The sequence below is a fragment of the Microtus pennsylvanicus genome, chromosome 13 (assembly GCF_037038515.1).
Source record: "Microtus pennsylvanicus isolate mMicPen1 chromosome 13, mMicPen1.hap1, whole genome shotgun sequence".
NCBI lineage: Eukaryota > Metazoa > Chordata > Mammalia > Rodentia > Cricetidae > Microtus > Microtus pennsylvanicus.
In genome coordinates this window covers 41,407,705-41,479,793 of record NC_134591.1, presented here as the reverse complement: position 1 = coordinate 41,479,793, position 72,089 = coordinate 41,407,705, and the positions used below count along the sequence as shown (strand labels likewise).

The 72,089-nt window shown below is 44.3% G+C and overlaps 1 protein-coding gene and 1 long non-coding RNA gene across 2 annotated transcripts; both read right to left on the bottom strand.

The window, feature by feature from the left end:
• Positions 1–36,757: 36,757 nt before the first annotated feature.
• LOC142834233 (electron transfer flavoprotein subunit alpha, mitochondrial-like) lies at positions 36,758–54,186 on the bottom strand. The gene is given in 5 exon segments (XM_075946529.1): positions 36,758–37,448; positions 37,451–37,984; positions 49,350–49,687; positions 51,759–51,866; positions 54,062–54,186. Coding segments are annotated over 5 exon segments (1,575 nt in total). The 3' UTR covers positions 36,758–36,978.
• Positions 54,187–55,519: 1,333 nt separating this feature from the next.
• Positions 55,520–63,556, bottom strand: LOC142834138 (uncharacterized). Its single transcript, XR_012907505.1, has 4 exons — positions 63,412–63,556; positions 63,220–63,318; positions 61,287–61,550; positions 55,520–55,823 (listed from the first exon to the last, which is right to left on the bottom strand). It is a non-coding gene; the product is annotated as an uncharacterized LOC142834138 (long non-coding RNA).
• Positions 63,557–72,089: the final 8,533 nt, after the last annotated feature.

Here is a 72,089-nt window from a genome sequence, read left to right as displayed (position 1 = left end):
TGCCCTGAAGGATCTTCCCTGATATCCACTGTTAGTCTGTATTATTGACCGGGACAGTTATCTTGTATCCTTTAGGTTCTGAATAATAAATATTTCTAATTTCCACTCTTCCCTATTGGAGAAGAGACATGCATGGCTGCTGTATATAGGTACCCCTCCGGTGGCTATAATTGAGGAGACAGCATCTCCTCTGCAGGTCACTAGAAAATGGAGCCCAAGCCCTTCTGACTGAATTTTTACCATCTTTTCTTCTGGCACCACGAGTATCACCTTCTCACTCCTTCTGAACCTTACTGAGCGTTGAGAATGCTCCTGGTGAGGGCATTCAGATCAGCCACCCTTTTGCGAGGAGCCAAAACTGTGGTGACCTCACCTAGGTACAAGAATGCTGTCTTGGATGGGAAGGGACAAAGATAGCAGAGGTAGGGACCAGATTTAGGTGACCTTCCCATGTGCTCTGTTAAGCCCCTTAGAGTTCTCTCCCCATCTGGCTTCTTTGTCTCCTCTTCCTTTCTCTTCTTGATTTTGCCTCCATGAAACACTTCTGCTTGGTGTGGGGCTAAGACTTTATAAGGAAGTTCTTTCAGCTCTTGAACGCTTTTCCCCCCTTTCTTTGCTCTGGAAGGTCAGAACCTGAGGTTCTGCTGCTATCTGAGGGTGCCTCCAAAACAGAGGTGGGAGGTAAATCCAGAAAGGCCAGCCCATTTCTACTTCTCCCTTTCCATAGCTAGCCCCCAGAACCACATAAAACACAAAGCAGATTTAACAAATGTGTTCTCCATCCGGGATGAAGGGAGAAGGTTGCCAGTGGTACCTAGGAGAAACCGTTCTCCTTAAATGGGTGTTTGACATGGGACATGGGACACTCTACCAATTAATGAAGGACAGGGCTTGGTTATAAAGACAGTCATTGAAATGTAGTGGAATTTTCCATAGAGACAGAAATGTTCTTTCTGCTTGGTTCAAAACAGCAACCATCAGGGTTTCGTGCAGTACAGCAGGTAAAATGTGGCTAATGCTACTGAGTGTTTCACTTTGTTTAGTTTGAAATAAACAAGCTTTAAATTGCCACTAGTGGGTTAGATGGTGAAATTTAAACTTTTTCTTCATAAGTGACCTTATATAATTTTATATATACCTTATATACATATAATCTCACTGATCCTGTGCTCACCCATCTATCTGTAAAGTAGTCACAGTTCTGCCACCTTGCATCTTTATTGGACTGACAAAGTGAGAGAGACTGGCATCAAGTTGATAAATACCAGTTCCAGATCCTGCACTCTGTAAGGACCCTAGAGTCAAATCTGAAAATTAGAACGATGTAACAATCTAAAAGAAATGCATATTAAAAGTCCATGCCTTGATTTTTCTCTGGAATCATTTCCTTCTGATTGCCAGGTTCACTCACCCTTCGCTGTTTGCCAAGAGTGTCCTGAGAGCGAAGAAAGGCTGAAAGGATCATACCTACAGTGGCCCTACCTGCCCCTCACTGCAGTCCAGGCCTGAAGAGGAAGGGAAGAGTAGACTGGACAACCAGCATTGGCAACCAGCATCGGTCTCTTTATCCCAGACTGCAGACACATCCTGCCACCATGCCTTCCCAGCCATGGTGGACTGAACCCTCAAACTGCTAGCCAAAAGGCTTCAACACCCAAATTGCTTTGGCTAGTATATCATCACAGCAGTAAGAGGGCTCCCTAATGCATCCCGGAAGGATCTCAAGTTAAACGAATTCGAAAGCAAGTAGCCCTCTCTCACAAACTGTTCCCCTTCAATATCCTCTACCTCACAGAAGAGCAATGGTATCTGCCCACGGAACCAGAAGACAGTGGGTCTAGAACCACCGAGTCCAGCCATTGTGAGCCCCCCAGATTCCTACTGAGCCCTCCCCAAAAGCCTTGGGGTTGGAGTATCTTATCATCTCCTACTCACTGACCTTGTCAATAAGTCAGACTGTGTCTTCCATGGGCTTGGTGTTGTTAATTCAAGAACCTTTTAGAAGAGTTGCTTTTTATTAGACTGTGTTACCTGGAGGGGGAACGGAACAGATTTTATCTATAATAGATTCTCACTGTTCAGTAGATATGACAAAATGACACTCATTTGCAATTATTCTGTTTTCCCGGGAGCACGGTCACATAAGCTATGACTAACCACATTCGTTCTTTGTCACTGGACTGCACGCCATTGCTTTGTCTTTGCCGTCTTCATATGATACTCACATCCCGGTACACAGAAAGTGCCGGGAGACCATGGATGGATGAAGAAATGATGTGGTGGATGAATGAATGAAGAACAAAGAAACAAAGGAAGCAGCGCAGTTCTTTCGACCAGGCAGCCCAGAGTAAGCCACTTCCTGCAGAAGTCTAAGCGAATCCTCCTTCCCATGTCATAACCCAGGCAGGACTCAAAAAGAAACCTGAGGAGCAGCCTCACCAACAATCAGCAAGCAGCTGCACTTCCGTAATTCCCATCCTCTCTCCTCTCTTTATCGTTCCCATTTCCCATCTTACCCATTATTTCGATAACGACTTCAAACGCCAAGTTTTGCTATTCAGGGCACTATGGAAATGTGTTTTCCTCATCTGTTCTAATGAAATAGTTTCCACTGTCTGTTTCCCTTGCAGATAGCGATCACAGTCCGGGCGCAATAAAAAAGAAAGCCCAAACTTTGACCAATATAGAATCTAAAGCCTGTCCTTGGAAAGCAACACCCTAGGGGATTCTACCATAACCGCTCTGGACTTGGCCCGGCTACTGCTGTTGAATACAAGGTATTTGGAATGATACGTTTCTGTGAGCGGACTTCCCGATTCTTCCCTCAAGTCTTCCCAGAAGGCCAAAAGAAAGAGGCTTTGAAGAATGGCACTCCCTCAAGACCCAGAGGGAGGCTTCCCAGGGTCTAACAATAGGCTTAAAATGTCCCCATCCTCTTTCACTACCTCCTCTGGTTATTGCCCCTCACCTCTGATTACACTGCTGCCTGGGCACTGGACTGTCTCAGGTTGTCTGATGGCATCATCAGGACAATGCCTGGTCCACTGGCACAAGATAAATGACCTTGGACAACTATTTTACCTATTGCCTTCAGTACCCACTTATGAAACAATTGTACTGACCTGTGCTTCAGAGTTACATAATAATCCAGATACCCATGGGAACAGGTTCCAGGCCATGGGAGGAGTGTGGATCACGCACCCTTGTCAGTATCTGACTTCTCTCAGCTCTGATATCTCTAGGCCCATGTTTGCCTAGAGTTCATAGCTGAGAGATTGCCAAATGAAACCCCCATTTCATATGCTTGTGTGCATGCCCACACCAACACACTATCCCCCTATACACAAAGAAACACATACAACATACATAAGGCACATATATTTGTGGCTTATGTACACAAACCACATTTATAAGCCACACATATTATATGGATAGCATACTATACACACATAAAATACACCAGAAACCCATACCATTCTGCCCAACATGCAAAATACTGCATACAGACCATATACAGAGATATTATACTGCACACACAATTCAACTAAACACATACATGCACACCCCAGGGGGTGGGATTTGGGCCTTGGCCAGTTAAAATTCCAAGGGTGACCTGTCCCCACTGGCCTTTGTTATGATCTGGCCTTCCTAAAGAGGAAACAGCTCCTGTGCTCCTTCCAAAGGGGTTGGGAGGAAATGCTTTGGGAAACATAAAGGAAGGGGATGTGCTGTCCCTTTAGAGCTTTTGATCTTTACTGAGACCCTATTTTCAATCCTGGCTGACAGTAATCAGCAGTAACATACTTGGATCATTCACTCAAGATCGAGCACCATTTAGCACACACTTACAGAAGAATTCTGGCCATATAACATAGCATACAGATGAGCAGTCTGGGGCAATGGAGCAGTTCCCCTTGCCAATCTCTGCTACCACTTCAGCTTTGCTTACTGCGGTAGAAGAGAAACTGTGCTTCAAGCTGGCACCGACCAGGCACTGACAGACCAAGTCATCTCTTGTCTGTCTTGCTGTACTTTACTAACAAATGTCTCTAAATATAACAGCCAAGCCTCCATTGATCTCTCTTCCATTCTACTCACCTATAAGTACGGTTGACATCTGTGGGGTTCAGGCTTGACACCTCCCAGTGGCCTATTGCCATTCTAGGGACCACATGATGCTTGGTGTTTTCAACTCCGAATCAATTCAATTACAGCTTTTGTTACTCAAAATGCAGAGATGTCCATAGAGACCAAACCAGCTATTCTCCGCCAACCCATGTTTGGTCATTTTGTTTACAGACTTTTGACCTAATAATCCCCCTCCAGAGCCATGGACTATCAGGCTAGGACATAGCCATACCAACCCTAGAGGTGTGAGGAGGTCATGGGTTCCATGAAGTCAGGCAGTTAGAATTTCAGTGACTTCATTGAAAAGGAGGGCTGTCTCCTTTGCCATGACTGAGTTGTGTAGCTAATAATTAAAATATAGATCTTAATGCTTTAGGTATTATAAAGGAAGCATGTATATTAATAGCAGGTCCAAATCAGGGTGAGTCTATGACAGTATTGCCCCATGGAATCAGCATCCCTTGCCCTTTGTTCTACCTTGATGCTAGATGAGATAAATGAGATAACGGTTGAGCAGCTTTTCCTCTTTAGCTTGTGTGCTTAGCAGTTAAGGTGTGTTCATGCCCACTGCCTCATTAGTCATTCACAGTGACCTGAAAGATTATCATTTTGTTTCCTAAATAGAGAAGTTATGGATCATATAAGTATATCATTATATATGTCATAGTCCACAGCGGGAAAGGCAGAGTGGGGAGACTGCTCCATCCTCTGGACACCACACTGGCCTGCCTCCAGCCACTGCCCCCCATGTCTCTGCAACTTGATAATGGTAGAAACTTTCTGTTAAACATGACAGAAAAGAATAGGGAGGCCCCTTGTAGGTGTAGACTTGACTTCAGAACGTCCCACATGTTGACCCTGGCTGGTCTCCAACTTCAGTTCATCTTCAAGTTTCAGATGTTTCTCAAGGTAGCCATCTCTTACACCCTTGACTTAGGGTCCCACTATTACATGCTGCTACAGCATCTTGTTCTTTTTACTTAGTAATTTGAAATGAAAATTGAAATTTATGCCCTGGCAATGCTGAAGCATGCATGGGTAGCTTGTATATGGCAGTTTTGTTGAACTTGTCCATATTGGATTTCATGGTATAAGTTAGTGAGGACAACTGACCAAGTCTCTTCCTCAAGAGGGCACCAGATCTTATTACAGATGGTTGTGAGCCACCATGTTGTTGCTGGGAATTAAATTCAGGACCTTAGGAAGAGCAGACCATGCTCTTAACCACTGAGCCATCTCTCTAGCCCCATACTCAAAATAAGTTTCCACAATGTTCTTTCCATAGCTGAGTTCTGAGCCTCTTGAAGGCAGGGGTGACAGTTAGTACAGCTCCTAGCACTGTAATGAAAGAATTCATCACTCTGCTTCTTAGGAAAGTCTCTATAGGTATCCAGACACCAGACAGAAAGAAACCTCCCAGAGTTACCAAGAAGGACAGACAAAAACATGTTCACAAAAGAGATCAATAATCTGTCAGATTCTCTTCCAGGATGAGGCATCAGGTACAGACCAAAGGCAGGAGGAGAAGGCCTAGAGTTTTGGTCCATCGTAATGAGTCAGTCACATGCTCTGGGGCATCTGGGCAATGGGACCAGGAGGGCAAAGTTCCCAGCTCTCTTCAGAGCTTTAATTAGAAAAGATGGCTCTAAAATTGAGAAATGCTCAATCATCTTCTTTCACATAAGGAAGATGTAGAAGGTATTGAGAGATACTAAGGGGCATGAATGGATTCTGTGGCAGGACATGGCAGGGGGTATATATGAATAGATTCCGTGACAAAACTTGTCAAGGGGTATATAAGGAAGGACAGTCTCTATTACATACAGTAAAGCCACAAGATAATCAGGAAAGCCAACTAAACGCTAACAGGCAAAAATGAAAAAAGGAAAACATAAATTCAAATGTGACAGTTGAACAGAATGAACAGAATTGGAACAGACTCTGAAGGTTCAACTTTGAGAAGTTCACTAGTGGATAGATCAGGACTTTCGCAGTGCCCTTGTGGCATGTTTCCTAATTATTAGCTAGTTTTACAGCTTTGATCTCCTTTGAGTCTCATAAAAAGGCATTTTAGATGGATTAGGAAACAAACTCAGAAGTCACCTGCCTAGTCATGCCTCCTGTAGCAGCTGGCCTGTACCTGAAGCTCATGTCTCTTGATCAGCAGTTCCGAACACCCCACAGCATATCAGGCCATTACACAGTAGTGTTTGACTATGGAATGACCTCACCTCAATTTCTCCTGGTCCAAGATGTCTTTGATCATGCTTATATAGTCATTCAACAAACATCTACAGTTTTGCCTTTTCTAGCTTTCCCATTAGCACCAGGAGTCTGATAATGCTGTCGGCAGCTGCAACACACAAGCACACAGTGCATCACAGCTGGCTCCATCGCCACAAGGCAGATGTGCCTGTCAGCTACACCATTTTCCTGATTGCTAAAGAATTCCATAATCATTGAAAAAATACCCCAATAGGAAGTACTGAGAATGAGAAGTTCCCCTTTACTTTACGACACAATTTTCTTTTCTACAGTAATAGAATCAAATGTGGTGCTTGTTGATTGACAGGCATAGAACAAGAGCCCCTTATTATATAGCATCTCATTTCATGTTGATAACTTGATCAAATGCTGCTCCCATCTCCGCTCTCTAGCTGAGAAAACTGTACCTTCCAGAAAGAGCTCGTCCAAGTTCATAGAACCAGTAAGTAGCAGAGGAAGGGTTCTGGACAGAGCCTGACATACGTAGCCACACTCTTTTCTGCTCCACGGTCTCTTTCCGGTGCATGTTGCAGTCTGGATTCTTCAAGATGATTTGTTGTCTCCTGCTCTCCAAGCCTACTGTGGGTCTACGAAGGGAGTGAAAGGGCCAATCCAAAATTCAGTTTAGCGTCAAGGTTGCAGGGCAAATTTCAACAGATTCTTTCCTACGTGTTTGCTGAGTCAGAAGCCCTCAGGAAGCACTTGGGCAAGGTCAGGAAACTTGAATCTTGAGTGAGACCCTTGTTCTCGTGTGCACTGCGTACCCACCTAGGCTCCTGGGCAAGTGCTTCTCCTCTGTGTCTGCTTCCTCATCTTTACACTCCGAGCATCGGGTAATCTCTGGGTGACCCACACCATCTCTCTCGTGACACCCTGAAATGTGGATGGACTTATTTCATATGATCATTTGGTTAAAAATCATAAAAATAATAAAGCTAAAGTATTCAAAGTCCTGCTCAGACAAGTGGCATTGGGGATAAAAGGCCAGTGTGTCCTTTCTTGTGGCAATGGTCATAAACATTGTGGCTGAAAACAACAGAATCTCCTCTGGAGGCAAGACATTAGAACCAAGGCGTCAGCAGGGCTCTGCTGCCTCCAGACATTTAGGAGAACTGGTCCTGGCCTCTTTTAGTCCCTGCTAGATAATGGACTGTTTATGAGAGACCCAATGAGATTCAGGTCTCTGGTGGCCACGTTGTTTCCTCCTCCTCCTCTTCTGTGCTAACCATACCTTTGTTGCTTTCTTTTTATTGTGCATGGTGTGTATGTGTGTGTATGGCTTGTGTGTGTGTGTGTGTGTGTGTGTGTATGACTTGTGTGTGTGCATGGTGTGTATGTGTGTGTGTATGGCTTGTGTGTGTGTGTGTTCTCATGTGTACATGTGTAGACTTACCCTACATGAATACACAGAGTCCAGAGGAAGATGTCAATTGTCTTCCTCTATAGCTCTCTGTCTTGAACAGCTCTGTGAACCTAAAGTCAATCATTCCAATGAGGCCAGTGATCCCCTAGGATCCCCCCCATCTTAACCTCCCAATAATGGGGTTGCAGGCACACACGGCCATGCCCACCTTTAATGTCGGTGCCGGGGATTTAAACTCAGGTTCTCATGTTTACATGGCAAACATTCTTTTCCGTGGAACCGTCATCTCCATCCTTCTGCTGCTCTTTATAAAGATATTTGAAATTATATTTAGGGCTTACACAGGTAACTCATGACATCCCCATCACAATCCACCTCATGCGATCACATTTCCAGTGGCCACTGAGCAAATACAGTAGCATTTAGAGCAGCGTTTCTCAACCTGTGGGTTGCAAACTCTTTGATGGTTGAACATCCCTTTCACAGCAGTCACCTACATACATTATGATTTATAACAATAGCAAACTTATAGTTATGAAGTAGCAACCACAATAACTTTGTGACTGGAGTCACCACAACATGAGGAATTGTATTTAAGGGGTCGCAGCATTCGGAAGGTTGAGGACCACTGCTTTAGAAAGTCTGAGGGTGAGGTATTAGTGTCTTTGAAGATTTATTCAGCCTATTAAGGAATAGTACTGTACTTGCTTTGAGATGATGTTAAGAGTACTCTTTCCAGGACATCCCCGTGTACATCGAGAGTCATACCCCTGCACTCCAGATCTAAACCACCAGCCCACCAGAGGTGGGCCAACAGATGACCCATTTGATGACACTAAAGTCAAACTCCCTAGGGCCAGAAGTCTTCTCTGATCCACCCAATTTCCCGAAATATTCCTCATTAGTAATGTGAAGAAAATGAAAGATATTTTGTTGCTGTCCCATTGTGAATGTATTCTTTATATTAACATGAACTGTCCCATCTTATTGCTCTCATTTTAAAAATCTGCTGTTGATATCTGTCCTTAAATACCAAAGAACAGGGGGTAGTATATAGCACAAAGATAATGATTTGGGGGCTTAATATGCCATTCCCAGGCATTTTGTAGAGATAGCATGCTTGATTAACATTCTTGAAGGCTTCAGTCCTATAACCAACACTAAAAGAGACACACACAAAAGATTACTGCGTGCCTTTGAATATGCCCTGCCTTGCTCAGACACTGAGTTCAAAACCATCGTGGTCTCTGTAGCAGGTTCTAGTACATAAGTAAGAGTGTACTTGTGCACTATGCAAAACATATATTGGAAAGAGACAGAATTTGGAAAGCTGTGCTAAGAAAATATATGGAAGAATGAAACTACATCCCTATCTGCCACTCACCACAAAACTCAAAGCAAAATGAATAATAAAAAAAAACCCTTCATGTAAGACCCTAAATGTAAACTATTATAAACAAAGAAACGAAATAGGCAACACTTCAAGATGTGGGAATAGCAAAGATTTTCTGAACAGGATTTCAAAAGCAGGGGAAAGAGTCCTAAGAATTGGTAAGGTTACAAGAAATTAATAAGTTCCTAAACAACAAAGGAAACAATTGCCAAAGTGAAGACACAGAATGTGAAAGTCTCCAACAGCTAGGCCTCAGACAGGGGGTATACAAGTAGGTGCCCAAATTAAAAAGCAGAGAAATCACATCTTCCAACCAGTGCATGAGGTTAATGACCTGAATAGAAAGTTCTCAGAAGAAGAAATAAAATGGCCAAAAACCAAACAAAAAACTTAAAGTGTTCTGCTCAACGTCCTTAGCCAGGAAGGAGAGTCGAATTAAAATTACTTTCAGATTCTATTTTATCCAAGTCTGAAGAATATCACAAAAAATAATAACAGAGCCTTGCAAGAATGCAGAAAGAACGGAACCCTATTCTCTGCTGTAGGGAAAGGAAGCTGGTACAAACACTGTAGAGATCAGGGCAGAGCAGTGGTTCTCAACCTTCCTAATGCTGTGACCCTTTAATACAGTTCCTCATGTTGTGGTGGCCCCCAACTATAAAATTATTTCATTGCTACATCATGACTACAATTTTGCTATGCTATTGTTATGAATTGTAATGGAAATATCTGATATGCGATTTCAAAAGGGTTGTGACCCGCAGGTTGAGAACCGCTGGTATAAATTCTCCTCAAGAAACTGAAACTGTTACCACAACATAACCTAGCTGGACTACCCTAGAGGATGCACTCACAGAGCTGTAACTCAACATGCCAGAGATACTCACACATCCATGTTGATGGCATGACACAGAACCAGCCTAGATGTTCATCCATTCAAAAATAGAGCAAGAAGATAGGGTGTGAATGAAATTTTGTTCAATTATAAAGAAAAGTGGACATCTGTAGGAAAATGGATGGAAGTTGGAAGTATTGTGTTAAAAGAAATAAGCCGGACTTAGAAGCACAAATATGCCTTTTCCCACCTGTGAAAACTACACTACAAACACACATGTAAAGAGGACAAAATACCTTTTTCCAGTCCTGAAAACTATGGAGTAAGTCTTTCAGATAATGTACACATTTATACACATATGTAACATACATATTCATATATGTATGGAATTTGAATACACACACCTATGTATGCACATATCTAGGACACAAATTTGTTTAAAAAATTTTAATTTATTGATTCAGTTATATTTTAATATAGTAAACCAAACAAAATGATAGTTATGCTGATCAAGCAATTTCTATAGGTTCCTTTCTGAAGCAATGGGTTTCACCATCCTCATACACATGTGCCGTTAGAATGCTGTCTTTTGTCCCTCTCCATCACTGCCCTTCCCTGTTCTCTCCTGGCCTGGCTCCCTTCTTCCCCCTACTTAGTCTCTGTTTTCCTAGAGCTTTATTACCTGTCTATTTGCCACTTCCTTAACATTTCTTCTTCTCCGCATGGTTTCTTTTGTCGTTTCATGACCTACCAGCACGCATATAAATAATGTATACACACACACACACACACACATACACACAGCATAAATAAACAAATGTTGCTTTAAAGGTTTTCAGATCAAGCTTGATCTCCATGACCTTGAATTTCACAATATATACTTAGATATGATACCAAAAACAGGTGTAATGCAACTATAAAATGGATTAGACACCATCAGAATTTAAAACCTATCCATAGCTAAGAACATTGAACAAGAAAGGGAAAAGGCAACCTTGAGAAAATTATTTGCAAAAGACAAGTTTCATAAATGCTTAGTATCCATAATATCACAGTTCATGTTAAAAAGGGGAAACAAATACCATAGATGTGTCATCAAAGACAGACATGCGCATGCCCGTGAAACACATGGGAACATGATCAGCATCCATTAGTCACTAGGGAAATACAAACCCCAGACCACACTGGGCTCACCACCTCACACCCATTGGGAAGAATATAATAATTTTATTTAGAAAATGAAGAGAAGAACAAGTATTGGTCAGGATGTGGGGAAACTGGAATTCTTGTGCACTGCTATTAGGAGTGTAAGATGGTTTGCTGCTGCAGAAAGTAGTTTGGCAGTTCCTCAAAATGTTGAACAGAAAATCACCATAGCAACCCCAGTATTCTATACTTGAGACTCTACTCAGAAGGGTTAGATGTAGGTATGGACACATGTGCAGATTCCTACCTCCACAAGAGCCCCAAAGGGGAAGCACTCAGCATTTCCACCAACAGAGAAAAGGATAAGCGAAGTACACACGTACACAGTGTGCATACACAAGTGGGCCATTCATCAGCCATAAATAGAAACCAAGTGCTGATACCTGTCACAACTGAGTGAGCTCCAAAGCGTCATGTGATAAAGCCAGGCCAAAAAAAGCTTCATATTGTATGGCTCTGTGTAGATGAAATATCTAGATAGGCAAACTCACAGGCAACAGGTGAAGATCCATTGTCACCAAGGCTAGGGCAAAGAGGAGAAGGTGCTTAATAGGTCAAACATTTTACTTGCAGTGATGGGAACTGTTTGCGGGCTGCAGTTAGGTAACACTGCAGATATAGCAAATGCCTCTGTAGATCCATGGCAGAATGGTAAGCTTTGTTATGTGGAATTCACCCAAATGCATTATTTCCAAGTAGCTATCTACCACTTCAATGACATTCTAAGCAGGGCCTTCAAAGAACCATCCTGTGTTGACATATTTCATTAGCTGGCTGGAGTGATGGCACAGTGGTCAAGGGGACTTGCTACTCTTCCAAAGGACATGTGTTCGGGTCCCAGCACCCATGCTGAATGGTTCATAACTGCCTGCAACTCCAGCTCCAAGGGAGCCAATGCCTTCTTAGGGCCTCCACAGGTATCTACACTCATGTGCATACATACATAAATATGCATAAATAAAAATAAAATAAATATTTTAAAATTTATCTGTTGGTAATCCTGTGCATCTTTAAATAAACTAGCAAATACATCAATCAATTAGTAACTAATAAATTTATCTTGGAAAATGTATTATTGTGAGAGACACAGAGACGAAGACACAGAAACATTTAACCAGCATAGTAAATTCATTGCCAGTGACATCACAGCTTTATATAAAACTATGACGGAGTGAAATAAAAAATTAAAACTATCCATAAAATTGCCCAGATAGATTGTAATACTATGACATCATGGCAAATTTTTTCCAAAATATGTGACTTGTTACTCTGTTTTGCATTTACTTGTCTCGGCCTCTACTGAGGAGTATTTCCTCTTCAAATTAAAACTAGCTAAACTCTATTTTAAGAAACCAAGAAACAACATTTATTTCAATACTGAGGCCAAGTCAGCTGAAAAAATAAAGTTGAAAATGTTTGCAATGAATGTTTCTATTGCAAAATCACAATGTGACTATAATTTTGAATTTGCTTATATTTATAAGATATTATCTTTCTTAGGATATCTTTTCAGGTTTCAAAATATATATGAAGACATTAGATTTCTGGAAAAAATTGACAATTGGCAAAATTTGGCTTAGTTGAGAGGATCTTAGTGAGACTTTGACCTGTTAAACGCAAACCACTAAGTATCAAAATCAGGAAATTGTCACTTGAGGAATTGGTGGCAGAGGTGAGGGATGCCTGAGAAGTCCCAGGGTAGACCATGAGGCACTCCCGAGGGTAACAGCAGAAGGAAGTAGACCCTCGTCCAGGAACTCTGGTCCCTGGGCTGGAAACAGGATGGATCATCCTGCAGGCTAGATTACTCCCCAAGGCACAAGGAAAAGACCTGGTTTCTCCCTCTTCCCTGGTCTACAGTCTCTCCCCTACCTGGATACTAGCTGATTGCTGTAGAAACAGAGGAACCAGACTCAAGCCTGAAGCCTCCTACAGCACAAAGGTAAGCAGGGAAGAGGGGGAACTGCACAGGAAGGCAGGAAGATGGTGACCTTAGCAGAGGGCATAGCTGGTTCTCATGGGATGGGGAGAGTATCGTATAAATGACACAAGCAATGACCTCTGTTTACTTACTGTCCTCAGGGATCTGACCATCTACTTGGACAACAGGTCATTGTAATAATTGTGACTATTTCCACAGGTAATAAACGACAGCAGCTTACGAAGGGTTTCATATTTTCTTGAGATGAAGAAATTAAATCTTGGAAAGAGGCCACACACCTGAAACTGTATGATCCTCAGTGCTCCTCTCTCCATCAAAGCCCAATTCACACCATCATGGAGTCCTACCTCGTTTTCTAACAGTTTCTCAAGCTCATCCATTTTCCCCACTGCATAACCTAATCTGAGGCTGTTTAATCTCCCACTTGGGCCACCACATTGGCTACAAATCATATATTTGTGGCCATCCATAATTCTCCAATTCATTTTTTTTTCACATAGGAAGGGTGGTTGGCTTTCCGAATACAGATATTCTGGGACTGGCTTATTAAAACTGCCTACAGCTTCCCCAACGCTCTCGAGTTAATGACCAGATGGAATGAAAGAGTTCCAGCAGACCAAACAAATAGCTCCCAGAATGGGGGAAAATCTCTCCCAGCTGGACTTCAGACGGCGGTTAATATACAGAATTTACACAAAACGGCAAAAATTAAACACTCAGGAAGAGAACTGCCAGTCAACAAAAGCGAACAGACAATGCTCAAAAGAAGAAACACGGGCCATCGGTAACTACTGTAAAAAGTGGTCAGTGTCCCTGTCAAGGGGGAGATGCGAATTAAAACTACTTTCCGTACAGAAAAGTCTGTTATCAAGATGGCTGATGACAAAGTCAGAAGATGTGGAGAGAGATGAACTCTTACTCATTGCCAAGGGGAGGGCAATTATGGAGATCAATTTCGAGGTTCCTCAAAAAATGAAAAGTAGAATATCATCTGACTAAGCTACTTAACTCCAGACAATATACTCAAATAACTCCACACCCTACCATAGACAGATTTTAATTCTGTCCTATTTTTTTCTTTTTTATAGAAGATAAGTGAACTCAACTTCCTATGTGTTGAAGTAGAAAGAACCATAAAAAAAAACCTTTTTTTTTTTTAAGTGAAAAAGTCCCACTGCCTCAGAATGGCCACTCTAACTGTATAGACTTTCATGGAAGTGTATGGAGCTTGGGACTGGGCAAGTGGCTTCTTCAAATTAGTTGTATGATGTTTTCATGTGTGACTTAATTAGAGTAAAATGAAGTGGTGAAAAAAATCAAGACTCATAAAGTTAAATCACCAATGTCAGATACGTTTGCCAACTATTAAGGAAAAGCTCACACTTGGGTCTTCTTCACCTTCAAGGCTTTGCTTTTCTCCTTACTCAGGTAGAGCAGATTTTCAAAGTAAATTTTCATAACACCATACACAGCATTTATTGTTATTTCCACTTTTTAAAATGAGAGAACCATGTTTGGAGAGAGTCAGTGATGAGACAGTTAGAGTTAAAGGCAGAGATTCCAGTTCTGGAGATGGATGTAACCAAGATACAGATCCAATCTTATGGTATTTTGTAGATGGACACGACAAAAAGTAATCCCACACTAGCTCAGAGTGGGGTATAATAAAGGGTTCTTTGTTTAGGGGTAGATTCACAGTCCTTTGCATAAGCAGGGAGCAGTAAACAAATCTAGCAGCAGAGAGAGAGAGAGAGAGAGAGAGAGAGAGAGAGAGAGAGAGAGAGAGAGAGAGAGAGAGACAGAGGGAGGGAGGGAGGGAGGGAGGGAGGGAGGGAGGGAGGGAGAGAGAGAGAGAGAGAGAGAGAGAGAGAGAGAGAGAGAGAGAGAATGCATTTTTATTACCCAAGACCACACCCAACCTGGTCCAGCATCTCAAAGGCCATTGGCTGAAGAAATTACCCCAGCACCTCCTCCTTTTGTCTAAATAAGAGAGTTCCAAACCCAATACAAAACTATATACAATAAGAACAGATATCAAGTATAAAAATTAGAATTACAACCAACATAAACAATATTAAGCAAGAAACATATGCTAAATGTTTTAATAATTATTTTATCCTAAATAGTCTAAGTCTTGTATTAGAAATGGCTTGGCTAGGTCATGAGAGGAAAGTAACTACAAGTATCTAGTCTTTAACCTCATCGAAGACCTGAGAATGAAAATAATATTACTTGAGTGAACAGAAAGTGCAATCAAATAACTTCCAAAATGTGCAATAAATATAGAGACAAGTAGCTACCTAGGTAATCACCCAAAGTTTAATTTGCAACATTGGAGCAGCCAACTTTGGCTAAGGTTTAGAATAACTGACAACATTTTTAGAGGCAGGAAAAATTTTAGTACTGTCTTACCCTGTCTTGACAAGGTTTGGCAACTTTTTGTTTTATTTGTAACCTGTTTGTTCTATCTGAATGTGGTGCATTTTGTCAGTGGTTGAGGTATGGGCAGTTCTTTGCCCAAAGGCCAGTTTTGCCAAGAATAAAACAAGCTCCAAGTAGAGTGTCTTCGGTGCCCAACATTCTCTCGGGAATAGATTGGTGCTTCCAGGAGCAATCCTGTCTCACATCAAAAGAACCCTAAGTTATTTAAATGCCGCATTTTATAGTTCCTTGAAGAGGTTGAAGATTACCTATCTATGCAGAATATAATCTCCATGTATCTAAATAACTTGATTAGTCTAACTATAAGTATGACAAACATGGATGACTATTGACCTATAATATTTAATACCTGTATAGCTTAAAGACCAAAACTCCATATTAGAATATTAAACAATCTTTAAATAACTCTGCAGCAAATGAGAATAATGACCTCAAAATGTAAACGATGTATAAGTATCTTGATCAGAGGTAGAAATGTATAGTGCGATATGATAAATATATCCCAAAATTGTATCAATATACAAAATATGTTAGGTAGAGGTAGAAACATGCATGCATACAATATGACAAAATAACTTTGCATATGTGTACAAATATTGTAAATAGTAATAGGAGCATGTTTAATATAACAAATATAATTTGAATTTGTATCAATATACAAGAATCTATACCAATGTAAATTGTCTATAAATAATAGCTCACAAAGTATTCACTCTATTACTATTATTATTAGTGTGAGTAAGCTCACAGTAACCTACCTATTATCTAATTTTCCTTCTTTTAAAAAAAAAGAAGAAGAAGATCCCTAAGCCTAGATAATTTTCACCCCAACCGCTACCCCTATACTAGTTATAATCAACCCCTAATTGATGTCCCTAACCCTGAGGACAAACTTTGTTGGGAGAGGGGACATTATCTTCTAGAATTATTTCCAGCTGTCATGGGGGTAATGGATTTTTTATGGGATCCTGTAAAACTAAAATGATGGTGCTGATCTAACCTTTAAAGGCCCAAGTATCTTTTTGCATTCTAAGTTGGCATTTTCAAAAGTAGATAATAATAGTAGATAAGTAATCATCTAGCTTGTGGGTCTGTTACTCCTATTTGCACAGCCTTAATTAATCTTTGTAAAACCTCACTAAAGGGTTCTCTGGTTTTGTTTAACCCTAGTATATGATTCAATTCTTTTCCCTGTTTTTTTAATTCTTTCCTAAGCATTTAAGGCTGCTGTGTGGCATAGGACAAGGTATGGTCATCATAAAAAGCTTGATGTTGTGGATCAGCGAAATGCCCTCACCAAGAATTTGATCTTGGGAAGCATCAAATCCTTTTGCTCTTCCCTGTTGTTCTAAACTTTTGCCTTTTCTAACTAGTAGCATTTCCATAGCAGTTGTGGTTCATCTTCATGGACCACTGAGACTCATTGAAGAAAATCATGTGGTGTTGCCTTATTAACTGAAGCCCCTATCTTGACCATCTCCCTAACAAGCGGTGAATGAAAGCCATGAGATACTACTGCTTGCTTAACTTCCTTTAGATGGTTCATATCTATAGTTTTTGTTTACATTTTTTAAAATCCTTTGGGGTATTTAGTACTGGATAGTTTGTCAGAGGTGATTTAGGGGTAAATAGCTAAAACCCTTGGTAAGTCATCTCTGACTGCATGTACTGATGATGCTAAATCCTGTCCTTGTACCTCCTCTCCCTATTCATCAGTTTCAAAAATTTCCTCAAATGTTTTAAATCTTTTTACCACTGTCTTTTGTAAAACCCAAATCTCTCGACCTGTGATTGTTTCTAAAGATTTTATAAACACACATAATGTTTGGTCCTCATTCTGCACATATGATTCCAAGCTATAATTTTTCCATTAATGATAATTTATCATCATTTGATATTATTTGGATGGCATACAGATTGCCTTTCTGGAGAGATAGTCTATCTGCTAATTTATCATAACTTTTTAATAGATTTTGATTATTAAATTTAGCAGTATAAATTCTTTCAGATAATTTCTCAGCACCCTTTGACATGGATTAAATTTTGTCTGTCAAATTAATGTTATCCTTTTCAATTATATTAATTTTTCAGCTAACTTTTGATTTTTGATGGTATTAATCCTGTCAGCTAGATGTTCATTATTAGTCTGTAGAGACTGTATCATTTCTAACAGTGCCTCATTCTTGGCTCTGTTATCAAACCATTTTCTTAAGGATATAAAATGAGAAACAAAGCTAAGTCCCAATATCAAATAAATGGATGTAGCAGAAAAACCATATAAGCCTTGCAGAATACCATCCATAGTATAGGCCAAAAGGTTATTAAATTTCTGGATGGTGGTATTGTTTGTCATTACATAACTTTTAAATTTACTGATTTATTTATGTAAATGAAATTATCTCATGAATGGGTCTTCGGTAAATTGTTATAGGTCTAATAATCTGTATTGGCTAGCAGGTGTCACAGTTGCGAGTGGGAAGACAAGTTTTAGTACCTGAATTACCTGGGACTTGATTAATTAATTAAGAGCAGTGCATTTGTATATGGAGGATTGAGATGGCCAGAATCAAGGAACCCAAAGCTTGCAGATTGTGGTGGGAGAGAGCATGTGTGGGTAGGCAAGTTGCTGGGACTCGGTGCCCGCTAGAGAGGCTGCCGTGCTGGGAGGTGGATGGGTGGGCTGCCTGGTCTGGGTGCCAGCTGGAGAGTCTGTAGCAGCATGCTGCGGGTGAAAAGTGTGCCCAGGCTGGTGTGCCTGGGAGTGCAGTGGGGGAATAAAGCATGCGTGGATCTTTTGGGCTGGTCCTGGTAGGCCTGAACACATGCCACATGTTGGGCACCAGATGTAGATGGGCACAATAAAGTAATCCCACACTAGCTCAGAATGGGGCATAACAAAGTGTTCTTTATTTAGGGGTAGACTCACAGTCCTCTGCATGAGCAGGGAGCAAGAACCAAATCCAGCAGCTGAGAGAAAGAGAAAGTGAGTATTTTTAGTACCCAAAGCCAGACCCAGCCTGGTCCAGCATCTCAAAGGCCATTGGCTGAAGGAGTTCCCCCAGCAGTATTTCAAGGGCATGACTTGGGTGATTCCATCCCCTATACAACATAGGGACAGTAACGAACACTTTGTGAGGATTCAGAGATGGCGGGCATTTGCAGCAGCCAGCACAGTGAGTAGAGTGAGCTGCTAGTTTATCATCACTATCCGAGCTGCCCTGTGTATGTCTAGACCACCACTCACCACTTGTAAGTATTACAAATGATAGCTATTAATTCCACAGTTAAGTATCAGAAATGGTTTTTACACTTTTATCTGCTTGTTCCTAAAGTCGTAAGATGCCCTTGTCCTATCTGCGGGCAAGATTTCCTTGGTAACAAACCCCTCTGGGTCCACTGAGATGCAACCTGCTCTCTTCTGCCCTGAACTCTCGCAGTCCTTGGAATGCTGCCTCGCTCCCATTGCCACCTCCGCAGGGCTCAGGGCAGAATAATATCCCGACCTTCCTCTGAGGGATGGAAAGCAGCTTAAATAATTAGATACTGTAAGGTGCTTTGAAAAAAGAGAACACAAAACTCTATAAGCACCGAGAGAGAATTAATTCACGAAATCACTGGTGGGCTCAACAATTACATGTGTCGTATTTACTCAGCTGTGAGAAAGGTATGGAACATTGAAGTTTGGAGTGTGGTCCAAATCTCTCAAGGCCAAGGATTTCCTGCAACGCTGGATCAGCTGTGTTCTCTAAGGCGAAGACCGTAAAGTCCCAGTCTCTTAGACACAGTGTGAGGAACACTTGCATCTTATTAAATCTTTCTAAGCCTCTCTGCTCTCAGACCTCACCTGCGCTGTGTGCTCTCTCTGGAACACGAATGGTGGAGTAAACAGCACACAAGACTTCCATTAGCTGAGCTGTGCTGGACTTCTGATTTCTGTCACTTCCCGACTGGTTATTTAACTTCCCTTCCCCTTAAGAGCATGATGATGCTAATAATTTAGGTTGTGGCAATGAACTAATGAGCTAATAGTGTTCATGCGCTCTCCACAGGAAGCTTATTAGGTGGATATCTTATTCCGTGCCAGATTGCATTATGCAATAGGAATATGAAAGATTCTCTGGTCAGAAGTGACAAGCAAACGCATGAGTGTTACAAAATGACTTGACCTTTCCACTCCAAGCATGCTCCACAGCTGCCGCCGCCGCAGCAGCAGCCAGAGGCTTGCTAAAGACACAGAACCACATACCTACTAAATCCAAACCTGTATTTCCACCAGACCCTGGGGTATTCTGAATATTAATATTGAATGACGGAGGCTTGAAGCAATGCTAGGGAAAGGATGGGTGCTTGCAGAACAGCTATAAGGCAAACATTATCTAGATGGGTGGGGTTGGTGGACAGCAAAAGGCAGCTGAGGTGAGATATTAGGCGTTCAATCACAGGGAAGAAATTTACCCGAATGCAAAAAGCTGAGCTCACAGGGCACTTTCCAAACCCCCAGAGTAACTCGGCATTTCAGCAGTGGCTAGTCAGCTGCCCTTGCTGCTCGAAGCCAGTTCCTTAGCATGTCCCCATTCATGCTGGTCCCTACAGAAACATCAATGGTTTGCACTCAGACTTTAACTTGAGCTGCTTCTGTCTGTTCTATGAGTTTCTGATGTACTTCCTGGCAGAGAACTCCAAACAAATGTGGTCAGAGTTGATCTCTAACCTGCGGTCCCTTTCACAAAGAGGTGGAAAGAGGAAATGAAACCCTTCGAGATTAGCTTTTCCTGCAAAGTGTATAAAATATTATCAGGACTGTCAAGCTTGTCTAAGACTTTTGTAGCATTTTACCAATTGGATTTTACTCATTTTACTCTCTTGGTTCGTTATTGACGTACATTTTGTTCTTTTCTATACATTTTTCCAGAGCTGCTTGTGTTTGTTGAATGCTGTCCAATTGTCCAACCTCCTCGGGTGTGGCACATGAAGCTTCTGAGCCTACACACCTACCTTTCCACCCCCATTTACTGCCCATTCCTAGCTGCTGGTGGAAACAGCATTCCTTCCCGGAGACTATTCCTGTTCCATTTGTGATTTTCTGTCCTCTGCCTGGAGTTCCCTTATCCTCTGGAAAGCCCTCACCCCTCAGAGGAAGCACTTGCGGCCGCTCCCATCTATCTCAGACCTACAAATGCTCAGCACCTCTCACTCACTGCCATCCGTCCAATCACCAAGAGCACTGTTCACAGACCTGACTCCTGCTCTCAACTTGGACTTCTAGGGAACGCAATCTGTGACATAATTTGCAAGTCGCCTTCATGCAGATAATCTCATTTTAGCTGTAAACTGTCTGGGATTACCTGTATCAACCATGTCCAACCCTCCTCTGCAATAGCAATTCATTATTAAATCATTTGACCAATTCACCTAGTGGCTACGTATTGAATAGGCTCCACACTTTCAGGCTACTCTCTGCCTTTTGGGTAGGGTCTGGGATTTGATCTTTGTCTTTCCCATTTACAAACTCTTCAACTTCCTTGACCTTTCCAGTCATTATATCCAGCCTTTGCTGCAAGTCAGAGAACCTATGGGGAGCTCTCTTAACCACGGGCAACCTCTGCTTGTGCACTTCTATAAAGAGATCACTTCTCACAGGATACTCTTTAGAATACACTTTACCGTGTGTGTGTGTGTGTGTGTGTGTGTGTGTGTGTGTGTGTGTGTGGTGGCCAGAGGTTGACATCAAATGTCTTCCTCTTCCTCTATCACTCTCGACCTCACCTTTTGAGACAGGGTCTCCAACTGAACCTGGAGATCACAGATTCGGCATGATGGCCTTGGCCAGCAAGCCATAGGAATCCTGCTGTGTACACAACACACACACACACACACACACACACACACACACACACACTCACACCCAGCACTGGGATGAGAACCTTGTAAGTGGGTGTTGGGGATCAGAACTCAGGTCTTCTCCTACATTCACAGCAAGCACTACTAACTAGGCCATCTCAGACTTTATAATACTGAGCAGCGTTCTTTCTCTGTGTCTACTTCCCAGTTCTCTGCTTCCACATTCTGTTCTTTGTCAGACTGTTGCCTCCACTTCCACGCGACATTTATAGAATTATCACATGCAGTAATGGATGAAACTCAGGGATCATCCCCTACACCTCCTCCATTTAATAAGTATTTTTAGTGATTTGTCAATGACAAATGCTCCCAGATGCTAGGCCTGTGCTCTTTCTATAAAAGCATGTGGCCCTGATTAATATGTCCACTCTACTGACTAGTCCCTTCTGCACATCTCCCTGGGTGTCTTCCACTCTGCCTGTTGTCTTCATGGGTGATTCCTGCTTTGCCAAGATTTTAGACAAAGAAAGAGTAAAAGCCTTAATATCCCTCATTAACTCCTCAGTTGTTCCTGTCCCATCGCTGAATTCCTAAATTATTTTGGTAGTTTCTATTTTTTAATGCCTGTTATCATGGAAGATGAACAGACCACTCAACTAGTTCACAGTCCACATATTTCCTGTGTCAGGCATTATAAGGCACTGAGGGTGGGGCAGGGTGTGATAAAATTGATAAAGGTATGGTCTCTGTTCTGGGGAAGCTCCCAGAAATTCATTTGAGAAGAGATATAAATAGTCCAGAGGTCAGACATATGGACTCAGTGTCAGGAGGTCCTGGGAGAGAACCGCACCTCTCCCACGAATTGTCAGTTCTGGACAGCTACTAACCTTCAGCCTTTATCGGTAAAATAAGGTGAAATGATACAGTATCGGTGCCAGTGTATTCTAGTGGTGATTTATGGCTCAGCGAGTTATAGCTACTACCACAATTATTAATCACGTTGTTAATTTAGCAAATGGTCATTGTGCTTGCCCCCCACGAGGTACTCTATATCATATGGATGACATGGCTACAACCCCTCCCCCCCCCGGTTCCAAATACAGAAGGATGGTGTAACCAGCTGTGAGAGAGGTGATAAAAACAGTCCCCAGATGCCAACACCATTAGTGTCTGCATCAGCTAGAAGGTGCTTCTTGGACAAGTCTTTCCATGAGGCAGCTCAGGTCTGTAGACTAAGCAAGTTAAATAAACCCTACGAGACCATGTCTACCCCAGTATCCCTTCCCATCCCGGCTCCTCAAAGATGTTGATTTCCAGTAAGCATGTTGCATCTGAAACTCCATTTCCACATCTGCTGCCAGAGAACCCAGCCTATGGTAGCCAAGCCTGAATTTTCCCTCTGTTCTCTGGGTTCATGTAGTATTCGCTTCTCTGGTTGCTGTATCTATGAAAGCAACTAGTTGCCGGTCTTTGTCTCTTAGAAACGGCTGTGAGGGTCAAAGGAGCTACTGTTCAGCCCTTAGACGAATGTAAGCATTTGGGAAGTGGCAACTGTTAGCATGCCTGCACCCTGTGCCTCATGGGGAAGACAGAGAAGGATCAGGTGTGACTCTCACCTTCTGGTAAACCCTAGGACAGAGGTGAATCAGTGAGAAAGAGACAAACTAGTGTTGTTACCTAAAAAAAATGTATGATACACCTGCAAAATCTGTCTGATGCCAGGGACAGGGAGGAAAGGACACTGCTTCATAAGGTAGGTGTACATGTGAGAGCGCTGATAGCACAGATACAAGTCAGGCCATGAGATAGCTGATCTTGGTTGTCAACTTGACCCAAAGCAGCTGGGCTTGCCTGTGAAGAATTTTCTCAATTGGATCATTTTAGGCGGGAAGACCCACCCTAACTCTGGGCTGCACCTTCTGGTAGCAGCGCACAGGAAATGACCTGGAAAAAAAGAGGCTTTTGCTTTTGACCTGCTTGCCCTTGCTCTCACTAGCCAGGTCATCCATCCTGTTGCTAAAATATTCCTTTTCTGGTATTAGAAACCACTTCTTGAAGATTCCAGTACAGACTGGAGACCAGCTGAGACATGCAGCCTCGTGGACCGAACAACAGCTGGGTTCCTGGCCTTTCCTCTGATCAACAGTCATGGCTGGACTAGCTGGACCACAGCCTGTAAGCCAACCTAATAAATCACCTATGCACGTATGTGCATGCCCAGCCTACCTCCTTTTCCACCCTGGCCTGTGGTACTGTGACAGTAATTCACAGTGCCAGCCTGGAAGGGCTTCAAGGGTGCTTCACCCGACTCTGATGTTTACTGAAAGCAGTGGTCTTACAGCCCAATGACTGGCTCCACCTCATGGCCAGGTGAAGCTCAACCAAGCTTGCCTCACACCGAGCAAATCAGGACTGTGCTAAGCCAATCGGATTTCCGGTTTTCACACAGGAAATTCGAGAATCGTTTTGCCTGAACTAATTATGAGGGTTTCTCTGCATCTTGAAAATTACAGGAATTTTTCCCCTTCACACATTTTTACCAACTGGGACAGCTAAAAAACAGAATATATTACAGCATTAGACCTGAGAGGCTTTCCTCATAAATTTCATTTATAACACAAGTAAAAAGACAAAGTTTGATATTTGCTCTTTTAATCCCCTGAAAGACAGCAGAACGACTGTTACTCTTGACTACCACCCAGTTGACTTATGTATTTTAATAAAAACAGGCAACGCGTGCATTTTCTCCTAACAGTCACAGAATATCGTGGGAACTGTAAATTAGGCTAAACATGAAGTTCCTTAGGATTGAAACTGTTGCATAAAAACAAATGACATATTCAACTTTGGAGGGTTATTTTGGTTTAAAAAAATTGAATGGGGAACAAAAAAAAAGAGGAAGGGAGAAAATGTGTTTTTTCAGTCACGTGATGACTTCTATGAAATAGGGAAATTATTTTCAATTACTTAGAAAAATAAAATGTGTGCATATAGATTTTTTTCCCCAGTGACTTGGTTAAATTTAGAAGCAGAGTTTATTCAAGGAAAAAATGCAAAAATTGACCTAACTTAGTTTGCTTTTAATTTTTAAAATATTAAACCATAAGCTAAGCTAACTTGAAACATCTTTTGAGGTACCAAGTAAGCTAAGATTTGCAAAAGCAAGTGTGGTGTCTATTGAATAAAAATTCAAATATGAAAATGATAAAAATGTATTCATTCTGTCATTTGGCAACCTTTATAAGTTAGGGAAATTATTTTTCCCAATTTGCATGTGAAAAAAAAAAGAATGAGGGTCACAGACTACAGAATATGACAGGCAAGCAATAGTCAATAAACGATGGCTAAATGAAAGCAAAGTACCCTTGGGCGGCAGCCATATTTAAAAGTAAAACATTCAAGCCTTCACCCAGAGACCCAATTTCAAATGTCAGACGGTCACCCTGATCTGAGTGACCTTGGGCATGGTTTCATTCTACAGCTCCAACTCCTTGGCTATAAGATGCTTGAGTTGCATCTAGTAGTACCATACCAGCATCACCATCCATTCTAGGAAACGCAGCGTCCCTGTCATACAAGGCAGACTAAAGGTCTGTACAACCACTTCCTAGCTTTGCTTTCTCCATTACACGCAAACGCTACCTGTAATTCCCATTTTGGGAAGGATCTACTAATATGATATGCGATCAGTGCCCTACCAAACACTGTTTCAGATGCATGACCTCAAGATAGAACAACCACATGTGGAGTGAGCTTTGAATCCACCCAAACTCTTGTCTACATCCTAATTTACAAAACTCTGTCGCCATGATCATCTGTCGTGTAGGACTGAAGGAGTGGAAGAGTGTGCTGAAGTCAACCAGTGAGGTGGCGGCGACTGTGAGACCTGGATCCCATTTCATCTGCACAACCATGGGACGTTTCTGTTTCCAGTCTAGACTACAGTAGAGACTGGGAGAATTTGCTGGAACTCCCTGAGCCATTTGCTCACTTACAAATGTTCACCACGCGAGTTCTTTTTGTGGTCAAATAAACTAAGAGACAAAGACTTGAGAGGTCTCGTCCCTCCCTCCCAGTTCACATTCTCATGTGAAGTAAGGCATTAAACGGTCAAATACAGCCTGCTGTTTCTGTTCTCAGAGAGGTAGGTTCAGCAAAGTAAGAAAATATGGAGCTAATGAGCAAGCGTCTCTTGGAAGAGAGGTTCGGGAAGAAAGGGGGCCATCTACCATGTGGGAGGTCTTGGGAGGAGTGGAGAGGACACCTGGGTGCTTGCCAAGGCTTCACGCAGTCATGTCGCTGGGACAGAACATGAAGCTGGGAGAAATTTCCAGAATGGCACAATTAGTGGTGAGTGGGTACAGAGGGAGGTCTATGGGGCTCCTAAGGCTCGAGATCCCTTGCTCCCTTTCCTCCTCAGTTATTCATTGGTTCATCCGCTCATTCATTCATTTCACGAGTTTTAGTTAGCATTTACAGTGGGTTCTGTGTTGTGGAACACAGCAACGGGTCCTTTCTAAGAACCCTGCCCCAAACCTCTACACCTCCCATCTTCGAGAGAGAATCAGAGTCGCTTTTCTCTGTTAGCTTAATGAGAGCAGTAGACAACCATAACTGCCCTGACTATAAGACCACCTCTACATACTAAGAGTCTCTGTGGCCTGATAAAACTGTCCCCTAGTTACAGATCACCTGCCCCGGCTCCAGGCAGTTCTCACAGTTTAGAACTCCCCCACAGCTGCCAGCTCCTTCCCAGGCCCTTACAGAGTAGTAATTGCCTTCCCATTGGTTTCTGGGTTTTGTTTGTTTGTTTTCTTGGTTTCTGCTTTCTTGTTCATGACTATGTGAGCACCCCAACCCCCATCTACTACATCAGCTGGGTGCCACAGTATCTATCTCTGTCTACGGCACCTGATGGGGGCCATGGTATCCCAGCTCCACCATCTACTACACCAGCTGGGTGCTACAGTAGCCCAGCTCCTTCTTGGAACTACCTAACTCAGGCACATGTTTCTTCCTGGAAAGCCTGCCTTTGAAAGGTAAAGAAACGTCATCTAGTTTGAGACAAAAGGCCTTCAATTTTCTCATATGAATTTCTTCTGAAGAAGCAGAAGAAGAACCATTAGCAGGGCACCAAGCTTGGAAATTAGAGATGCTGGTTTGGCTCTTTGCCTTTACCTTGCTAATGCTCTATTTACTGACAGTAAAAAGGAGAGAGAATCTACCCCTCAGGGTAGACAGCGTAGGGAAGACACCTGATATCTACCACGTGACCAAATAACCATTCAGCTCTTCTCTTGACTTCAGCCTTGTGAAGTAAGCTTCCCCACAGGTTTCAGGGTCTTGGACCATCAAAGGTAACCAAGGACAAAAGTCCCTTTTAAAGGAAAAGCTTAATGATTGGCTTCTATGACTGTCTACTCAACCTAGTCAGTCATTAATGTCCCTATAAGCTGATGTTACACTTCTTTGTGTGTTGGATTGCAAACGGTGTTTACCTGTGGAAAAACACACATTTAACTCCAATTTTATTAACGAATTCAGATTTGGTAGGAGGATTGTTCATTGGAAAGGTCTGTTTCTCACAAATAGCCAAGTGTCCAAGGCTGGTAACTTAAGCTCTTTGACTCTCAATTTCCCCAATGTCATAATTTTGTATGTCATGGAAATATCATGAAGAATAAATGGGACACGGGTCCACACATGGGATGCCCTTTTTCCCTCAATGGTATTTCCCTACTAATTAGAAATACCCACCATCCATTGGAGATTGATCTGGAGAAACAAAAGGAGAAGAAAGAGAAGAAAACAAACATAAAAACTAAAATAAAGAAACATTCATTATGGAGTTTATTACTTCAACTACTGGAAACTGTGTAGAAATCTGAACTGCAAAGCTACTCATTAAACTGTCTGCTCTTTCCTGTTTAAACAAGGCCCCTCTTGGGTCGCAGCAGCCTGTGCCTCCGTGGGTCTGCATCCAGGAAGGAAGACGTTACTACGGTAACCGAGGAGGCCTTCTCCGGAGGGTCTCTAGGAGGGGGCCACGATCTGGTGCAAGTGAAAAACTCCAGCTCCCTTGATAATGAACAGAAAGGTAGCAGCCTTGATGGCCAGGCTTTAGCAGAATGAGTGCATTCAGGCGTGAAATCCCTTTCAATTGCTCGTTTGTTCTTGGTAGAGAATTCACTTTGTGCTGCTCTTGAAAAATGGCTGATGGAGACTCAATGGTGTGTAAATAATAAATATTCCAGAAGCAAAGATACTGTGTGTGTGTGTGTGTGTGTGTGTGTGTGTGAGAGAGAGAGAGAGAGAGAGAGAGAGAGAGAGAGAGAGAGAGAGAGAGAGAGAGAGATGGGGGAGGGAGGAGGAGGGGGAAGAGAAAGAGTTGGAAAGAGAGGAGTTGTTGGCATCCTTCCTGTACTTTGGCTCAAAAGTTTTATGGCCTGAAGTTACAGAATAACCCAGTTACCTCTTTTTACCACCTAGGAAGTGGGCTGTGAGGGGGAAACTGGAGGGAAGATGGGTCAAAGCCATAGATGTGCGTGTTTGGTAACAAAGTGTAACCTATGCTCCTAGTGAACAAGGTTTGCAATGTGGGACTGTGATGCTTGCAAAAGAGCAAAGACAAGTGTTGTAGGAATGGCTGAACAGGAAGAATTGGAGAGAGAGAGAGAGAGAGAGAGAGAGAGAGAGAGAGAGAGAGAGAGAGAGAGAGAGAGAGTCCCAAAGGATGAGATGAAGTCTAAGCCAAGAATCAGGAGTGAGATATATTGTTGTTTCTTTAAAAAAAATGTGCTGTGCTAAATACCTTCCTGTTTTCGCCACTGCATCTTCACACCCAGCATCTTAGATGGGTGCGGGTACCAGTCACTTGGGGGTGGATGGAGAAACGTGCTTAGAGAGGTTACTTTTCCACTCAGCTACTAGATGGTCAGGTCAGTATTCAAACCCACGCCAGTATGACTCCGGAGCCAAGGATCTGAGCTAGTGGAACAAGCCTAAGCTAAGACAGAGCTTTCATAATTAATAATAAGTTATTAATATAATAATAATAACCTCCATGTTGTTATTTGTAGACTGTTGGCCTGACAAGAAACTACTACTACAGCTCATGGAGCAAGAAGGTTGGTAAAAGTTCCTTCCATGTTGTAGGCTGTGTGTATTCAGGAGCAGAGAGACTCTTTGTTCTATAAGTCAGTCCATGGCTATGTTCAATTGATAACTATATGTCAGGTATTTTTTCTTTTTTTTTCTTTTTTTTTTTTTTGGTTTTTCAAGACAGGGCTTCTCTGTAGCTTTGGAGCCTGTCCTGGAACTAGCTCTTGTAGACCAGGCTGGCCTCAAACTCACAGAGATCCTCCTGCCTCTGCCTCCCTAGTGCTGGGATTAAAGGCATGTGCCACCACCGCCGGGCTGATAGTGATGCTTAAGAGGAGGAGAAGGAGAGTCTCTGGGGGATACATTAGTAGGTATTAATGGATGAAGTGGGTACAGGGGGATGATGTTGTCATGGAAGTTAGAGAAGGGGGGCCCCAGAAGAAGTGGAAACTAGAACAAGCCAAAAAAAAAAAAAGACTAGGTCATACGTGGTGGGGGAGGGGATAAGCTGGGAAGTCGTGATGACAGAACTAGGAAGATGAAATCAAACAGGAAGCTAACACCAGAGTGTAGTTTCACCACGCGCTCCAGTGAGACACCGCCTGAGGCACCAAGGACAAACTTAAACTGACAGGGAACAGGGTCGTGGGAGACACTTTCCTGGGAGATGGGATGTTCATACTGAGTCCTACATGATTCAGAAAGACGCTATAGATGAAAGATGCCATGAAAGTGTGCATAGGAGAAACAGAACATGAAGAGATCTGGAGAGACAGGAGAACCTGACACTACTCCTCAGCAGATTGGCCGGCACCCATGTGTTGAAGAGACTGGAGCGGAAAGCAAGGAAGGGAGTGAGGAGTGGATGTGGGAGGTGGCAGAATCCATGATAAATCGTAATATTACTGCAGGCAATATTCTGGTACCAACTCCAAACAGGGATGTCAGAGTTGGAGATGTGGTCTAATGGAGGAGCCAGAAACTTCAAGCCAAACTCCATTCTACAGAGAAGAAAACTGGATTCTTTGACACGGAAGGAAACTGACAAGGTCAGGCATACAGTAGGCAGTGGGTAAGCATTTATTCTGTTATTCCTGACTTCTGAAATAACTTTGTGCCCCCAAATCCAAGGGCTTTCTTGTCCCGCCAGACTATTACTAAGGTGGCTATCAAGACCAGCAGACAACAGCTGCGGATGGTGGCATCGTGCCTATGATCCCAGGACTGGCAGAGACAGGAGGATCTCTGAGCGCAAGGCTAGGTTGGTATATAATGAGGTCCAGACCAGAGAAGACTGCACAGGGAGAACTTGCCTCAGAATTCATGTCGACAGACAGTCACGCGTCAGTTGCACTTGCTCTCTCCGGTAAAAATGACAAGAGGTGGCCTTCAAATGTGTCAGTCAGAGCTGACCAGTGTAGCTGGAGAAAGATTACATCGTGCTCAGGCAAGAGAAACAGGCACCCTCCTGGGCTTCCTTTAGCATCAGAACCCACTAAGACCTTCAGTCTAGAAATTTTATCTGACCCTCAGGCCATGCCCTTGGTTCTTCCTTCCTCCAGAAGGAAGCTCCCGGCGGGGCTTGGTTACCTGCGCTCCTGGGGCCTCACATCTCACAGCCCCGCTTTGCCAAAGCATCCACGCCATCTGTAAGCAGGGGCACGTACATTTCTACTTGAGCTCTTCCTCCATCCCTGCACAGTAAGGGACCATTTCCCAAAACCCTGGGAATCAGATAGCGCCTCCAGAGGGTATCTGCTAATGGCAGCGGTTGCCACTGAGAGAACGCTGCAGCAGGCTCTGTGTGGGGACGGTGCTCCATTACCTTTTGTCACTGGCACATGCACAGACTAGAAATGGGAAAACGAGAGCCAGGAAAGCCAACCAGTTTCTCCAAGGTTACACCACTCATGAGTAGCACAATCCTGGACCCAGATTTCCCAGCCCTGAACTTCATCTGGTGCACTACCTACTCTCTCTCGCTTAGGACTGGCTTGTATAAACACCAAAGTCACGTCACGTGTAACCCAAATGTCCCAGGGGCTTCTGTCGCTGTTTCGATGTATGGCCTCAAATCTCTCTGTGCCTCTGCTTAATTCTGTGTCAAATGGAAAAAGTAATTCCTCCCTTGTCTCTGTGTACGGTAATGAGTGCGACAGGGCGGGCCAGCGTAATTATAACACCGTCTATCCCCAAAGATCGGCTCAAATGCTGACTGCTCGGCAACTTTCCTGTTAGCAAAGCCTTTCACTCTCCCATCCATGCATGCTCGGAGAACAGAAGTGAGTCCAAACTCTGGAATGGCGAACCACTGAGTTTTGATTCAAGCAGGTACCTGCAGGGGGTGGTGTGGGAAATCAGGCTAGGCCAGGACAGTGAGTTGGGCCAGCTTGTGGTTGCTGAGTAAAGGTGCTTTTGAAGGGTGAATGCAGCCCAGTATTCTGTATGATGACCCTCCAAGCTAAGCAACTGCAGTCTTGTGGGATTCAGATGTGCCCCCACTACAAAAAACAAAACAAACAAACCAAAAAAAAAAAAAAAACCTGTCTCATCGCAGCTGGGATTACTGACTGTTTATACACCCTCATAAAGGTACAGGGAGAGTCACAAGACCCTGCCTGAGTCTCTCACCTGTTGTGTGCACCTTTCCCTTAATTGCATTCTAAGGCCTCAGGGAGGGACTAAGTATTTAGGCCTGGGGACACTAGGGTAGAGTGCTCCATCTATTGGGGCTATGGGGAGGCCCTCATCCTGTCTGGGTAAAGGTTTTGCAGATGGTGCCTGTTTGGGAAAGAGCACAGACACCCCATAAATAACCCCTTACTTATGGTCTGTAAGGAGTACAATAAACTTTTTCTCTGGGGGAAGTTGTCCCCCAGAGAAAAACTTGAGCAGAATTGTGCCTCAGTTTGTCACGGAGGTCTTAGTAGGAGAGGTAGACCCTGTTTTACTTCTCCCTCGCTGGGGGGGAAGGGAATTTTAGCTACACCCAGATACCAGAGAGAGAAAGAGGAGGATAAGTACAGCAGGAAGATCTGAAGAAAGCTGTTACAGTAGCCTGATGCCAGACATCAACAGCAAACAGAACTCATAGTCAGGAGAGGCCAGATCTGCCGCCTGAGTCCGTGTCAGTGAGGGAAAGAACCCCGTGTCAGTGAGGCAAAGAACCTGCTCAAGAGAGCCCTGGGGCTTGTAACTGGGTATCCAATGAGGGGCAGGGAATGTCGTCGGGGTGATGCAGTGAAGGAAACTGCTTTCTGAAGAGTGGGGTGCTATTCCCGGAAGGTGAAAGAGCAGGCTAAAGTCAAAAGTTAAGATTTGTTGACATGTTCAAGCATCAAGAAAGACGTGCCAGTCTGGGGACTGTCCTTTTAAAAGCCATCGGCAGAGGAGTGAGATCAGAAGCAGGAAGTATAAGATGAGGGAACTTGTTATGGCCAAGGAGGACAAGGGCTGGGTTGGCTCCTTTGAGTTCTATTTGGAGAAAAGTTTCAAGAAAACACAGAAACGAAATGATATATTTAAGCCATGGGCTTAAAATTAATATTGCCTTATGCTGGTTTGATGTTAAGAAGTTCCTTACCCCCTCTAGATATTTTCAAATATTTCAAGTATTCAATTATGATACTAACAGTACCTTGCACGTTGTGAGGATTAGGGATAGGCTGTATCTTTGTTTAGCATTGACAGCCACCATAATGACCAGCCATGATACTTTTGTCACTGAGGGAGGCCCAGGGTAACAGGCCTCACATAGCCAGTCCCAAGCCATCAGCTGGAAACACTGGGTTATCGCTTGGGGTTACCAGCCGCATCTATTTCAGCAAAGATAAAAGAAAAAAACAACGGCTCAAACGTCTGTCACGAGCGTCTACAACATGGCTTCAAAAGCGTAGAAGTGTCTGTCAGGTAAGGGACAAGACTAAGCTGTTTGAAACCAGTATCAACACTAAGCCCCCTTCACAGGCATCTGGAAAAACTCACCAAGGGGAAAAGTGCCCAGGAGAGGTGGCTGGGACCAAGTTACATGGGACAGGCTGGAGCCAAGAGATAAGAGGTCACTGGTCAGCACTCTACTCTGGGTCCCCCAGGGCTCCACCTCCTGTACCAGAGGCAGCCCAGGACCCTTGCAGAGAGGAAAGGCGTGAAGTGTGAGCAGCTGCTGTGTTCACAAGAGCGCACAGCTGGGCCTCTTAGACCTTTGATGTAATGTTGAGACAATCACTTAGTCTTAACCAGCCCCTCCATCTGCAAAATGTGCTAAACAGTACTTTCTTCCACGTGACTTCTTTCTGTTAAATAGTATCTTATTTAAATATCGTAATATATGCAAGGTACCTGGACCACATTCATACTTGTGAATATATGATGGCATCATCTTTTCTTACCTACCAAAGCCTACTCATTCATGACGATTCTTGTGGCCTTCGCACTTCTCGACACAGCGATGCCTGTGTCTAGCCTATCAAACAGTCTCGCAGCAGACACACGGATTTGAGGTCACTGGGACTAGGCTCTTCGGCCGGTGGAGTCTCAACCTTCTTAACGCTGCGACCCTTTAATACAGTTGCCCATATTGTGGTGACCTCAAGCCATGAAAGTATTACATTGCTACTTCATAACTGTAATTTTGCTACTGATGAGAATCATATGTAAAATCTGATACGTGACGCCTGGGGGGTTGCAACCCACAGGTTGAGAACCACTGATCAAAGCAGCTCTTAGCCCAGGAAGGCAGCCTCCGCTTTATGCTTGAGACCTTCTCACTGTATCTGTGAGCTGTAAATCGATGGCTGTTGGTTACACAAGAGACACCCCTTATTGCTGATAGTAGTCAAGACCCAAAAGGGACACAGCAACGATAGTTCTCATTGATCAAGCATTAATTTATCAGATTCTGTTTCCTTGCTCTGTACAAAGAAGACGACATTACTTACTCTTTCAGAAGGGAAAACTATGGTTCGGAGGGGCTAGGGTCTCTGGGCTAGGGTCTGAGAGCTCAGGGTCTCTGGGCTCCTTCATACCCAGGAAAAGTGAAACTCAAGCACGAACCTGCTCTGTGCTTTTCACACGAGAGCTCCTCCTAACGAGGATGACGGATGAGCCCTAACTGCTGGTGGAGAGGTGACCTAAAGTGGGAGGCAGGACATGAAATGAACCCCAACACCTCTCTATCTGAACCTCCTGGCCTACAAAAAAGGCTGAGAACTCACAAGCTGCTACTACCTGGAGTTTCGGGGCGGATCGCTTGACAGTTTATGATTGAAACCACTTTGCAAAATTATCAAGTCCCATATAAATGTAAGTTCTTATTAATTGTTATACCCATTAAATAATTAAATCTCGGCCATAATAATGAAACATAAATTGCTGTTAACAGCTATTAATCAAAATGTATGCTGGTGGTAATTATGCCAATTAAGATCCTCAGTAATAACGATAATTAGGAGTGATACTGAGCAGTGGCCCATCAGGTGTGGACTGGCACGAAACTCGAAGTGTCAACAGCGCGGATGAACGCACAGCCAAGCTAATAAAGACAGCCAGACTTGAACACTCCAGCTAGTCTCGCTTTGGGATGAGCATCCTGCTGTGCTGGAGTGGGGAGGACTGAAGAACGCCCACACTGTTACTGTTGGCAAGTATTTGGGTTGCACCTGCCCTGTGGCTATGTGGTTGTGTGGCTGTGTGGCCACGCTTCTGCACTCTGTCCCTTCCAGATGAACCTTCACCCTATTGAATCAACCGAGGCCCCATGGCCTTGCCATTCTCTCGTATGCCAGCTACCCACCGTACTGCTCACGTCTTCTGACACCCCAACATCCTCCATGTCCCTGTCCATGAAGATTGCGTTCAGTGAGGTTTTTTTTTTTCTCTTGTTTCTTTTCACCTCCTGTGGGACTTGTTACCCCAGCTCAACCACTTACAAGTGGTGCTTATGTGCCTTTATACTTCAGTCACCTATCTGAAATGAGGGTGTCAGTTGCACAGACCTGACAGGATCGCTTTGGCTATTAGTAGAGTATGTAAGACTTCAGCCTAAGGCTGAACACAGAGGACCCAGCTAAAGCCACCATCACTGTTGCCGCAAGGACACCCAACCTGTATCAGCCACTCTGCCGCCTTCACACCCCTCTGTCCCTGCCATCTGCGCTTGTCACATAGTTGTTGCTCCTTTCACCGCTACTAAAATGGAAGTGGATAAAAGGTCTCCTCAATTTATAAGCAATAATGAAAGGAATGGTGCAGAGAAATCATTGCCCATGAAATCTGAAGGTTGGGCTTCCTCTTGGTTTTTCTGGTTACTTATTGATTGGTTATGGAGCATGAGATCTGGAGATTGGCTTACTCTATGTTTTTCTGCTTACGTGTTGATTGGTTTTGTGTGCGTCCCTTCTCTTTCCCAGGACTCAGTCTCCTCTTCTAGGAAATGGAGCTAGTGACCTCTGGCCTGCCTCTTTGACAGACTGCTCTGTGGGGTTGAAATGAGGACACAGATGGCCACTGCTTTGTAAACTGAAAGGCACTAATCAAATACAAGATACTTTGACTGTTATTAGAACCATCTGGAAGTTGTTTGGACTTACAAATTGATAGACTCAGTCAACACTTACTTGACTTACACAGACAGCGATTGTTAGGGGTATTTTTTTTTTAAGTCGTTAACCCTACACATGTTGCGAGTCTTTTTTTTTTTTCATATTCTCCCAATTTTAGAGTGTTCAAGTTTCAAGTCTCTAAGCCTCCTTGACAGTAAGGATGCAAAACAGCTCAAGCTGAACCGGCCCTCAAGACTTTCGGTTTTTTTCTAGACGTAAGGAACGTCTAGAAGCAAGGCTAATTGCTGAGTTATTAGATACAACTCAGACCATGGGGCATCTTGGGGTTTTAGAAAACCTCCAAGGTTACTTTAGGATAATAGGCAGTTCCAAGTGTGAGGGCTACTAAATTTTCGAAAAGAAAACAACGATCCAGATGAAAAGAAGCCCTAAATATCCCTTCTAGTTCTGCGGGCTTCTCATGGGTTGTCTCCACTACCTGGGCCTTGTTTTGCATGTAGGAAATGTGGGCACCACTCTCTCGCTTTGCTGAAGAACAAATCATCCCAAATCCCAGAGACTTAAACATCACAGTTCTACAGGCTGGCTGGGTAGTTCTGTATTCTGCCTGGGCCAAGGCAGGGCCAAAGGCAATTTAAAATCTTGAGCCTGTTGTTAGACCTAAATTAACCTATTGAGCCCCACCTGCCCAAGGACCAGGTAACTTCCTAGGATTCTGGGAATTGTAGTTTTTGAGCAATAACACCTGCCTGAGGACCAGGTAAATTCCTGGGATTTGGGGAGGTTGTAGTTTATGAAAAATAACAACAAAGCCTCATGGGAAAGTATGGGTTTTTCCAATATTAGCTCTGCCAACATTTGTCTTGAGGCCACTTACCTGGAAAGTCTCTAGATGATGGTGCTAGCCAAATTCCATCTTGGACAGTATCTAAAATTTTAATAAAGAGCTTGCTTAAATTTGACCAAATTGGTGGAACTGGTTTTTTTTTCATGAATTTCAAGATTAATAACTATGGCTATGATAATACCAGAACCAATGTTTTACCAGGGCCAGATTAATATCTTATCAGGACTACACTGATTAATATGTTAAAACGCTGAACTTTTGAAGTCTAAACATAACAGTAGTACAGCAAGACAGAAAGAAAATTGAAACACTTTTCATTTTTTACATACACTTCCTCAGACCTTGACAACTGACTTAAGTGTCCTTTGGAGCTGACAAGCCCCCTCCTTGCAGCAGTATTTGTTGAGAGGTCCTTGAGAGCTGGGCTCAGGGGACAGAACTGGGACTCCCAGGTGTGCCTTTCTGGGCAGGGTCTTTCATACGGAACCAGTGTGGGTCTCAGCATGCAGCCATGGCTTTGCAAGACAACGAAAGCAGCAACTCCATACACCACCTCTGAAGGCAGAGCCTGGAAATAGATTCTAAGTAAGTAAAAGACATCCAGATGGGCAGGGAAGACAGCACATTGACTTGATTCATGGATTATATCTCACAGGAAGAAAATTATGGATTCTCGAGTGGAGAAGGCATAAGTGAGCTTGGCAGAGTTTAAGAAATGGGCAAAATGAAACAAAGGCCAATTGCTTGTCCACACATGACAGAAGAAAAATCAGAAATCGATTTAAAAACAGGCTCCCACAACATCAAAATGTAGACTATTTTGAAAAAAGTGGGTTTTTTTGCAATTTTAAAGGATGACAAAACTTTATTATATATTTTATTACAGAATTAGAAAATGTCAAAAATAATTGTTTAGGACCACAAAAAATTAAAAAGGAATATAATAATTGATTCATCAAAAGGCATTCTAGCTGCTGTTAGCATATTTTCTTTCCTCATAAATTTCTATTATTTCAGCTGAATACTTTTGACAGTTTCCTTGACATGATTTTGATTTATTTTTTCTTCAGTATTTCTGTCATTTCAGGAACCACCTTAAACAAATCTGCAACTATCCCATAATCTGCCACTTGGAAAATTGGAGCTTCTGGGTCCTTGTTAATAGCCACAATTGTCTTGCTGTCCTTCATCCCAGCCAAATGTTGGATGGCTCCAGATATTCCAACAGCAATATAAAGTTCTGGAGCTACTATTTTTCCTGTCTGACCAACTTGCATGTCATTGGGAACAAAGCCAGCATCAACAGCAGCACGGGAAGCAGCAACTGCAGCATCCAGTTGATCTGCCAGATCGTATAGTAGCTTAAAGTTCTCTCCACTCTTCAAGGCCCGACCACCAGAAACCACCACTTTGGCACCTGTTAGTTCTGGTCGATCACTTTTCGTCAATTTCTGATCAAGCCACTCTAATATTCCCACTGGCGAAGAACTTGGTGCCTTTTCTGAACTGGCACTACCTCCACTGTTGCTGCGGCTTCAAAAGATGTTCCTCGAACAGAAAACACCTTCACTTTCTCATCACACTTCACTGTACATAATGCATTTCCTGCATAGATAGTTCTCACAAATGTATCAGGTGACTTGATCTCAATGATATCAGAAACTGGGGCAACATCAAGTTTGGCTGCTACTCTGGGCAAAAGGTTCTTTCCAAAAGCAGATGCTCCAGCACAGATGTGTGTGTAATTGAACTGCTTCTGAGTTTCCAAAATCAATGGTGTCAGTTCCTCTGGAAGGAGGCCTTTGTAGGCATCATGCTGGGCCACTAGAACCTTTGCTACACCAGCTACTTTACAGAGATCTTGGACCACCTTGTCACATTTGGTTCCAGCTACTAAACAGGACACTTCACCCCCAAGACGTCCAGCTGCAGTGATGGTATTTAGGGTAATGGGTGCTAGAGAATCATTTGCATGCTCAGCTATTACCAAGGTACTCTGAAATCGGAGCAATGAGGCCTTGTTAATGCACCACGTGGTTTTTTCTTTTGTTTTAGAAGGGTCTCACTATGTAGCTCCGACGGCCTGGAATTCAATATGTAGAGAAGGTTGACCTCCACCTCATGAGATCTGTGTTTCTGCTTCCGCTCGGAACATGGTCTCAGTTCTAGTCAGCCCAGCTATACCCTCGGCCTCAGACCCGAAGCGCCGAAAAAAGTTTTAAATGTGCGGAACTCTTTAACAGCAGCCTTAGCGGAACCTGGCTGAGGACTGCGGCAGAGGCAGCCGTGAGCCTTTGCTGGATGGTTCCACGTTGTTAAAGGATCACTCTTCACACATTCAACTAGGAAGCTGACTAAAATGACGACAGAAACTTCTAAATAAACAACAAGGGATTATATAATTTGTGCAGACACGTCAAGGATCTAGGTGATAGAGATAAGATAAAATATTTTCTTAAGAAAAAGAAGACACTGAGGAGATGGCTTAGCGGGTAAGATCCCTTGTTATGCCAGCAGGAGAACCTAAGTTCAAATCCCTAGCACCCATGTCAGCAGCCAGCCAAGGTCACGTGTGCAACCTCTAGTTGGGGGAGAGGGCTAGGGCTTGCTGGTCGCCAGCTGAGCTCGGCTTCAGTGAGAGACTGTCCCCAGGAACTAAGGTGAAGAGCGCTAGAGAAAGACACCTGCTATCCTCACAGGCACCAATGTACAGAAACACTCACAAATGTAAAAGAAAGGGAAGCTGGAGGGTAACTTCCACAATCCAATTCCAAGATTTGTATAACTCTACATAGATCCTGACACTAAGATACATATTCTTCTCAGCAAAGGTGCAAAATTAAACAATCATGAGAGGCTTTCGGTGAATGGCCATTTATCTGCGGGGTGGGGGGTATAAAAACCACTCCAGTCCAGTCCGTGTACTGAACAGGGATCACCTCAAGATAGACCATCAACCTATACGTAAAATCAAACTTTCTAGAAGAAAATGAATGGAAAGGCCTTTGCCTTGAGCCAAACAGGACTTCTGAGATCAGCCAGCACAGGCAGAGAGAGTGCGTGGAGCACGGTGAAAGGCTCGCCGCAGGAGCCACTCGCTAGTGAAGTCACTGCAGGCAGTCACTTGGGCCTTGGAGAAAAAAGTCAAGACTAATGAAAATTCCTCTGCAAAGTCTTTACAGCTCTCTGAAGTCAGCGAGACTCATGTGGGCTTTCTGTTATTCCACGGAGCCGGGAAGGGCCTATCTGAATCAACAGTTACTGTTTATTTCCCTTGCTTTCAGGCCCAAATCCAGAATTTGTTGTTGTTTTAACATTTACCACCAACACTCTAGCCACCAGCTTACAGAGTTATTTCCCTGCCTTTGGAGAATTGAGGAATTATTGTGCAGGCTTTGAAAACTGCCTCGCGCCCCTATTCCTGCCCCGGCATTTTTTGCATGAACCGTTTTCCAAACACAGACAAGATACTGAGTCGTTTTAGATTTCAGTATAAAGAGGGTTGGAGACCTGATTGCCACAGCCCTCTCCACTCTGATACCTTCTGAATCTCTGATTCTATAAGAAAAAAGACTTTGCAGAAGAACCTGGGTGACAATTGATATTATACCCAACCAATACCAAGTCATATCCAAGAATAAGGGTGATACCATAATTTGAATGGTGAGTGTTCCCCCCAAACCTGTTAAAATCTGATCCTCAAAATGGTGCTCCTGGGAAGTGGGAGAATCTTAAGGAAGTGGTGATTTGGGGGAGGTCTTTAGGCTTTTATGGGTCTGCCCTCAAAGGAACTGTAAGAACAGGCCTCTTTATCTTCCTTGCTTTGCTTACTGGCTCAAGGTATAATAAGCAGGTTTGTCCTGCCATATATTTCCACAGATGTTCAAGGCAATGATGCCATCTGATTCTTGGACTGGCATCTCTAAGTCTGTAAGTCAAGACAACTCTTTCCTCCTTAAGCTAACTGTCACAGGTATTTCATTACCATGATGGTAAGCTGGCTGATGCACTTGACCTCTCTTCCTGGTTACCGTTAAATGCAACCCACACGAGACTCAAGGAAGTGGATTCTGCATGTTAAATCGCCAATCACATTTACACTGGCTCATGCCTTCATCTGTTCATTATATTAATATTTATTTGTACTCATCATGCAGCAGGCACCCTAGGGGGTACCAAAGCCTAGTGTTTACCCCAAAATGTGAAAGACAAAATGCTTCCAACCCAGATGACTTTCACCTGCTTACTTACTTCCTGGTGTAGTTTACTCGCCTTTCTGGCAAACTGCTATTCTTCAAAGATGTCAACATGATTTCCTCTGGGAGAGGTTTTCTGACTCTGAATTGGTTAAGCTTCCTTGTCATGTATTTCCTCAGATCCTCCTATCATTGATGTCTTTCGTTGCACTAAAGAGGGACAATGTTGAATCTACAACTGTAAAGTAACGATGAATGAACATAAAATAAATTGTGGATGTAGAATGTCTCCTGGAAGAAAGGTCAATGGCATTTGGAGGTTACCTTCTGAAAAGGAGTTTCCCAGCTAGGCTCAAAGTTGATGTGCTCTTCAATGTTGAAGGCCAAGTATTACTATGCTACCAAGTCAATTTTATGACACAGCTCAAGAATGCAACGGGCTAGTTACCAGGAAGTAGCCAAATTCTTCACCAGAGCATCAGTATTCTCTCCCAAACAAGTTTTCAGCCATCTGCCTGTATTCACACATCTTGCTAAAAGTGTTCATTTATTTGAAACACAATTACCATGCTGCCTTCTTTGCTGACTAGACCCACGCTTTTGTTTTATACTTCCATACTGAGCCCTTCACTCCACTCTGTCTCTAGGATAGTACCCTCATCTGATTCAGACACATCTCAAATGCCATCCCTGTTCTGTGAGTGTTTCCCTGGTAACCTGCCCTTCTTCTCTCCTTCCTTTCCAGGTCCACTCCGCAAGTTTTTCCATGTTGTTTGTACCTAAAAGTTGGTCTACTTAGCATCATGGTTTATACTCTCTATGTCTTCCTGTAGCTCATTAACTCCTCCAGGCCAGAAGCAACAGGATGGAGACAAAGCCCGTGATAAACCTCTGCTGAGTTGAATGTCCCTCAGCTATCTACTCATGAGATCCACTTGTCTCCCTGCTCCCTGTGGCGGCCACTGGGAAAGCATAGGATGCATTCCTCTTAAAAACCATGAGCTGGGTGGTGGTGTCAACTCACACCTTTAATCCCAGCACTCAGGAAGCAGAGGTAGGTGGAACTCCGTGAATTAGAGGCCAGCTCCTGTGTTCCAGGACAGCCAAGGTTACACAGAGAAACCCTGTCAGGAAAAAAAGAAAAGAAGGAAGGAAGGAAGGAAAGAAGGAAGGAAGGGAGGGACAGAGGGAGGGAGGGAGGAAGTAAACAATTGTGCAATAAACAGGCTACACTTGACTCCAACAACTCAGTCTACTTATTTGCCAACTACTTTCTGAGCCCTGTCATATTTTAGATAAAATTATAAGGCTTAAAGACCAGGGATGCAGAAAAAACTATCCATGATAGTACAAATGAATAATAAGGAAGCTTCTATAACACAAAACAGATGCAGTGGCAGCCAATACTATGGAAAACTAGATGTGATTAGAGGTCGCATTGCATACCGGAGAATTAGATGGTACCTTCGGAAATCTTCTTTCTGGGATCTGCATTACAAGTCATCGAAGGAGCAAACATTCGAGGGAAGTAAGAAAGTGAGCACGCACATACCTGGCTGGATATGAGCATTTCTCAGCAGAAGGAACATAGAAGAAAACCTCCAGCCATGGGAGCAACATTGGTGATTCAACTTAAAGAAAACGTTTGTCTGCCCAGTGCGATGAGGTGAATGTTTTCTCCACAAACTCATGCAACATTATCAAGAAGCGTAGCCTTTGGAGGGCAGTTAAATCATGAGGGTAGAGTCCTCACTGATCAAATTAATGACCTTTTCCAAGGCACGTCAGAGAACTCTCTTGCCACATATAAGAATACAAGGCTGTCTACAACTTGGAAGAGGGTCCCCATAAGAACCAGGCCATGCGGCCACCCCTGTATGTCATCCAGCTTCAAAAACTCTGAGGAATGAATGTATGCTGTTCAGAGGCCAGCCAGTCTATGGAACTTTGATGCAGTAGCCTTGAGTGACTGGGAGACTCAGGGCAGTATATTTTAGGGTCAACCCTGAGACAAGTGTTGGAGTGTACGCAAAGGTGAGGTGGGAGCAGATGACTCAGGAGAACAGGTTGAGAATATACAACCTTAAAGGTCAGTCACTGGAAGGGCTGGTCTTCTCAGTTTGTGAGATGAAAATCTATTAGGAAGTTTTAAGCCATCAGGTGGAATCAAGTGGCGAACATTTCAGTGTTGAGATAAGTGTAGAGGTACAAGTGTGGAGGTACAAGAGGAAAAACATAAGGATTAGTACCGAAAGCACAAGGGTGACGTAGGCTGGAGTGGCAACGTTTGCGGGATGAGGGATGGGGGAGCTGGGATATATTTAGAAAGAAGATGGTAGATTGCATGTGGAGTACAATAAAAAGAGAAGCTTCAGGAAAGACAGCTCGTGGGGGAGGGACTGAGTGATTTGATGAAAGAAATTGTTTATTAAAATGGGAAAGACTGAGAGAAACAGATTTTGTCAGGAATGCCGGGAATTATGCTGTGGAAAACTGAGGTTGGGGTTGTCTTAGTACCTGAGAGACATGGCATTGGCAATTAGAAAAGAACCAGAGCTCACCAAAGAGATGCAGGGACAGAAGCTGGGGCTTGTCAGCATACCCACAGCATTTCGGCCTGCAAGACTAGGTGACCTTATCAAAGGGGGTGAGCCCAGGAAGATGGGGCCCTAGGACTGAACCCAGGCACAATCAATTTTAAGAAATCAGAGAGTTCGTGGAGCTAACAAAAGGGAAAAGCGGTCAGTGACCTGGGAGGAAAGCCAAAGGGGTGTGAGTGGCAGAAAGAAAGGATCCGTGCTGTCAACACAGGGACCGAGGAAATGGAGACAGACAACGGACCTTGTGTTTAACAATGTAGAAATCCATTGCCTGCGGTGGTAGAGGGGAGGTTTTGTGAATAACGGACGGATAGCCTGACTGGAGCAAGGTTAAAGAAAGAACAAAGGGATGGAACTGATGAGCAAGTATAGGTAGGGCTGTTGGTTCACCAATTGCAGGCCTGGTTTGTCCCTGGAATCTAGAGGTATAAGGCACCAGTCTGGCAGATAACATAGATAAAAGTTTTAAGTGCAGACAACTCTGAGCATCATTACCTTACTACACCCAGTTATCCACACAGCTGTACAAATGTCCTGTCTAGAATTTTTAACGTCAGTGATGGTATTGTATGATAAAACTTTTCCTGGGGAGATGCAAAATGCATGCCTGCTTAGCCCAGACAGGGAGCCTGCAACAGACCAAGGTCTGCATGCCACAAAAGTCTAACTTGCTGAACCGATGAGTTTTACTGGAGCGACTTACAGGGATATAGGTGAGGTGTTCCTTACAGGAGAAGAGATGACTCAAAGGGAGCCACCATCACCAAAGCCTAGCACCTCTGGCAGCTCACAAAAGCCGGGAATCTGGAGCACACTTCACATGTCGTAGGCAGCTCCGTAGACTGAAGAGTGTCCTTTCTGTGTGACTCAGCTGGTCTAAACATCTTCCAGGTAGTCTTTCTGGGGTTTTGTTTTGTTTTGTTTTTTTATTTTGCCATTTGGTCTAGTCTCAGAATTGTTTTCATAACTTGGTCTGGTCTCAAAATCATTTTCATAGCTTAGTTTGTCTCAGGGTCTTCATTAGAGTTCAAGGCCACTTGTCTCAGAGGCTTTTGCTCTGGGTTGCTTTGTTTGTTTGTTGTTTTGTTTTGTTGTTTTTCTTGTTTACTCTGGCAGAGAGGGGACTAGTGAATCTGGTCAGTTTTAGGAAGTTCCTAAACCTATTTTGAGCTTTTTGGTTTTTTTTTAACCTTTCTATTTAAGGAAGTTTCTGTAGGATGAAATGTCTTAATCTCAGAGGAAAGCTGTTCTGTACAAGAAGTGGTGGAATCTCTTCCAGTCCAGAGTCCAAACCTGGAGAGCTCTCACTGGGGTGATCATTCTCAACCAGGCTGTGCAGAGGAATCCGTTCCCCATCAATCTTAACACAACAAAATTGTGTCTCCTCCAAGAGCATCTCCTGTAGGGTCAGGAGCTAGCACGTTGTCCTAATTAAGGGGGCAGCAACAAAACAGGGCAGTCTTGTGAAGCTAAACAGTCTTTGCTTTGGTAGTCTCTCCAGACTTTTTCTCCCTGTCCACCTCTCTGTCACTAAGCCAGCTCACAGGACCATCATCTCTGCTTGGAACCCTTGTGATCGCTTTCCAGGGTTCCTCTGCATCTGAGCCTATCTCCTCCCACCCATTTCTTAAATGTTATCAACTTATCCTCAGTTAACTCTGTCCTTCCTGTAAATACTTCTGATATGGCTTCTTGGCTTTGAGTTAAAATTCAAAATCATGTTACATTGGTACACAAAAGCTGTTCTGTGGATGTGGGGATGGATGGATAAATGGATGGATGGATGGATGGATGGATGGATGGATGGATGGATGGATGGACAATGAACCGACACCACTAGGTTAAATAAAAACACAGAGAATGAACCACGAAGCTGGGTAATTTGGTCTCCAGTAGGTGAGTTTTTAAATAGCCAGGTTCTCCTCATTCTTCAGTACATGTGACATGGCTCCCTTATGATGTGAGTCACCTCCATATTTACAGATCCCACCCAGCCTGGGTCAGGACCAGTTATGCACCATGTACATACCTCACCAGATGTCTTATCACAGGACACTGCAACTGTCACTCAACATATCATATTTCTAGCCAACCTGCCAGGACCATCATTTCTCCGTCGTAACGCCATTTCAAGTCTATTTTGTTAATAAGTCATGCGGATTTGTTCTGCAAAGCAGATTGGAATGCCTAGAACCAATGCTAAAATGTCACAGTTATGAAATTCTCTCTTGATATGTGACAGCCCAAGGACACCACATATAACATCTGTCTTGCCATGCCCCATCCCCACTGCTGGACATGTGCTTCCTATTGGCCTTGGTGCCTGCAACTTGGGATTCATGCTGAAAGCACATTTGAACCCTTCATCTTTATAGCGCTTTTCCAAGAAAATTATCCAATCTGGCAGTCCTTTTGGCCCCAAGGCTACTTGACAGATCACGACAGATCAGGGCCAGATGCAAGGAGAGAATGAGCTTCACCATCAAATTGTCTGATACCTAAAATATGTTGGCTTTGAGAGAGCACAGTTCTTTGTGTCGCTTATAATCAGAGGCCTATGCTGTCCTGTGCATTGCTTATAATCAGAAGACCGAGCTCTGCAGTGCGCCAAAGCAGTGAGGTCTTGATGTTCCTGGCTTGAGCTCTGTCAGTGTCCCACGGTAGAGTTCCCTGCCAGGTGGGTCGTCACAGCTGTGAAATCAGAGACATTGTGCAAGAGGAGAAAGAGATTGTCCAACTCAGCAAAAGGAAGCGCCTTTGAGAATGAGTCAAGGCCAGTGGGCATCCAAGAAAGGGCCAGGGATCGTGAACGCCAGCACGCGTGGCAGGAAGTAGGATCTTGGGGATTACAAACCATGCAGAGTACACGGGCAGACAGGGAAAGATGACTGTGGTGAAGAATTCCAGGGCTTGCTCCCAATCGGCCACGCATTTCTTACAGAGCTCTCTCCAGAGTCAAAGCTTTTATCGGCCTATGAGCCGAGCATAGCTCTCCTTTCTAGGTCATTTTATCCCTGTGTGTAAAATGTGTATGCATAGATGCAAGTGAGTTTCTGTGCCTGAATCCAGATGTGTGAGCCATGGTATACATAAGGAGGTCACAGGACAACCTCAGTGTTGGGCCTCACCTCTCCACTTCCTTTAAGACAGGATTTCACTTGTTTCCCCCCCCCCTGTGGGATATCCCAGGATAGCCAGCCCATAAACTGAAGAATTCTCCTGTTATTACCTCCCAGCTCACCTCAGGAGCACTGTGATTTTTGAGGTGTGGATGCCCAACATCTGACTTCATGTATATTGGGGGAATTTGAACTCAGGTCCTCACTGACATGTAGCAAGTGTTTTCCCTAGTGTGCAATTTCCCCTCCTCTAGTACAACTACCCCAGATCTACAGTTATTCTCATTCTAGAAATGAGGAAATTGAATTGCAATGATACCCACAAAGGGTCAAGGCAGCTGTTATACCCAGAACTATTTTATCCAAAGTCCCTGTCGTGGGTTTCCCTGAACCACCTTACAAGCTGGGCAACCCTGAACTGTCACTCTGTCTTCATCTAGAAAGTCCACGTGCATTAGTAAACGAGAATGGGCACACCGAATGACCTCACCAAGAACCATGCGGATTTGCCTTGCTCGTCTTTATTTGCTTGCTTCCTTCTTTCCCATTACTTTCCATAGTGAGACCCATGCCGTAAACAACACTGCTGTGGCTCGAATAGTGGTAGTTCAGAGCAAATTAAATTCAGATCTGCCACACGTACCAGAAAAACCCAATTACACTAACTTGGTTGCATGAAAATCATGCAACAGCTCTTTGTTATCTTCTGCTGTAGGCCAGGCCTGAGTGCGGCATGTAAAAGATGGATAAAAGCTCATGTCCCACCCCAAGGAGCTCAGCGTCAACAGGAGACTGCTTAGCGCTACATTAAAGAAAAGGCCCAGCAGACGGCAGTCTTGGGGGACACCTACATCAGGGAAGCACACACCTCCTTCTGAGCTGATTCTAAAAATGCCCAGGTCTCCAAGACAAAGTCAAGCGCGTCACGCACACCCTAAGAGAGGGCTGTGGGCTGGCAGAGTCACGGAACAACAAAATGGCCTGCGTGATGATGAAAGCCACAGAGAAGAGCCCGTGGATGATGAAGTGGGCAGGGATGAATGACCTCCCTGACTCTGTTCACTATGGTGTTGTGTAACACTTTGAAACGTTCCATCCTGCACGGAAGCTCCTTTAAGTCAAAGGTCAAACCACCCAAAATAGCTTCAGGAAGTCCCTGAAACAGACCAGATTCACTAGGCCCATCTTCCCAAGAGAAAACAAGCCAAGATGCAAAGAAGACGCTGAGACCAGACAAGCTGCCTGAGGAAGTCAAAACCAGTGGAGTCACCTGGAAGATGCTTAGATCAAATGAGTCGCTTGGAAAGGACACTCTCCAGCCTGCAGGCTGTGCAATGAGCTCCAGATTCCCAGCTTTTGTGAGCTGTCAGAGGTGCTAGGGTGGGCTTTAGTGATGCGGCTGTCTTTGAGCCATTTCTGTTCCTGTAAGGAACCCCTCACTCATATCCCTGTAAGTATCCCAATAAAACTCATTGGTTCACCAAGTTTGACTCTGGTGGTATCCAAAATTTGGTCTGTTGTGAGCTATCGGGGGCAAGTAGATGTGTGCTTTGCATCTCTGCAGTAAGAGTCTTGTCACACAACATCTGGCCCCATTCTGGGATGCACTAAAAGATGCTGGAATCTTCTGGAATCAGGAGTGGGCAGCCTTGCTTGGAATATCACCATTGGGAAAACAGGATTCCCTCATGTGTAAGATGGGGATATTGATAGTACTTGCCATATAAGGTTTGTAAGAGAATTGAATGATATAGTATAGTGTATGGGGAAATACCCAAGTGGTAAGAGCACTTGTGCAAAATGAGGACCCATATACACAGCACCCATGTTAGGAATAATCAAAACCTGGCATGTCTGCATGGACCTGTAACCCTTACTCTGAGAGACAGATGTAAGCAGATCCTGGTAACTTGGTTAGAGACCCTGTCTCAAATGAATAAGGTAGATAGTGATAGAGCACAGCCTCTGGCCTTCACACACACACGGGGGGTGGGGGGAGAGAATACATATGAAGGACTTAATGTCACACATAGCAATTGCTCAGTATTATCATTACTTTGGTTGTCTGGGCACCAGCTTCTGAAAATTCAATATACCTTATTTTTCATTTCTGTCCGCTGACAAGGAGAAAAATTTGCCTGGTATGAGAGTGAACCAGCCATAGTGACTCATGTCTGTATTCCCAACTCTTGAGAGACTGAGGCAGGACCATGAATTCAAGTCTAGCCTGGGCTACATAGTGCCATCCTATGTCTTAGATTATTTATTTATTTATCATTATAATAATGATAGATAATGTCATAATAAATAACATAAGAAACAAAAGCAAAGATAAGCATGAGAAGAGCTGCCCAGATAGACTATTGGTTAATGTTAAATAGGCACCTCAGTCTGCCATTTGTCCCAGGGTTCTGTGGCTGCAGTCAGAATGAATAAATGATATGCACATAGATTTGGAGAGAAGTCAGAAAAAATAAATGATATGCACATAGATTTGGAGAGAAGTCAGAATAAATAAATGATATGCACATAGATTTGGAGAGTCCTATCAGCAGCTGGGTTTGGAGAGACCTAGTTCCTTGGAAGAGGGACTCATGTATGCCACACCCAGGTTTCAGCACTAGATGAAGGATAATGAAAACAGGACCACTCCTAGGCATTGTAGATATGAAGGAGAATACAGCCAGAGCATCTGGAAAGGTCCACACTGAGAGGAGAGGAAGGAGGGGAGAACAATAGGAGAGAAGAGGGAAGGAAGAGGAGAGAGGACAGAGGAAGAGAGATCCGGGAGCAGAGCCAAGAGCAGAACCAAGAGAACCAAGAACCAAGAAAGCCACATGTAGCCAAAATGCCTGAGGTTATACAGGAAAGAGAAGCTATCCTGAGATAGCAAAGGTTAGTAGCTCGTGTGACAAGTATGCACGCTGGCAGTTATTGATTCTCCAATGTGTAGCCTAAACATCTCTTCATGAATGCAAAGAAGGCAGAAAATGCGACCAACTCTGAAGAACACGACAACTTCATAGCCCCCCTGCATAGCGCAGACTCCTTTCTGTGGGCCTTCAATTGACCTTTAAGAAATAAGGTCCATCTGGTAAAGAAGAATCTAGTAGCTTCTTCATACCCAGGATGGATAACTTCACAAGGGCCCAGAGTCAAATCCCAGAAGGAAACAGACCCAGAACTCTGGCCACGTGGTCCTTTCCAGAATCCCCACTTACAGAGGAACATCCACACCTGCAGCTCTCAATATATGATACCTTATATGGAAAAAGAGACTAATTCAACCCAAATAGCTCTTAATATATAATACCTTTCATGGAAGAAGAGACTGATTTGGGGTCACTAAAGCAACCATGTCTGTTAGCTGTCTTTTTCGTGAAGTAAGTAGAAAGAGCCCCGGGCCAAAATGCCTATTTCGTCCACTCCGCACCTGTGTGATGAGCCAACCAATGAATGTCCTGAGCACTTCAGAGGTGGGAGGGGCAAAGACAACAGAATGCGGCTAAACCTGGTTCAGATGCCATCCCTGCCATTTTGCGCTTTACCTGAACCTCAGATCCACGCCGATAGCTAAAACGACCCTTGCTGGCCGCATGTGGGCCGACGACCGGGACAGTCGGGAGACCTAGGGCCGCTGACGAAAGGTCTTCGCGGAAATCAGCACGCCGAGGTGGCGAGAGGCAGGAGAACTGATTGGGATCCAAGGCTCGGTTTCGCTGCTCACGCTCTCCGGGTCTTGAGTTTTTCCTTAATTCTGCTAACCTCTCATTTGCCCGGTATAAAACGGCTTCGGGATTCCTGCTTTGAATCGCTGTTGTGGGAGTGAGAAACACTTTTACAAAGTATCTGAAACATAGCACATGCTCCAAAAGTAGTGACTGATGATGCTTCCCAGATGCCTTGCTGTGCTGGCTGTGTGTACCCTTCCATCAGAGCTAACTAGTTTCTCTCTTTGTGCCCCTCCCTTATCCGTTAGCTAGGGTCCTATGTCCTTTCTGCTTTATCCATAGGCACCATGAGAAAAAATCCTAACAGCTATAGTGGACAACACTTAGTGGTTGGTTGCATAGTCAGGCATTGTGTGCAAACTTGATGTAGTCGTGAGGATTATCAGAAGAGTGACCTCAACATGTCATATACTGATACCCAGGTCATGAAAGTGCTGCCTTACAAGGCAAAACAGGCTTGGCAGTATGACTTGGGAAGAGTTTTGAAGAGGGATGAGTACTCTGCGCAGGCTCAGTCTAACCTACAAAGGACCTTAAATGTGAGAAGTTCCTCCGATGGGAGGCAGAAGGGATGAGTCAGAAAGCCAGACGAGGGAGCTGAAAGCATAGGAAAGGTGTGATGTGTGGCTGACTTTGAAGATGGAAGAAGGGAGCCATGATTCAAGTAATAAAAGGGACTTCTGGAAGCTGAAATAACCCTGGCCAATAGTCAAAAAGGAAACAGATGCCTCCGTCCTCCAGCTACGTGGGATTGAATTGCATCCCATCCACGGCTTGAACGAGCTCAGAAGCAGATTCTTCTCCTGAGCCTCCAAAGAGGAACCCATAACTACCCACACCTCCATTTCGGCCACGTGAACCTGCAGCAGAGACGCAACTGGGGCCCACTGTGCCTGGACTTCTGTTCTGTGTAACTGAGATGAAAACAGGTATTAACTTCAAGGTATTAAATCTGAGTTATTACAATAGCAGTATATAATAGAAATCCTTCATACATTATAGACTAATAGTCACTATAGTGTAAACAAAGACTGCTTTTTTTTTGTTTTCTGACTTCCAGAACCTGAATAATCACACAGAAATCATATTAATTACAACACTGTTTGGCCAATAGCTTAGGCGTGCTCCTAGCTAGCTCTTAGATCTTAAATTAACCCCATTTCTATTAATCTGGGTATCACCATGAGGCTGTGGCCTACCAGTAAGGTTCTGGCATCTTTTTCCTTCAGCAGCTATATGGTGTCTCCCTGATTCCATATTCTTTTTCTCTGTATCTTTGTTTGAACTTCCTGCCTAGCTATATTCTTCCCTGCCATAGGCCAAAGTAGTTTCTTTAAAGCCAACGGTAATAAAATATATTCACAGCATACAGAGGGGAATTCCACATCACTATAGTCTCAGTTTGCTCATGAGAAACTGAGGCAAAGAATGTTTAAGCTCTCCCCAGGCCCTAGAGCTCCTATCTGGAGGATAAACTTGATCAGACTGGCTCAAAAGTATATTCCTGTAAACAGCGCCTGGCTCATAGGATATGATCAATAATACGTATGCCACTAATGAATGGATAGATGGAGAGCAATGCAAACGTGCAGGACACATAAGAATGCTGTTGCTTGTGCTGTATAAGATAGATCCCAGCAGTCATTTCAAGACTTATCTGAGCCACATACCTGAAATCTCCAAGTCAGCAAGTAAAGACCAGAGGATGGCCTCAAGCTTGAGGCTACCCTGGTCTGCCTAGCCAGTTCCCAGCCACCCAGCAATATTCTTCCTTAATATCAAGTCTGACAAACGGGGTGACTCGAGCAAGAGCATCACAAGGAATCGTGTGACCCATGATCTCTTTCTGCTTTTGTGGTGTTTTCTGTCTGACAGTCCCAGCTCTGCTCTGAACTGGTTTTCACGTATGCCAAATGGAAATGATCCACTTGGTAGAGCTTCCTTTCCTTGAGTCAGGAGACCCCGCAGGAGATGGAAACAGGCCAGGACTGAAAGGCCTACGTAGTCCATCGTCACACAGCATTAAACGCTTACTGAGCGCTACCGTGCCAGGCAGTGAGTGAGTTAGGGCCACAGCTGAGGTGAGAAATTGTTGTGGAAATGTGTGAGGATGATTCGTTGAAGACGTGACTGAGGGACCCTGTTGGCTGTGCGAGTGGGAGTCTGGGAGAACTCCCAATAAAGGTTACCTTTGCGCAGACTCGGGCAGGAGGCATAGGCTTGGTGGCGGGATGTGGGAAGAAAGCATCTTTTTCAGGTAAATTGCCTGAGGGAACTGCCTGTCAACATCCTTGTGCCTGATTCAGAATCGCTAGGGACTCAGAGAGTCATCCCCGGAGGTGGCCACAGGTATTCCCCTCTCCAGCACTGCCCTGCATCTCTAAAGTTAGATGGACCACTGACCAATCACAAGTGGCTGCTGTCATTCTTGCAAGGAAGACTTTCAAAACCAAGGCCACCCTCTGTGTGACCAGAGAATCCACAGACTAGAACTGTCCAACATAAATAAAATGCAAGCCATGTGTCTAATTTTAAACTTTCTACTAGGCGAATTAAAATTAAAGGTAAGTGGATGGGGCAAATTAATTCTTATTAATGTATATAAAACATTTTAACCCACTATATTTGAAATGTTTCAATATGTTATCAATAGAAATTAATGAGATATTTGAAACTGTCATTTGGATGAAATCTGTGGTGTGTTCCAAGTGTGTGTTTTAGGCTCAGAGAGGTGGCTTGGAACAGCGCCACTTTAACTTCTCAGTGGCCACATGTGGCTGAAGTTACTAAGAAGCACAGTGCAAATGAAGCATCAGGAGTCCCAAGGCTTTTGGCTTGTGAGTGACAGAGACTCCAGCCAACACAGTGAACACACAGCCTAAAAGCAAGACGCAAACTCCCCCACCACTCCCCGCAAGCCACGATGCTCCTGTCTGTTATTGCAGCCTGGCTTTCTTGAGATCTCTAGACTTGTGGACTGGAAAGCCAACGCCAGCAAGCCTGGAAAGCAAAGCAGGGGCAATAATGAGAGGCCTTTTATGAGATACCCAGGCACTGGATCTCATCCCGGAGGAATGTTAATGGGTTTTATGCCACGGCAAGGTTTAAGAGCTCACACTGGAGGCAAGGAAAACAAGAAGGGTGCTGGTACAATAGCAGGGCCATGAGGCTCACTACAGGAAGAGAAGAAGCTTATATAGAAAGCCGTGTGTATGGTTCCACAGCAACCTGCAGCAGAAGCAGCTGCTTGTGGGCCAGGCAAGAAGGCTAATGCCCATGCAGTCTCCTTCCATTTTCTGGTGCATCCTTTTTGCTATTGCCGTTAGCTGCAAAGAATTGTTGCACAGATCCATCCTGACAACAGGTTTCGCCCTCAAAAAGTATTCTGGCTCCACTTCAAGGTCATTTTTCACATCTCAAGGTCAATTTCCAATTATTTTACTCCCATTCCAGGCCATACTTCAAACCTTGTAGCTTTTCAAAAACACTCCAGCTAGGATGGTTTTTTTTTCTCCCTGTATTTCTTCCCACAATTGATGTAATATGAAGAAAAAATGAAAAAGCCAATCTTTTTTTTCCTTCCTTTTTGGATACCCTTGTAGCATCCCCAGAGAAGTTATCGGGTACTAGGCTGAGCGGAGAAATCCAATCCACTTGCAATGATGACACTACATCTCACGGTACCTGGAACTGATCCATACACTTTGAGAATGCTAGCTGCTTATCTTTTTAGTAGCTGAGGATGGGGGCAGAGTCCATTTGAGCCTGTTTTGGGCTTTCTCATGGACAATTCTGTAAGAAGCATTTCAGTAAAAAGAGAGGGTATCAACGAAAGGCTGGTTCAAAAACGACTTTGACCCATTTATGTCATGTCCTCGCAGCTTCTGTGGTTTTCAGATTATGTAATCAGCCTTGGCCTCGAGCCAGTCTCACTAATATAAAGACAGTTCTTGCATAGCAGGCAGGCATCTGAATGCCTTGTTAACTATTACGCAATGGTGCAGAACACAGACTGGTCCAAGCTCCATCAGCTCCTTGCTGTGTGATCTTAAGAACAGTCAGCAGGTGTCTGAGCCTTGGCTTCCTCATCTCCAATTTGAGGGTGATAATCCCTATGTCTCTAGGGTAGGTGAGAGGATTGAGTGGGGAAGCCAGCATGTTAGCCAATGGTCCATAAACTTCAGTTGAATATTGGGTAATGAACTGCATGGATTTGAAGCCAATATACTTAGGCTAACAGTGAAGCTCCTGCATTTGCTAATTGTATAGTCATTGGCCTGGAGTCTGTAAAATAGGAGGATGCCTCTTGCCCAGATGACACTCAGTGGCGATTTTGAGATTGAATTTAGAGCCAATGCTCTAGACAGTCGTCTGAGTCAATGATGAACATGCTGACGGTTTATTTTGGAAGTGACTGCCTCTGAGGTCATTGTGATGAAGAAAAGAAGCCCATGGCCTCCTGTGGTGTGTGTGTTGCTATGGCGGTAGGTACCTCCTCATGGCAGCCTGCGAGGAACGCTCACTCTGAAATCTTATTTTTATTCCTTCAGTTGGTCTGACTTCCAGGTTTTCCTTCAGGGCACACCATGAAAAAGAGAAGAGACGTGGGACCGCCATGCTCATCCTGGTCTCCTTTCTCTCACTGAAGCTCGCCCAGTGGAAGCTAATTCTCCTTAGAGCTATGCCCCTCTGACTTTGCTGTGCTCCCCAACATCTCCAGGTGACCTTGCCAACAAGGAGACCCTACTTCAGTAGAGCTGAGATGAGACAGAAAGGAAGTCTGTGATCAGCTTGGTGCAGCATGGCTTTAAACTTTGGCAGCCCCCTGGGAGTTCATCCTGAGCATCACACAAACGTGACTTCGATGTGTACCTCCCTCTCTCACATCACCTCAGCGTAGAATTGTCCGTCGTTCCCCTCACACCTGAACTTCTTGCTTCATCATCTTCCCCTAAATGGGACAACTCAGTGTCTCCTTCTTCTTCCCTAACTAATGTTGGTCACTCTGAGCAGTCCCATTGTCGTTTACCCATGCTGCCTTGGCTTGATTTGAATATTCTCCCTCTAGAGTTTGGGGCTAGAATCCTCCAGGCTCACAGCAGTGATCTGGTCAGTGCCTCAAATAGACTTTCACTGGCTTCCTGTATATGAAAAGCAGAGCAAAAGCAGCCCAAATCCTCCTCGCAGTTGCCACGGAATCACCAGCCTCAGCTGGTTTAATGAAGCCAATGTCAAAGATCAGTAATCAGAGGTTTGACCTTAGCATGTGTTCTCAGTCTCAAAACACAAGGATTATATTCAGACAGGAGTACCCCAGTCTCCTCAAAACGCTCACTACACTTCCTGCTGTTCAGCACCAACATTCATTTCACTCAGAGGGTGTTTCCAAGTTTACCGGATGTCCACAGCATGCCTGAAAACACCTTTTAAGAGTCTCTTCAGCCGTGAAACAGAAGGACAAAATGGGGTTGAGAAAATCGGCCCTGAAGGAAGAAAGGGAGGAAATTTGAATTGGACTACTTTGGATGCTCCCAACTTCTTTCGCTACTACAACTTGGAGTGGGTGGGTGCCCTTTTGAAAGCATTTCTCCACGGTTGGAAGGGGAAGACCCTCAGTCTAGCTTACTGTTTAAAGTCCAGCCTCACCACTTGCTGTCCGCGTTCTTGGGAAAGTTCTTAAACGTCACGGTTGCGCAGCTTCGCCCACTGTGTCATGAGAAAAATAACAGTACTCAGCACGGAGGTTTGAGTGAAGATGAAATAAGTCCAGCACTTACGCGTAAGCGATTTACATTTTAATTGTTTAATAAGTACCTGACAGGCGTTAGTGAACATCATGCCAGCTGAAACTTCACTTCTTTAACACCCACTCGAGAAATTACACTGGAATGCCAGCGAGAGTACCATGAGAAGAGGAATATATTATGGATATGGAAAAGAGGTACTCATTTGATCAGGCAAGTTTCAGTTTAGGGGCAAAGAGACAAGAGTATAAATACACCGAAATGAAACCCTTTGCTGCTATATTGGGGACAGACATGGTACGCTTCATGCAGAGTTTGTTTAGAAAGGAGGTATTTTGTAGCTTTGTCTGCTAAAATGGCCCCAGAGCAATTACAGGCCCAGGACAGTGCCCATGGCCAGCACCGAAGCTATGGTCTACTCCCTCCATTCCTCACAGAGGAACCTGGGCGCCTCCTGGAAATGGCTGGTCAGGAAAGTCAGGAGCAAGAAAGTTCCGAGGACTTTCTGACCTGGTGCAGAAGTAGAAAGAAAATCCAAGTCAACTGGGGACGCCATCAAGGGACTTCCAGATTAAGTCAAGTCTATCTGCAAGGCATTGTCCCACTCTGGGTGTGGCGTCCACCACACCTGACACCCAGTAGGGAAAGCGGTTTCCGTGCTCCCAGCATTGCTGTTCTAAGAGAGACCAACTGTGAAATCGGCAGTTAGGAGAAAATCCATACTTGTTCTTTGTTTTTTTTTTTTTTTGTCCCTACACAATGAACTATGTTTCAAGGTCATCAGATGCCCACAGTTTGGGAAATTCCAGCAATAAATGGAGGAGATAAGAGAGCTACAGCCGATTTTTGAACCTCGATGAAACAGCTGGCTAGCAAAGACCCTCACAGATTAACCACGAGATGAAAGGGCAAGTGACTTTTAACCTGGAGCAATCAGAGGGTTGCCAATGGCCCACTTGACAGTTAGCACCATTAAAAATGGGACAATGGTGTTTTATGTGCCTTGAATTACCATGCCAAAGGTGAAAAGGAAATACTCCTAGAAAATCAAAAGAAAACTTGGCCTTGAATCTATTCAAAGCTTTTGAATTCAAGTTCACTTTAATCAAGCAAGACAGAGCCCAAGTTTGAGTAGGGGAAAGGGGAACAAAAATCACACCACAAAGAAGCGAACCGAGGCATGGTCTGATTTCTTCAAAAGAAAATAGAGTTAAAAAGGAGGGTACACAGAAAGACAGTGGCGGGGGTGGGGGCTGCTCCAGATCACCAGAGCCTTAAGAAACCAATAAGCAGACACTACAGGTGTGGATCTCATTTAGATCTGAATTTGAACAAACCAACAATAACATCACACCAATGGGATAATTGAAGGAGTCTGTATATGGTATCGAGGAATGAGGGGAAATTGCCTCAGGTGCGAGTATAATCCCCTGGTAATTAAGACACTGTCCATACTCCTATGGGTAAAGCGCCATGAAATCCAGGATTTGCAGAAGCAGACTGCTGGGCAGAATTGGGGGTGGAAGTAGACGAAGCAAGGGAAACAAAGTCCTGATGTGTGCAGCGGATGTCACTGCTACAGACGAGTACCCCACCATTGTCATGGTCACAGTTATAGCCACACTACAGTGCCTGTGCTCGGAAATTTTCATAGTAAGGGAATACATTTATTAAAATATATATCATCTGAAAGCTTGGATTTTTCAATACCAGTGAGGCTCCTGTGTCATCACCCGCTACCATGTCATGACATCTTGTGTTAACCTGATATGCGCTCCATCCCAGAAACGATGGGTGTGCTAATCTCTCATTCCTGCGGACATGGCTTGGGAGGGAAAATAAAAGTCTCCCAAGCAAGTTTGCCCCTGGAAAGTGGTGGTCAGCATTGATTTGCATACTAAGTGGACTGACCAGACACTGTTAGAATCACAGACACGTGTACGAAGTCCAGGTAAACCTTCATTTTTGGTACAGTATCGAGTGGTTCTGATGTGTGTGGACTGGACTCTTCAATTGGAGAAACACTTATTTAGCTGGGCCATGTGTAATCATCTTGGGTGGTGGTTTCATGGGGGGGGGGACCCAGGAAATAAGCTCTAGAGACAAGTGGGTGGCGTGTATGTGACCACAGTCTTCCATCTCAGGGCTCTGATTTCTGAGGTCAAGTAACGAGAATAGATGATTTCGCAAATGGCAGAGCTGGCCAGAATGCAGTGTTTGATTTTGATTGTGTTTTCATCTAAACGAAAACTGCTGTAGGAGTCAAAACTAAAGCCTTTGATTACAGACAGGGCAGCCATGGATAAATATAAATCCCAGCTTTCCAGGCAGCTTTGTGACTGGGATAAGGCGCACACAGCACTAACTAGCCTGATTACATAAGATGTGCTTATAATAAGACTTAAACCAGTATGGGCTCCCTTGGAGTCCACTTTATAAAATTGCCCTTTCTTTCCCATCAGCCCTGTAGGAATGGGTGCTTACACCGATGATTGATTGGCGCAATACTGTTTCCCTACAGTTCCTCATCTCGTGCTGATATACTTCTAAGGGCAAGCTTGCTGCCTTCTAAGCCCAGAACTGCCCATCCTCAAGCAGAGGACAAATACAGGTCTGTTAATGACACACCCTGAAGAGATCCTGCGTTGGGTCTTAGGGAGAAAGGTTGACTTCTATCAACTGTGTGCCTCAGCTGCTCACTTGTCCTGATACAAATGTCCTGCCTAAAATACTTTCCATCCATGAATGAAATCTATGAATCTGCCTAACCAAATTCCTTCTACCGATTAAGACGACCTGCTCATAAAAGACACAGATTACACAGAAGGTCCTTCTGTGTTCTCCTGTAAGTAGCCTGAGCTATCTCCAACAGAATTAATAAACCCTTTAATTGTGTTATCCATCCCATCATAACTTATAGCTGTATCATGATTATCTTACACAAACCTGACAAATTGCATATGATCAACAAGGGCAGTAGAATGAGTAGATGGACAGATGGATGGACAAATGAATTCTTAGCTAGTCGATCTAAGTTACTGAATTCATCTAATCCAAGTAAAATATGTCCCTGAGTTGAGATATCAGAACCATCTTGAGGAATTTCTAAAATATTTCAGAACTTGAAAAATGCCATAAGGCAAAAGACATTTTTAGAAGTCGGTGTCAAGGGCTAGGGAGATGCTCGGCAGGTAGGAGCACGTCCTGCTCTTCAGAGGACCAGGCTGGCTTCCCAGAGCACACACGGCAGTTCACAACCACCTGCAACTCCAATTCCAGGGATCTGAAGCCATCTTCCGGCTGCCACAGCTTCCGTACAGACAATGCACACCCACACACATGCAGGCAAATACACACACAAAACAAAAATAAATGTGTCATTTTTGAACACAGGTTTTTAATTAAGCAACTAATAGTAAATTTAGGAAATTCTGGACAAACTAGCCTATAACTATAAGTTAATTGGTTACTATACAACTTAGGAACATTTTTCAAAAATGGCTTGAACAGGATAGACATAGACATTTTGAATTACAGATGCCCCCAGACTCTCCTGCTCAAGAATTTGACAAATTCTGCATAATGTCCATGATATGGGGAAAGACTGACAAGAAGACAATATCACCTGGGCACAGGTGAGCTGATTAGATCTTTATGTAACAAAAAAAAATCCGATGAATGAATCAAGGTGATAGATCAAGCTGCCATTGCTCCTTGCCTTTACTCTGTAACGGCTGAACAAACTGATCAGTTAAAAAAACTTACTATCCAGTTCATTCATTCATTCATTCATTCATTCAGCCAATGACTAGAAGCACTTCCTTTGTCCTCTCTCAGTAGAAGGTCAATATACAGACAATAGTAACAATGCAAGGAGTTCAACCTATGAGTTACTGTAAAGCAGAATCTTCGGCAATAGGCCTAGAAAATGGGATCATTAGCCAGCCTTGTCAGCAGTGAGCTTTCGGAGACTGTGGTAGGCGACAGAATCAAGTTGAGAATATCTTTGTCCAAAAGCTTAAGGGGAAAAATCAAGAGTAGTGTTTTGATTTTTAAATATCCTCGCTGGCAAGAAAATCACGTGCAAACCGATAGAAGAAATGTAATGATAAATGCTGTTAAAATATTGCAGAATTGGCTGGGCCCGTGGTCCAGGAGCCTGCTAAGAGGCACAAAAGGCTGGACTTAATCACCAGCACAGAAAAAAAATATATAATAAATGGGCTTTATACGTTCTGTAACAAAACAACAGACCTGGCTAGATGGGTTAGCTGGAAGAAAGACACATCCACAGATTCTCCCTCTTTCCATCCTTATGAGAGATGAAAGTAGAGTATGCCAGTATTGAACCTTACCTAAGCCTCAGCATCACTGCTCATTCAGTGTGCATGGTAGCACCTGCCATAGAGAATGGTAAAGAGTTGCCCAGCAAAAAACAAAATGAGATTGTCCATCGAGGTGTGTGGAACAGCTACTGTTTCCCTGGGAGAGACCCTGCTACAGAAAGCACTCCGTACCGCACTCACTACCCAGTGCTCACACAGAAAAAGGCAGCGACTATTGCTACTTCACCCGGTCGTAATTGTCCTAGTTATCCACCCGGCCTCCAACAACAGAAACTGCGTCAGCCTTTGCAAGCCCTCCAGTAGGAAGGCTAAGCACGGGCTGTGGTAGTCAGCACATTGTAAAGCCCTTCAGCGAACTCTCTTCTTATCGAGGGGTACTGAGATTTCCGCCGCGAACAAACTCTCAGGATCCTGTCTGCTGCTCGCGAACAAACTCTCAGGATCCTGTCTGCTGCTGGGCTCGGGAGAATCAGCTATTTTCATCATCGAGTCAGATTAAGCTCTGACTAGCCTGGCTTCCATTGAAATTCCTCCCCTCTGAACTTGTAAGTGTTGTTTGTCTGCAACATGCAACATAGCACTCAATTTTACCGTCTTGGAGTTGACAGGTTGCGTAACAGTGTCTGAAAAAAGCCCTGCCTACGAGCATCAGCTCTTTTGGAGTCAGACAGTCATGGGTCCAAAGCTCTAACTGTCTGACCTTGTGAATTTTGTTTAGCATACATTAAATACAGTATGGCGATGACTTAATGAGAACCCCTAAGTGGTAGTGATCAACAGTACCCTCAAAAGTTAGCGTGCCCTTGGCCCTCGGCCAGTTATTGGGAAGGTCTGTGTGTGCGCAGCCACACTATCCTTTCTACTCCTTGACTGTTTTCTTCCTAGCAGTCTGAAGTCTGCCCTCTGGAGTTGCAAGATCATTGAAGATAGTAATTATGTCCTGTCATTTATCAACCAGCAGAATTTGAAGTCTTAAAATCAGGCAACAAGTAACCAGCATAGTGGGTGCCCTTATCTTCCTCTCTGTTCCCTGAATACTCCCCAGGGTCTTCAAGCATTGCTTTCCTAACACATTGCATGACCCCCTTGTTATCTTATTCTCTTTCCTCTTAGACACGGTCCTTCAGAGATGGCACAGGAAAATTAATTCTGTGTGGCTGATGTGGGAAAAGAAGCACGAGAGATGCTTGTTCTGGTAATGTGACATTGGTTCTCCTACACTGTGCATCTCCAGTGACCTCTGCAATCATTCTCCCTAGCCCGTGGGATGCTATATACGAGGCCCACTTGTGTATTTCTCCCTCGTGTCTGCAGGCTCTGTCTTCAGCCCTCTTTCTCAACTAGGCGCTTTCACTCCAAGGTGTAAAAACTAAATGAGGACTTACATCATTGTTAAGCATGTAGCTGAATCTTTTACGAATCTCTAATAGTTCTCTGAGAATTTCACACACCCTCTTTTGATCCCATTTGCACACTCCGAACTCTTCCCAGATCCAGTCCCCCTTTCCTACCACTCAACTTCGCATCTTGGGGTTCTGTTGGGTTTGTTTCTGTTTGTTAACCCATCAAGACCAGGTTTGCTTCCCACATATTCTGGTGACTCCCCACTGGAGCATGGTCGACTTACCAGGGTGTGCTCTTAGAGAGAACTCTCTCTCCCAACAGCTGTCAACATCCAATAACTGCTCAGCTGGGGTGGAACTTCCTGCTGCGTTCCCCTCCCCAGGCTTGGATTTGGTCTGGTTTGGGCTTGCTGGGGTCTCGTGCGAGCTCTCAGAACTGCTATGAGTTCACACTTGCCCATTCTTCCGCTTGCCATGCTGTGTCCAGAGGACAATTTCCCTATAGTCATCCGCTGCCTCGGGCTCCTCTGCTCCCTTCACCTACTCTCCTGAAATGCAAGAGAGGATGTGATCCAGATGTCCAGCTCAGGGCTGAGCATCCTGCAATTTCTCACTCAGCACGCTCTGGCCGGTTGTGAGTTTTCGCTACTCACTGCCCACTGAAAAACAGAAGTTTCTCTGATGAAGGTTAAAAGATGCACTAGTCTATAGGTATAGTAATAATTTACAAGGAATCAGTTTACTATTATCTCTCTGTAGCAGACTAATAGTCGTAGGGTCTGCCATAGGGCCTATGACCTATCCAGCTATAGGTTCTAGGCCTAATAATTGTCCCAGGTTTGGGTTTCATCTTGAGAAGTAGGTCTTAGATCGAATCAGAAAGTGGTTGGTTATTCCCATGCATGTGCCACTATTGCACCAGGGGACATGTCTTGCCTTGTGTAACTGGTGTAATAATGTACGTAGCATTATTAAGAGTTAATAGTTGCATCAATTATATTATTCAGTAATGCCCTTTCTTTTAGTTATTTTAACTAAATATTACTATTAAGATCTGTCTGTCAGACCATCTAGTTCAGTGGTTGGCAACCTTCCTAGTGCTTGGACCTTTTAATACAGTTTCTCATGTTGTGGTGACTCCTAACCATGATATTATTTTCGTTGCTACTTCATAGCTGTAATTTTGCTACTGTTATGAATTGTAGTGTAAATAGCTGATACACAGAATATCTGATATGCCACCCCTGTGGAAGAGTCAATTGACTCACAAAGGGGTCCTGACCCACAGGTTAAGAACCACTGATCTAGTTCCTTGCTTTTAAATGCTGTGCAGTGTATTCTTGAGATTCCATCTACTGCCCTTTATAAACTCATCTCCTCAGTGATGTCACACAGGAGGCTTTTTAATCTCTGGGTGCTGCACAGAGCATTGTGAAGACTGCTATTCATATCTCCTTAGTGACATATTATCTGACATAAACTGCCTAACTAGTTAAGCTAAAAATTGTACCCAAATGAAAGTAATTTGTTATTTTTTTTTTTAACTATTAGAAGGGAGAAGGATCCAGACTGATTTTATTCAATAACAATTCCCAGGACCACACAACACCAAGCAATCACGGTCTCAGTCACCAGAAGTGACTGAAGACACCTTGAAATCAGCATCATCTTGTTGTAGAATTTAACTACGTAAAGATATGTTCCATTGGTTTCCGCTGCAGAATATTGCTTTAACTGTGCGAAGGTGTGTTCCCTTTGTTTCCGCTGCATTTGTTTAATTATGCAAAGAGGTGTTACGTTTGTTTCACCTTGTCTGCTGAAGGCACCTAGTTGGTCTAATAAAGAGCTGAACGGCCAAGAGCGAGGCAGGAGAAAGGACAGACAGGGCTGGCCGGCAGAAAGAATAAGTAGGAGGAGAGATCTATGTTTATGAGAGAAAAGAAAAAGAAGAGAATGAAGGAGAAAGACACATGCCTGGGGCCAGAAGCCAGGCAGCTGCCAGACAGACAGACACAAGAAGCAGGAAAGTGGGACAAACAGAGAGAAAGAAAGATTTAAAACCCAGAGAGAAAACATAGATGAAGAGAAACAGGTTAAGTTATAAGAGTTAGCAAGAAACAAGTCTAAGCTAAAGCCAAGCATTTATAACTAATAATAAGTGTTCATGTCATGATTTGGGAGCTTGTTGGTGGCCCAAAGGAAAACCTGGTTCATCACCTCTCTCGTAATTATAACTAGCAAGGAGATGACCAATGACTGGTTTCTTGGCACTCTCTGAAGTAGATCCAGATCTCAGGACCCTTTGATGTATATATTCTGAAAAATAAATAGCAGAATTATAAGTCTGTGTGATTATACACAGGAGCAGACACAGCAGGAGTGGCACAGGAAAGCTCTTGAGATGAGTACCTCTAGCTTCCAAAGATCACCTTGGTGCACAGAGGAAATAGGGCATCCATGGAACATGGAACCTGAGGCAGCGTAAGGGAACACCTGGAAAATACAGATGTTTACCTTGTATCTCCTGTGGTGCGGTTAAATAGAAGGAAGTTGGGTGAACCTCTTGCTTTAATCTACCACAAAGCAGAAAGGGAATATGGAAATTTGTACATATGCAAATTTAAAACTGGCCCCCAAAATGCCAGATTGTTCTTGAGAACAGCCATGCATGTCAATCCCCACAGTGGAGGTGTGCCCTCTTTCTGACCCTCATTTCTATTTTAACAGGGATACTGTGGTTTGTCCAAGTACTTCCCAACATCATGTATTAATGATTCAGTTTCTCCAAAGTGGTGCTCTTAGGAGAGATGTAACCTAAGAGGCGGGCCCAACGAGAGGCCCTTAGGACACCGTCCCCACCATATTTCAGTTTCCGGGATGATGAGGCAAGCAGCTTTGGTCTGCTAGATGCTTCCACCATGGTGTGATTGCTGGTCAAGTGCAAAGCGATGGGGCCAACTGGTCATGGGTCTAAAACCTCCAAAATGGTGATCCAACGTAAGCGTTTCCCGTTGTAAGTTATTCTCTCAGGTTCACTCTAGCGATAGAAATTTAATATGACATAGTACCACCTCGCTTTCTCAATTTTGGCAGCTTAGTCACAGGAAAACTGAAGTTTTGTTTTGCTTTGTGAGATTCTGACATCGTCTTCTGCCCACCAATTCTCCTCCAGACAATATTTCCGTTTCACTCCTGACTGCTGGAATTGACAGCTGTCTCCTAATCCATCTATCTAGAGTATTTTAAAATCTGCGTTTCTCCTACTTTTTAGGTTATTGTTTTAACTCTGGAAGAACAGAAACAAGAAACAACTTTTTGTTTGACACGTGGAAAGCTGAAAATGAGAGAATGTACGTGACTCACTCAAAGGCCCTCCGGCAGCAGCTGGAAGAGGCCTGATTGCAGAAGCATCTGAAATGCTCGGGGCACATCATCCTCTAGAAACTTGCTGAGTGCTGGGCACCAGATCGAAGCCAGGCTCCTTTCAGTTTAGTAATTATAGGTTCAGAACCGGAACTGTCCCTCTTCTGGCCTTCCATATAAAGCTTAATGAAGAGACATGTGGCATGCTGAAAAGAATTTAAGACCTCCACGGGCATCATTGAAACAATGACTTTGTCACTAGGAGTGGTCTGAGGGGCTGGGAAGATGGCTCGGCAGGTTAAGTCTGTCCATGCAAGCATGTGAATCAAGGTGCAGATGTTCAGATGTCTGGAACCCACATAAAGACCACATAGGTGTAGTAATCTGGATGTAATCCCAGTGTGGGGGACTCTGTGGAGCTGACTGGCTAGCCTATGCTAGACAAAACGGCAGCCTCCAAACTTAAGCAAGAGACCCTACTTCATTATATAAAGTGGGGAGCAATTAAGGAAGACACACATGCACATTCATGTGCACCATACACACGTGTGCCCACACACAGGGAAACGTGTATAGATAAACACGCCACACACAGGTACAAGCAAAAAAGTAAAGAACTGCTTGTTATGGGAAGACAATGTGCTGCGGCTTCCATAGCTTGATACCTGCTCTCACTGCAAGTATCCACCTACTGGACTTCATGGCTTCTTCCAGCTTCCTATCAGAGGGCTGTGGATAGCCCGCCCTGCAGAGAGGGAGCACAGTGGGTGCCTCGGTGGTTTCTTTTGATTCTTGTACGCATAGACCAGGAGCATAAAACTAGCACAAGGCTTAGAAATGATTGCTTTATGATGGGTGCGTCACAGAGGTGTTAGGGAAACAGGGAAGAAAAAACAAACACAAAAACACCTGGAAGAATCTGGGAAGGTTTGCTGAAGAAGGTTGTTGGAACCAGCTCTAGGCAAAGGAGTGCAGTTTGCCAGAAAGGACCAGAGCGGGAAAGGTTCCCATAGGAACAGAAAACAGAAGGACAATGATGGAAAGGAGCAGAAAACCTTTCTTCTAGAACCATGGTTGGTCTTCTTTCCATATATAGACAATTAAAAGATGCTTTAAGACAAAGTGAAGGCCGGGCAGTGGTGGCGCACGCCTTTAATCCGAGCACTTGGGAGGCAGAGGCAGGCGGATCTCTGGGAGTTCGAGACCAGCCTGGTCTACAAGAGCTAGTTCCAGGACAGGCTCCAAAACCACAGAGAAACCCTGTCTCGAAAAACCAAAAAAAAAAAAAAAAGAGACAAAGTGAAGTCTCTGAGCTCCACTCTGTAGAATAGTCTTTAAAAACAAACAAAAATAACCCTGGCTTGTTCTTGCTAACCATTCCATAGTAGAGCATTGATTAACCAGTGTTTCCTCAAACTGGTGATAAGATTTCTCCTTGGCTTTTGTTTGAGATGCAGAGCCTCTGCGTGCTGTTTATTCAGTGGATCTGGGGGGAAGCCAGAAACTCACCATTTAATAGGGACGCCCAGGAGAGTCTCATCTTTAGAAAAGTCTGGCAAAGGCAGGGCTAGTTCCGACCCTGAGTCTAACCCTCCTCCCAAGTCCTTTGCAGAGGAGGTAGATTCCAGCCCCTGACTGGCCTGCTGTGGTCAGTTAACTATTAAACCCTGTGAGTGGCCACCCTGGGTTATTCAAGGAGACCTCTCCTAAGAGAATGTGACTTTACAGACTGCCGCTCGGGGTCCCTCTCCTGCATTCCCATCTGCCCCCTCAATCCAGAAAGGAGGCTCATTTTCTCTGTGTTAGAGATTCAGAAACCAAAGAACGAGCAGTTTGGGAAAGTTGTAGACAACTCGTTTGTAAATAGCAGGATTGGAATTTGAATCAAACACTCTGGAATCCAAACACTTGCCATCCCCTTGGCTTCAGGGAAGGAATCTTAGAGTCTGTCCTTACAGAATGAGCCTGTACACGGTCTAGCTGTGGTGGACTTCTGCAAGCGGCTGCCCAGGAGTTTTCTCCGGCTTTACAATGACCTTGCACTGACCTCCAGTACCCCCACCCCACCTGCTTCACCCTAAGCTGCCATCCTGTTTGCGTCTTGCCACTCTGTTGCAATTTTCCACCCGGATTATTTGTAGCTATAACAAGCAAGGCCACGCCAACCTCTGGCATTAAAAGAAGCTTGAGCCTTCATTCCTGAGGTAATGAGACCATTTTTTCCAGGTTCCTTCCTCCAAAGTTCATGAACTTCATAAAAAATAAAATAAGGCCAGCTCTATTACAGTCCCAGATCAGTGCAGCAGGAAGCCAGGGCTGATTGGGGAAAGGCAGTGCCTGGAGGAAGAAGGTAGGCGAGAGCTGTACCTTTACCTTCTACCCTTAGGAGACCAGGGCAGAGGTCAAGCTTCCTAGGTACCGGCTCCCAGGAGACCATCAATAAGGTCACAGGAGCAAGGTGGACCTTGATAAAAAAGCCATTTACATTTCCTCTCTCTCTCTCTCTCTCTCTCTCTCTCTCTCTCTCTCTCTCTCACACACACACACACACACACACACATACACACACACACGCATGCGCGCGTGCACACACACACATCACACAGATGGACTTCTGGGAAAAGCCCACAGCTGCATCTTCAAAGTACTGCGGAATTCAAATCCACCCAGCTCCTCTGCGCCCCCAGCATCCTGAATGGATCAGAAGATCTGGAGATGAGGGGAGACAGGCAGTGTACTGCTTCGGCTTCCTCTGTCTCTTGCTTCTTGATGCCAAGTTCACTGTCAGTATTTCTGTAGTGGCCCCATGAACAGAACCACAGTGGTTCTTGTCCCCATTCGAATGATTCCTCCTTGGAGACACTCAATGTCTATTATTCGACCCGAGCACCCCAACGCTTGGTAGATGAAAGTCTCATTTAAAAAAATACGTTCAAGCTGGGCGGTGGTGGCGCACGCCTTTAATCCCAGCACTCGGGAGGCAGAGGCAGGCGGATCTCTGTGAGTTCGAGACCAGCCTGGTCTACAGAGCTAGTTCCAGGACAGGCTCCAAAGCCACAGAGAAACCCTGTCTCGAAAAACCAAAAAAAAAAAAAAAATACGTTCATTGCCAAGAGCATACTGGCTAATTCAGCAGGACTTTACAGGGGAGGGCTCAGAAGGACTCGACTACAAATATAACAAGGGTGGGTGGGTAGGGATTATACCTGAGGAGCAAAGAGAGACTTGGTAACTGGAAAATTACTAAGAATAAACACTCTAAGTGAAGGTGAGTCTGGCTAAATGAATATTCTGTGTAGCCAGATATTAACTGGGGGTCTGGGCAGAGAGACATTGGTAAGATGTTGAAAGGTGATCAGATGGTAGTTCTTATAAAATTGACTCAGCAAGATTCCTGCCAAGACTGGATTTACATGGAGGTATATGGAGAGGCTGAAAGGAAGTTAAAGAGCCTGGCTGAAGATCAGCCATGCGAAGACTCCATCAGACCTCACTGGATTTTCCACAGACAGTGTTTCCCGCCCTTTTCCTTCTTGACCTCAGGACTCTTCCCGGCTACCTTTCACAAGCTGTGTCTCCTCTCCTTCCACATGCAGCCCATGTGGTCCTCTCTCTAAGCCGCAGAACTGCAGCTTTCTACTACTTCTCTACTTTGGTGGCCACACCGTTGAGAGAAAAAAAAAAGCAAAACGAGAAAGCACTTAGCTGTCTGCTTCAGTCTACTTCTCAAGGTCAGAATGAGGATCACATACTGGAAGAATCGTAACCCCCTAGCGAGCTGTGTACATGCCTGGGTATTCTGTAGGCATCATTACCAACCAGCCCATGTTTGCCACCAAGCAAGCCTGTGTTTTAGTCTCAACGATGCCTCTCATTGCCGTGTGCCCCAAGACAAGGCTGTCATCTGTGAAAGAAAGGCAGGGAAATAGCAAACGCTTCTGGTCATAGAGAAGATTTAGAAACAAACATGTCAACAACCCATTAGAGGCCTTGTGCTCTCCCTAAATGAAAATGACATGTCTGGGCTGTAGGTCCACCGCTTGCTGCACACAGTCTAGGTGGTGTGGAATCAGAAGCCTCGCACGGTGGAATCGGAGGAGCGCGCCCGATGACAGGTTTAAGACCTGCTAGGCTTCCCCAAAACCTGCGCAATTGCCTCCTAATTCACAGCTAAGACCACTGAGAAGATTGCAGAGACACTCAGGAAATAGCAATCAGGGGCTCCCAAAGCCTGGGAGGTTTGGTGCGAGGGAGAGACAGCGTGTAGAAGGCCTGAGCTCAGTGCTTCCACGTCCTAGGACCCCACCCCAGATGTGGTGGGCAATGCCGATGCAAGTGCGCTGCATTTCCTATGAACGACGCCGGGAGGCCAGGAGAACAATGTCCTCATTGATGGGGAAAGGTCGCCGGAATTCCAAGGACACTTGAAGCCTTTCACTGGGCTGAGCAGAGATGCCTAATATTAATCCTACGTAATACGAGTCCCTGACAACCCTCTCTCTAAAGTGCCTGCTGGCGGCTCAATTGGCCATTCACTGGGACTCAGTGCATCCATAAGGAAGTGCTTCAGAGGGGAGTAAGCGCTCCTGCCCCGGCCTCCCTCCACCCTGCCCCTCACTCAGACCCAAAGGTCTCCTGAACTGTATTATATATTAGCATTGATCATTATGAACCTGGGGAAAGTGCTTTGCTCCGCTGAAGGCTTAAGGTTTTGAGCGGCCCCAGTCTAAGCCCAAAGAAATCCTTCTTTATGTATCACGGTCATGGAGAGAAGAATGTAACAATCAGCGCAGGCTGTTTCTGCTGCCCTACCGGATGGTGCTTCTTGCCTGGACATGGACTGCCCGCCCCTTTCACACCCACTTTAGAACGGTCCTCGGAAGTCTGCTCATGTATTCAGCAAATGCCAAAATATTACGGGACCATTTCTCTATTCCAGGGGCTGCAATGGAGGATAAAAAGATAGAGCTGTTCTTACCCTCCTTGTACAGTTAATAGACTGAGAAAACCAAACTGTGACCTAACTCTTTACCTCTAAGAGTAAGGAATGCTTTTTTGGGGGGGGGGGGAGACGATCAGCACCCTAGGAAAAGTATAGGCAGCCTTGTAACCCGCCAGGAGAATCTGAAGCAGTTCTTTGGTGACACTGGCTTTTCTGCTGAGATCGGATAAAAGGCTGAGAGGTAGAGCAGGGAGAAGTGACAGTGACATTTCTGTCGAGATTGGATAAAGGGCTGAGAGGTAAAGTGGGAGGAGGAAGGAACTTGAGAGGACCTCACTCAAAATGGGCCCGAAAAGGGAGTAGGGGAAAGGGGAGAAAGAGTTGACCTAGCAGCTGGTTAGAGAGCTACTCCTCCCACTCCCCCACCTTGTACGTGCACGATTTTCAGACTCTGCTCAATTTTGTGATAGGCTATCTGCAGGACTCAGGGAGGGGACTGCCCCCTTGCTAGCTGTGGGAGTCCCAGTGGAGGCAAAGCTTCCCAAGGGCCCTCTTGTTGAGAACGCAATCCACACCAACTCACTCACCAGTTTGGTGATTCTGATCAAAAGAGCTGCACTGAATTGGGAAGAATGGCGGTCCTGCCTGTGGTCCCCGCTGTCGGCCCGGTGGTACCACACAGATAACTGCGGTCAAGAGAAGCAGAATCGGGCCACCCCTTTCTTTATCCTCACCCTCAGAGAAGTCATCTTCAAGCCATCAGAATGAGCGAGCCCCCTTGTTTCTCAGCGTTCTCATCCCTGGTTTGGGTCAGCTCTCCCATCCCAGAAGTGAGAATTTCTTCATATTGGGTTTGGAGAGAGCATGGCAAACGAGAGCAGCGGAGAAGGAAAGGCTATGAGCCAACAGTGTGCGCATTTCTGAAAGGGAGAACCAGGTAGAAGTCGGCGGAAGTCTTGACGCTGAGAACAAGGAAGCAGATTCAGTGATCGGAGAGGAAGCTGCAGATGGCCGCAGCGACATGGCCAGAGCTCCTCACCCCTGACTGGTCACTCACCTCGCAGCAATCTGTGTAGAAAGTCGCGCGCATGGGGAGCTGCGGTGAATTCCTGGGATTCGACAGAATTTGCACCAACTTCTTTGGCAATACTTAATACGTGCAAATGGTTTGTCTTCAGAGGTGAAGGACTAGATGTCACAAGAGTACAGAGGAGGGTCCCTTCCTGTCCCATCCTGTGGCAATTCTGAAAGGCTTGGTCCATTTGTGGCCAAGAATGAGGAAAGCTGGGTGAATGCAGTACACATTCGAATGTGCTATAGTTTGTGTCTAGAATGTACCAGAAAGGCCATAGGAAAGGTTTAGTCCCCATGATGGTGGGATGAGAGATGACAGAACTCTGAGAGGCGGGGCCTAGTGAGAGGACTCTGGTAACTGGGGGTATGTCCCCCAAAGCTCTGCAGAACCCAAGCCCTTCCACATTCTTTTTTTGCTCCTTGACCATGAAGAGAGAGATTTTTCTGTGCTGTGTGTTCCTGTCATGACGGTGCTGCCTCACTGTAGACTGTAGGCCAACGGACTATGACCCAAAAGGCCGTGATTGGGAGGGAGAACAAAATTCTCTGCATTTGAGAACCTGGTGTCAGCTCTGGAGCCAACTGCCTGGGACCAAATCAGGCTGTGCTGTGTGAGTCGGCAAAGTTGCCTGCCTTGCTGAACTTCATTCCCATCTATAGCATGAGACCAGTGACGGTGCTTGTGTTAACAGGCTTGTTTGAGACTCTTTACACCGTGTTTATTGTGCAAAGTGCTTAGGACAGCACCTGTGTGTGGCACATGCTCTAACCATATAAGATAAATATAAATATTAGCCATGATTAGGGGAGTATTTCTTTTCATATAGATAAGATGTTACAAAAATTGCTTTTCTTTTTGAGGAGTTGCTGGCTTACTAACAACATTATCGAAAGCTACAGAGTGCTCTGTGACCTCTTTCCCCTCCACACATTCTCTCCCCTATTCCTAGCAGGTTTGCATTAACACCTTTGTTACCTTTAACATTTGGGCCAGAAATGACACACTTCCTGACTAAGGTCCGTTCTTTGTATTGTGTTCTCTGTCGATTTTGACAACTGTGCATGGAACATCAGTCAGTGCGGTGGCATCTAGAATAGTTTTACTTTTCCTTACTTCAGTGTCTTATCCCCTCCCACCCCACCACAGCCAGCTGCTGGTGTTTTTACTGTCCTTATTGTGTGTCTACCATAATATATGTCATTTTGTGAGAAGCATACGGCCTGGCATGCGGCCTTGCAGATTAGCTTCTTTGGCTTAGCACTGTATTAACGATGTACCCCACTCCTGTCTCTCATTGCTTAAGTTTTTAATGAGGGGTAGGCATCGCCCTGCAAAGGTTGGACTGGGATTCTCTAAGGAAGCTGAACAAAGACTCTTCAGGCCCTTTGTTCTGGTGCTTTGGAGAGCTCTACACCTCTGCCTTTCAAACTCGATTTCACCCTCCAGAAAAAGTCCCACCAGTAAAATGCCTGGCCTCTAATTGTGACCCCTTTAAAATGCAAATACTCCAAGTTCACAGTAGGTATCTCTGGTCTGGATCCAGAGCATTTTCTGGTGGGAGCAAGCCTAAAGGGCAGCTGTCCCCAAGCTCCTTGCTGAGAGATGGGGATTTAGAGAGCTGAAATCTGAAGGGTACGTTCAGAAACAATGACAGGACATTCCTCTCCCATGTCATTAAGCTGCAGGTTCAAATAGTGTAATGACCAT